The sequence below is a fragment of the Momordica charantia genome (assembly GCF_013281855.1).
Source record: "Momordica charantia cultivar OHB3-1 chromosome 5 unlocalized genomic scaffold, Mcharantia_2.0 BLBB01000005.1, whole genome shotgun sequence".
In the NCBI taxonomy this organism is placed as follows: Eukaryota; Viridiplantae; Streptophyta; class Magnoliopsida; order Cucurbitales; family Cucurbitaceae; genus Momordica; species Momordica charantia.
The window spans coordinates 17,016,327-17,088,415 of NW_028275163.1; the positions used below are offsets into that span (position 1 = coordinate 17,016,327).

Genomic DNA, 72,089 nt, shown 5'->3' on the forward strand with positions numbered 1-72,089 from the left:
GCTTAAGTAGCCTAGACATAGGACCTTAACCCGAGGTTGCGACTATTTCCATCCTAAAACTAAGATATCTCTCATAATAGACATATTAGGGAATGTCTTAGGACTTTGAACTTGCTTAGACATAAGTCAAGTGAGAAGCGTAGTCGTTGGTTTCTAAAGTAAAAAGCATATTGTCCTTAGCATGTCTTTGATTCTTTGTTGGCTAACTTGAAGTAGTTCGGGCTAGGTTTTATCATTCTAAGTCCAAATCCCAAATCCAAACCATTATTTGTGACCACTTCCCATTTTACAAGAATCACTCATTCCAACATTCACTATTCTTTAAAACTTTAGAGTTTGGAAATTGTTTAGAAGTCCTTGAGAATCGATACTTGGATACTCCATCCATTTTATATTACTCTGACAGGTGTGCGCTTGCATCTATATAATTGTTACCACGCTTAGCGCGTGCGTTCAGCATAAACGCCCAGTCAAAGGCGTCCAAATTTGTGAGCGCCCCTGGGTCCGTTCTGCAGAGGACCATCGACTACGCCGCCGAGGTAAGACTAGTGCCCCATTTTTGCTTGATTTCGCTCAACAGGTAGTTCGATCTAACTTTTCCTTGTACCATTTCGCAGGCGTTCGTTGCTTCCATTCAATCGGCTCTGGCTGTCAAGGCCGAGCTGGATGGGAGGGAAGTTCTGGCAGCGAGGGAGAAAGAGAAGTTCTCCGCTGCCTTGGAGGCTGCTTCTTCCACCATGAAGGATGAGTTGCTGAAGGCTCACTCTGAGGTGGAGACTTTGAAGGCCGAGGTGGAATCTCAGGCCGAGCTGCTGAAGAAGGAGGAGGACAGGCGCAAGGCCCAACTCCGAGCTGCCCACGCTATTACCAGGGGCCTGGAGAGGGAGAAGTTCCAGCTCCTGAAGGAGAAGGACGACATGCTCCAGGCGCTTGAAGCGAAGGATAAGGAGCTGGAGCATGCGACTGCCGAGCTGGAGACGGCGAAGGAGCGCCTCAGCAATGGAGTCTTACTGGAGGAATCGTTTAGGCAACATCCTGACTTCGATGGATTTGCCAAAGATTTTTCTGACGCGGGCTTCAAGTTCCTCATGAAGGGCATTGCTTCCGACATGCCCGACCTTCAGATCGATCTCAGCGGTCTGAAAAGGAGGTATGCCGAGAAGTGGGCGTCTGGGCCTGGCGGCACCCCTGGCCCCCAAGCGTTGGTGGATCAGTATGTCAGGGATCTGGACTCTGACTACTCCGATCCCGAAGAGGACCAGGTCGGCTCCACTCAGGAGGGCGCTCCCCCAGCAGGCTCTTAGGCGACCACCCTTCACGAGGCTTTTCGCTGTTCTCCCTCCCTTTTCTTTTTTGTTTGTAAGTGTCAGGGCAGAGCTGCAAGGTCTATAAGCCTTGGCTCTGCTCTTCATTCAATAAAGAGACTCCCATTTGCTTCTACTTTGTTGTTGGCAACCTCTTTTCTTTGCTTTTCCTTTGAACTGCAGCTAATGTCACCTCGCACCTCTTACTTTTGAGGTCGCGCCTTTAATTAAAATAATTTGAAAGTTTGAGTTTGAATCTCTTAATGTTCAATACATTGCACCAACTCTGGATTTTTAACATTTCACCCTTAACTTAAAAAGGTAAAAAGGCTAAAATCCTAAGTCCGTAGCTATTCTTCATATCGTTCCTCGTACCCCCAAGTTCGGAGGCTTGATCATTTTGAACTTTCCACATCGCCCCCTTTGCCTTGAAGGTTTGAATTTTAAGTTCGTCAGTGGTTTTGGCATCGCACCTCGTACCCTTAGGCTTCGAAGGATTGAATTTGAACCAACTGCTGGAATGCGATCGCGTGGGAGTCCGTGGCCCCCATTTAATTTCTTGTCGAACTCGGAAGCATGAAATTAAATCATCACATTTATTCCGATCATAATTCTTTGGAACAGTCTTTACAGATGCATTGAAAATCCTTTTGTCATTTCAAGGATAATAACGCTTCAGGTGCTCCGCGTTCCACGGGTGCGCGAGGACGTCTCCTTTCAGATCGGTCAATATGTACGTCCCAAACGGGCCCTCCCAGGCCGGATCAAGGGCACCCACATGCGTTTGGACCCTCCTTAAGACCAGATGTCCGACCTGAAAGGCCCGAGGTCGAACGCGGGCATTGTAATGTCTGGCCATTTTGCCCTGATATTCCACCAGGCGTAGCTGGGCCATTGCTCTTCTTTCTTCCAACAAGTCGAGGTTGAGGAGCAGCCCATCCTCATTCGTCGTAGGCTCGTAATGCTCTACTCTGTCAGATGGCATGCCGATCTCAACCGGGACTACAGCTTCGGAGCCAAAGGCCAGGGAGAACGGGGTCTCACCCGTCGACTCTCGTTGGGTGGTCCGGTACGACCATAGAACCTCTGGTAGCTCCTCGGCCCACCTGCCTTTCTTGGAGTCCAGTCTAAGTTTGATGCCTCGCTTGATGATCTTGTTGACCGCCTCCACCTGCTCATTTGCTTGCGGATGTGCGGGGGATGAGCTGAGATGACTTATGCCAAGTTTGCTGCAAAAGTCTTTGAACTTGGCGTTGTCAAACTGCTTCCCATTGTCTGTCACTATGGCCTGCGGTATACCAAAGCGACATATGATATTCGTCCATACGAAGGACGTGACCCTGGATTCCGTTATGTGGGAGAGCGCCTCGGCCTCGGCTCACTTGGTGAAGTAATCCACAGCAACCACAGCGAACTTGGTCTGGCCCTTGCCCAAAGGGAAAGGACCAATGATATCTACCCCCCACTGCGCGAATGGCCATGGGGCCGAGATGGGGGTGAGCAGCTCGGGAGGTTGGTGGATTATGACCCCGTAGCGTTGGCAATTGTCGCAAGTTCTAACGAACTTCTTGGCGTCCTGGCTGAGGGTCGGCCAATAGTATCCTTGTCGGATCACTTTGGCTGACAGCGACCGGGCGCTTGAGTGATTCCGCACACTGCTTCGTGGATCTCTCTGAGGACGTACAGGCCCTCTTCAGGGGTTAGGCATTTCAATAGAGGCAGGGAAAAGCCACGTCGGTACAATGCACCATCTCGGACCACGAACCGAGCTGCCCGCCTTGCCAACTTTCTGCGCTCCTTGGGATCTTGTGGTGGGTTGCCCCTAATGAAGTCCGCGATCGGGTCCATCCATGAGGATTCTGAAGCGCCGATCTTCATCAGTTCTGGCTCTAAGATGGAGGGATTATCTAGGATCTCGACGGGGACCGACCTGGCGAGGTCGGTCTCGTACGCCGATGCTAACTTGGCCAAGGCGTCAGCATTAGAATTTTCTACTCGCGGAATCCGGCTTACCTCGTAAGTTCGAAACTGAGCGAGGTATGATCTGACCTTGCCCAAATACTTCTCCATTCGGGTGTCTTTGGCTTGGTATTCGTCCTTGATCTGGCTCACAACCAGTAGGGAGTCACTGAAGACGTTAACACAAGAGGCCCCCAATGCTCGAGCGATTCGCAGGCCGGCAATAAATGCTTCATACTCAGCCTCGTTGTTAGAAGTCCGGAAGCTGAACCGCAAGGCATACTCAAATCGCTCACCCCCTGGTCCGAGCAAGAGGACCCCGGCTCCGCACCCCTTCTCATTGGAGGATCCGTCGACATAGACTGTCCAAGGTAGGTCGGACTCGCTCAGCTCGGAAGGTGGTGTGAGCTCGGCTATGAAATCTGCCGCTGCTTGTCCGTTCAACGCAGTTCTGGGTTCGAACTGGATGTCGTACTCACTTAGCTCTATTTCCCACTTCATTAGGCGTCCGGAAGCTTCCGGCTTGTGGAAGATACTTTTAAGGGGCAAGTTAGTGAGCACCACCATCGTATGGGCTTGGAAGTATGGTCTAAGTCGTCGGGCCGAGGTGACCAAAGCGAGAGCCAACTTCTCCATCTAAGGGTATCTAGTCTCGGCTTCGGTCATAGCCTTGCTTGTGTAGTAGACCAGGTTTTGCCGCGCTTCCTCTTGCCTGATTAGGGCCGAGCTGACGGCACTGTCAGACACTGCTAGGTACAATTGGAGCTTGTCCCCCGGCATAGGCTTGGCAAGCAAGGGTGCCGAACAGAGGTAGCTCTTCAATTGCTGAAACGCTTGCTCGCACTCCACTGTCCATTCAAACGGCCCTTTCTTTCGTAAGACCTTGAAGAAAGGGAGGCACTTATCTGTCGACTTTGAAACAAACCGGTTCAGGGCCGCAATCCTGCCATTGAGGCACTAAAGCTGCTTCAGCATTTTAGGTGCCTCCATCTCGATCACGGCTTTAATCTTTTCGGGGTTGGCCTCGATTCCCCGGTTGTTTACAATGAAGCCAAGGAATTTTCCCGAGGAGACTCCAAAGGCACACTTAGCAGGGTTGAGCTTCATTTGATATGCCCTCAAAACCTCGAAGGCTTCGGCCAGGTCGGAGAGATGCGACTTAGACTGCTTGCTCTTGACAAGCATGTCGTCCACATACACTTCCATATTCCGGCCGATCTGCTTGGCGAACATTTTGTTCACCATTCTCTGGTAGGTCGCTCCTGCGTTCTTTAACCCGAAGGGCATGACCTTGTAGCAGTACAGACCTTGGTCCGTTATGAAAGCGGTATGACCTTCATCTGGGACATGCATCTTGATTTGGTTGTACCCATAGTAGGCGTCCATGAAGGTGAGCAGTTCGTGCCCGGCTGTGGCGTCCACGAGCTGATCAATCCTCGACAGTGGGAAGCAATCTTTCGGGCATGCCTTATTTAAGTTCGTAAAATCTACGCACATTCTCCACTTGCCGTTAGATTTTTTAACTAACATAACATTGGAGAGCCACTCGGGATACGAAATTTCTCTTATGTATTCAGCTTTCAAAAGTTTGTTAACTTACTCAACAATTACATCACTCCTCTCCTTGTTTATAGGTCTTCTCTTTTGTTTCACAGGTCGGAATGATGGATCTATGCTGAGGCGATGCGTCATAATTCGCGGGTCAATGCCAGGCATGTCCTCATGGGACCACGCAAAGACGTCCGAGTTGGATCTGAGGAAGTGGATTAGCTCCTCTCTGTCGGTGGCCCCCAGCTTGGTTCCTATGCTTACCTGCTTCTCGGGACTAAGCAGAGGAACAAGCTCGAGCTCCTCAGTGGGTGCGGCAAACTCCTTCCTCGGCAGGTCGGCCTCGAACTCGAGCGTCCCATCCCTGAGAGTTTCGAGGGCGCAGACCGATGAGCTTTTGAATGCGGCGGCATAGCACTCCCTCGAAGCGGTCTGTTCTCCTCGGACTGTGCCCACGCCATTGGGGGTGGAATACTTCAAAATTTGATGAAGTGTTGAGGGAATGGCCCGAAATGAGTGGATGATGGGTCTCCCAAAGATGGCGTTATAGGCCGATCTACCGTCAACTACCACGAACTCGGCCATTTGAGTGACCCGAGTTTGGTCCTGCCCCAGCGTGACAGGCAAGTCGATGCAACCCTCTGGGATGACCGATTCTCCAGAGAACCCAACCAGCGGCGTCGGGCATTTCTTCAATTGCGACCTCGTCCAGCCCAAGGCGAGGTAGGTCGGTAAGGACAGGATGTTAGCGGATGCGCCGCCGTCTACCAGCACTCTCCTGACCACCACATGATCAATCAAGGGAGCAATCACAAGGGCATCATTGTGGGGCAGGTGGACCTCCTCCAAGTCTGCACCGTCGAAGGTGATTGGGCAAGTCGGCCCCTGCTCCCTGATGATGCACACCTCGCGCCTGGCTGCACGGGCTAACTCCTTTCTTTTATGTCCAGATTGACCCCCGCTTGGCCCTCCAAAATGGTATTGATGACCGCAGGTCGGTCGGTGCGCCGGGGTGGCGTCCTTGAACGCTTTCGCTCTTCCTTTTTCTCTGCTGAGCTGGTCCTGGGCTTTCCCACAAACTTCTTGAAGTAGCCGTCTTGAATTAGATCCTCAATTTGGCGCTTCAATTCCCAGCAGTCCGACGTGTTGTGGCCGTGCTCCCGATGGAAGCGGCAATACTTGTCCTTGCTGCGCCTCTCCGGGGCTCCCCGAAGTTTCTCCGGACGCTTGAGTAGTTTTTCCATTCCAGAATCCTCGATGTTCGTTAGGATCTCGAAAATTGGAATCGTGGTTGGGGTGAAGCGCTCGTAAGGTCGGCTCCTAGTAGGTCCGTTCTCCGCCCTTCGATACTCAGCTCGGCCGCTGGAGAAGGATCCCTTGTCCTTGGACTTGGGATCCGCCCTTTCATCTTTTCCACTTCTGCCCCGGCCGATCTTTCGTTCAGGTCGGCCGGTTTTGGTTCGGAGGAGCTCCTGTCCATCGATGACTTTCTTCGCCTTCTGGAGCACCTCGGCGAAGGTGGCCGGGGCCTCCTCTCCAAGTTTCACCGTGAGGGCTTCGTCGGCTAGACTGGTGAGGAAATAGCACATGGCCGAGTCATCGGAGCAGTGTGCAACCTTCAACTGCTCCTCCTGGAATTTGGTGACATACTCCCGCAGCGTCTCACCCTCCTTCTGCCTGATGGTGGCGAGATGGGTCACTGTCTTTTTGTCATAATGCCGAGAAGAGAACTGGGCGAGGAACTCCCTTCTCAGCTGAGAGTAGGTCGAGATCGACCTGGCTGGCAGTCTCCGGTACCACAATCGCGCGCTGCCAGTAAGCGCGATCTGAAAGGCGCGGCATTTGATTGCGTCTGATGCCGCTTGGAAGTCCATGAGGCCTTCAAAGACTTCAACATAGTCCTTGGGGTCCTTCGTCCCGTCATAAGGCTTCACGGTAGGAGCTTTGAACTTCGGAGGGATTGGTGCTTCCAAAACGTCCGAGGTGAAAGGCGATTCTCCCAAGTCTCCATCGTTCAGTGAATCGTCTTTCTGCTCACATTTGGCCTTTAAGGCCTCCACCTGAGCATCGAGCTCCCCCCTCAGCTGGTCGAACTCCTCCCTTGTGATTATCCCTGCGGGATTGTGAGAGGATTCAGCCTGCTGGTTGGAGCTCCTGTGGGAGCGGGATGGTGACTGTCCTTTTCGGAGAGACGAGCCTCTCTTTCTGTTGAGATGCTCACGGAGGTCTCCCCTCTGGCGAGTGTACCCCTCACTCTCGTTGTCTTCAGGACATTCTTCCTCGGCTGGGCCGAGGTGGGAACCCCTTTGCTCGCGTACATCCATGCGCGTCACTCGATTTTCAGATCGGGACCCTGCGCCTGCAGCCAGCACCATTTCGTTATACATTGCCTCCATGGAGCGCATTTGTGTGCGCATTGCCTCCATCTCTCTCTGGAGCGCATCAAAGTTCTTGCTTGTTGGAGCCGGGGCTGGACCCCAGGCGCCCTTCTTAGAAGTCCCACCTCGGCCACGGGTGGCCTTGGACGTCCTCGGGTGCGCAGGCGGTAGGGCAGGCGTGGTGATCCGTGCCGACCTGCGGAGGGGTTCCGTTGCTAGGCCGTCGTGACCTTGCCCCTCTACCGCCGCTGCTCCGACCTCCCTCTGGTGGGCATCGCTGGCAGCTAGAGCCCTTCGATCTGTCGTATTGGTCGAATTCGCTGGTTGAACCATGTTCGCTCGCGTGTTGGTTTAAAGGAATTGGGATGACTTAGATTGTCAGTCGTTCCCCACAGACGGCGCCAAATGTTTATGCAAAGATGTGCACAACAGTGTGTTCCTGATTGTAGCTCGAACTCGGCCTCCGGACCGACCTGAACACTTGGGCGGACCTGCACAAAAAGGTGAGCACTCCGACGATCAAGTCAGTATAGGTCGGATTCCAAGTTTAGTTCGAAGCCAGAAATCATCGTACCTGATCGGGGAGTGAGGTCCTCTACTTATGGGTGGTGGTCCCGCTAATCTAGCGACGGTTACATTCGGTAATCTCGGGACCGTCGGTTACACCCGGTAATCTCGGGACCGACGGTTACGCCCGACAATCACGCCGCAGACAGTTGCTCATCTCGGCCCCTACCGAGCTCCCAGTAGGTCAGACCTGGGCTAGGTTCACCTCGGCCCTCATACTTAGCATTTGTCGGCGTTGGTGGCGGCCATCTCGGCTATCCGAGCTGGGCATGACTCATGAGCCATCTTGGAGCACCAATAGGGGTCCTCCACGTGTCCAGGGTATTCCCTTCCCCAAACAACTCGTATAAAGGCTTCCCTTTATTTTCATGGATTTGTTCATGGATTTTGTATCATACCATACTCTCCATTCTTTTCAATAAATTATTTTTCTTTTAAAGTAATTATTTACTCCATTTTATTAAAACTAATAAATTAAAATATTCATAAATTAAATTTATAATTAATTAAAAAATATTAAAACTTTGCTAATAATATACTAAATTAATGATTCTATTGTAAAAAATTAACTTATTAAATGTACTGATATCATTTTACTAAATATGTATATATTGGTTTTAGTTAAATAATATTTATTATTAATTATTCAATTGATTATTGTGTCAAATTGTCAAAATAACTATTATTAAAGTATATATACTGATATCATTTTACTAAATATGTATATATTGATTTTAGTTAAATAATATTTATTATTAACTATTCAATTGATATTATGTCAAATTGTCAAAATAACTATATTCAATTGATTATTATGCCAATTTGTCCAAATAACTCAAATTTAGAAGGTTAATATAAAAATAATTAATAACTTAAATAATTTAATTTATATTATTTATTTTTAAATTAATTTTGATTAGTTATTAATCAATACCTAGAGTGACATAAAATTCAATATGTTTAGGATAATCACACAAAATAAATATATATAATTTATTTTCAGTTATCTTAATCCCAGTATATATACAACTAAATCATAGTTATTTTAGATTTCCAAACATACAATTTAATCTCAGAAATCCTAATCCATATATATATATATATATATATATATATATATATTTTGAAACCTCCAACCAAATCGCCCATTATTACTTTTTAGAATTTAAAAAATATATGTGTGAGAAAAAAATAAAGAAATTGTTTCCGATGAAGTTGGTTAGCAAAATCCAAATCTTTTCGAGGAGTTGTGAGATTTATCAGTTTTTATTTTATACTTGAAATAATAAAAAAAAAGTAGTACGGCAAATTACCAATAGAATTTATCAAATTAAATTTGTTTATGATTATTATTAATTTTTTAACAAATAGGCACTATTTTAAATATGGTCATGATTCCGGTAGGCTGAGATACATTTTAACCCAATATTTCTAAAACTAATGTGAATATTTTTTCGTACTAATAAAAAAAAAAAGTGAATATCTTTTCCAGATTTTTTGGCTAAATTTTTATAACTTCCCCTCTCATTTAAGATGAAAACTATTACGATTTTTCCCACTCCAACCATAGCAGCCGTCGCCACCCTCCCATTTGGGAAATTGGCATGAATAACCTAAAAAAGTTTGTTGTTTGCTCAACTGACCTCAATTAAAAAATTTGACCCAATTTAATATTTTGAATAGAATATTGAAAGATTAAATTACTATTTTAGCCTCAATCTGGAATGCAGGTGAAGTCGCAAACGAATTAACAGGAAAGGAAATTAATGGGCAGGTTCGACCGTGGTTTTGACCGTGGTTATTGTTAGTTTGACCTTGGTTAGTAGAAAAGTAACACGAATTTTTTGCTTCACCACGGCCATGAACTATAGGACCCCGGCCGTGGTGTTAATGAATGGCAACTAATGGGCTAGGTTGGACCGTGGTTAAAATGAATGCTTGACCACGGCTGTGAAAACTAGTACCACGACCGTGGTGTTCATGAAAGACAACTAATGGGCTAGGTTGGACCGTGGTTAAATTGTTTGCTTGACCACGGCCATGAAAAAGAGTACCACGACCGTTAATTTAATGACCATTATACCCCTCAGTTCAAATTCAAACTGTTCGTATCTCTCATTCCATCTTCTTTTCTGTTCTTCCGTTTTCGTTTTCATTTTCGCCCATTCGATTTACTCTCCCTCAATTTCCTCTGTTTCACTCTCTACTAGTCAATATCATGCTCCGAATCGCTTCCCATATCCGAAACTTCGAGGTTAGAACATTTTATTTCGTATTTGCGTCTCTTTTATGGCAAGAAAATAAGTCTTTTTTTACTTATATTTGCGATTTTTTTCGTTATTCGTCCATTAATTCCTTCCATGGCAACCTATTTAGTATTTTCGGTACTTGTAGGGCTCGAAATCGGCGTTTTTTGTTTATGATTTGCGTTTGTGGTTGAAATTTTGATTTAGGGCTTCGGGGTTTCTGTTTTCGGTTGTGTTTGCGTGGGTTTGTGTGGGCTGAACGTTTTCTGCTGCGTTTGTTATCGTTGTGTGGGTTTTCTAGAGTGGAAGAATGAAGGTTTAATGGGCGCGTTAACGGCCGTGGTTCAACGCAAATTTCATGGGCGTGGTTTTTGGTCGTGGTTAAAATGATTGCTTGACCACGGCCATGAAAAAGAGTACCACGGCATTGGTTCTGTCCAAATTCACGGTTGTACCACGGCCATGGTCGTGACCTTGAAATTTGACAGAATCAATATTCTTCTTGAATTTGCAGTACCTAGGCCATGTTAAGCCCATGAATTTGGACAGATTATGTTGTTTTTGGGTTTTCATCTGTTCCTTTGATCTGTTCCTTTCTATGTTTGAGTTTTCATCCATTCCTTTCATCTGTTCCTTTCTTTGTTTGGGTTCTGGCTTGCTGAATAATGTATTTGTATTTCAGGTTTATAAAATGGAGATGGTACCTAAGATTCCTCCCTCTAGCTATCGTTCAGCCAATTTGACCTGCCTATCCCACATAGGGAGCACGGTAAAGGCTATTAAGAGTAAACTAACCCCTAGGCAACTTAGTATGTTTAGGATGACCATTTTCGGCCATTTGCTAGACGTAGAGCTCGTACTTAATGGGCCACTTATACATAACCTGTTGCTTAGGGAGTTGGAGAATAGTAGAGCAGACGTAATTACTATGGACGTGCTTGGTAATAGAGTATCTTTTGGATTTAGTGAATTTTGTCTGATAATAGGCCTGAAATATAGTAGACGGCCGATTCGTAAGGACACTTCTCCTAAGAGGCTTAGGAAGTTGTACTTTGATGACAAAGTGTATATCTTACTAAGTGAGTTTGAGGCGAGGTATATGGTGTGCAGTTCGAGGATGACATTGATGCAGTCAAGATATCAATGTTATTATTCGTTGAACTTGTCTTGTTTGGAAGGGATAGGACGTTGAAGTTGGATAATAGCCTCTTAGGAGTCGTGGATGACCTAGAGGTTTGCTGTAATTATGACTGGGCTGAGATGTCTTTCGAGAAGACTATAAAAAGTTTGAAGCGTGCCCTGACGAAGAAGGGGAGAGATGGGGGGCTGAGGAAGACATATAGTCTGTACGGTTTCCCCTGGGCATTCCAAGTATTTGCAGTGATTGTTTTAGTTTTAATTTATATTATATCCTATTCATTTTATGTGATGTTGTTATACGTCGTGTTGATACAGGTTTGGGGATAAGAAACAATATCCTGTTTGACCGGTCGGGTTGCGCATCCTATAAAATCGGATGCTATCCCACGCATACTTAAGTGGAAGTGTGGACATTCACCTGCGTGGGTTGTCATGGAGAAGGAGATATTCCAGTCCACATCGGTGAGATCATTTACTATTACATATATATGATATTTATTTTCATATAACGTGCTCTTACGAGTATGTTTTGTGTACAGGCTAAAGTGGCTATCAGACTTATCGCAACGGAAGCGGAGGAGAGGTTCATGGAAAGGGAATTTGAGCCACCATCTAGTGACGACTTAGGTGACGAGGAACAGGCAAGCGAGCAAGTGCAGTCTGAAATGGAAGGTCGTGACGCGCAGCACGACGCCACCCATGCCGATCCTGATGTCCCGACCATGGATACAGATGTGAGAGGTAAGAGGAAGACGAAGAGTGCCAAGAAGCATCGCTGCAAATGCAAGTCTGGCTTGAGGAGCTTGACTGAGCAGGTGGCGGCCATGGATACCCGACTTGCGAATGTTGAACAAGTAGTCATTTCTATGGACGATCGCGTCACTGGCATGGAAGGTGATTTGAAGAGCATTCGAAAGTTCTTGCGTCGGCTAGTCAAGGTGCGTACTCCATTAATGCTTTCTAGTCCATCTATATGGTATGTGATCTGACATTATGCTTGCATACAGGGAATAGCAGTGGATACTTCCGTTCTTCGAAAGAACAATGTTGGACATGGAGATGACACCAGCGATGGAGATTCTGCAGGTTCGGTTGGTGGTAGCAAGAGTCCGACAAAGGATAAGGACGAACAGCGTGACGATCGAAATGGGGCCGACCAAGACAACGAAGCAATGGAAGCGGAGCCTACCGACTGAGGAGGTGAGGTTGGAGACATGGGGAATGCACTGGAGGCTACGGAAGTGTCTCATGACGTTGTTGGGACTTCGAAAGAAAGGGAAATGGTGGAAACGAAACATTTCAACGTTTCGGAAACAGTCCCACCGACACCCGAGGAAGTACCTTGTGTGGCGCAGCCAACTATCAAACATCCGTAGGAGGTACCAGTCCCACAGACACCCGAGGTAAGTACGAATTTCAGCGTTCCTTTGTATTTCACTTAGTAACTACAATTTGACTTAGTGACTATATTGTTTTACAGGACCAAGTCTTCGATGAGTTTTCGGACACCGAATCGGATGAGCTCCTCGACGTCCAGTCACAACCCCAAGAGACCTCATCCGACGTGGCACACGGTCATACAGATGACGTGCACGTTCTATTACAGCCATTTGATCCCCCTCCACCTCGTCGGGGGGAACGGAAGAGGAAAACACCATAGAAGCTTCGTGGGTCCTTCGAAGTTAAGGTTGGAGGTAAACGAAAGAAGGTCATGGTTTACAATCTCGTCGCCGAGATCCCGAAGGAACAAGACTCCAAATTTCAAAAGTGGTTGGATGATGCCAGTAATCCGCGAGCAACACGGAAGACATGCTACGCACAACGAGGCAAGCAATGGTTTCGGGATATTCTAACACCAAACAAATGGTGTTCGTGTGAGGTACAACTACTTTCCATGCTTGAATTTGAGTATATTAATGTTCGTACCTTCATTACGTTGTTGTTCGTCTTTACAGGTAGTCAATTCGTTGGTCATGTTCGTGCGTAAGAAGCTCGAACTGCGACCAGACTTATGTCGTCGCAAGTTCACCACCGGGGACCAAGTACTTGCGGTAAGCTTTAAAAACCAGAAACCTGAATATATATATTCGCCTTTTATTCAATTGTCGTTCTCGTTACAGAGCTTCCTCAGACGTACGGATGGTGTCTATGCCTGCATGCAATCTCATAGCGCCATTGCTTCGAGGGTTGCAACAGACTATGATTGGGAGGGAAAAGCGAAGACTCTGCTCAACTACATCGATGGCACTCACTCGGACTACGAGCAACGCTGGATGGATGTCAATGCCGTTTATCTACCGTACAATATCAGTGGAATGCATTGGGTAATGATATGCATCGACTTCGACGAGGGTGAGGTCATCGTGTGAGACTCATTTATGTCCTTGACACCACTTCCTAAGTTGGAAGAGACCCTGAAGCCGATGATAACTATTATCCCAGCACTGATCTGCAGGGCCGGAGTTCAGCTAAACAAGCCGAATATACCACTCACACCATGGCGAATCCGTAGAGTCGTATCAGCACCCCAACAGGAAGGCGGTGGTGACTGTGGTATATTTTGTGTTAAATTTTTTGAGTATGATGCGACTGCCTCTAGCTTAGATACCTTAACACAGTCTAGGATGTCATTCTTTAGGCGGCAATTTGCCGTTCAGCTTTGGGCGAACAAATGTATCGTATGAATAGTACATTTGTAATAGTTAAATACTATTTTTGTATATTTGAATGTTTTTATTCTTTGAATCGTATACAGTTGAATGCATTTTTTAAATATATGAATGTTGTTCATATACTGCATTTGGAACTGTTAAGATAAAAGCAGGCACGGGTGATGACAAACAACTTGAGTAAGAAGTTATTCAAAACAATGCAGGATCCACGGTCGAAATACTCATAATTCACGGACATGGTGTCAATAATTCAAGGCCGTGATGAAGAAATTCACGGCCGTGTTGGATAGAATTGAAGGCCGTGGTTGAGATACTTCATGGTCAAAATATATCAATTCATGGCCGTGGCTTCAAAATTAAAGGCCGTGGTTCATAAATTAAAGGCCGTGGTGTTGAGAATTCATGTACGTGGTTCAGAAATTGAAGGCCGTGGTTTAGAAATTAAAGGCCGTAGTGTTGAGAATTCATGGCCGTGGTTCAGAAATTAAAGTCCGTGGTGTTGAGAATTCATGTACGTGGTTCAGAAATTGAAGGCCGTTGTTTCTAAATTAAAGGCCGTAGTGTTGAGAATTCATGGCCGTGGTTCAGAAATTAAAGGCCGTGGTGTTGAGAATTCATGTACGTGGTTCAAAAATTGAAGGTCGTGGTTTTGAAATTAAAGGCCGTTTATCTGAACCACAACCACGGCCGTGATCGATAAACTCACGGCCGTTAAAGTTTCCAGAAAAGAGCACAACATTCGTTTAGTTCCAACAATTTCAACCGATTTAGTCTGCTGAGTAATGAAAAATATATCAATTGGTTCTGTCGTATAATAGATAAGAGTACAACATTTGCCAAAATAGGTTACTAGTTCAATTAATGTTTTACATGTCTCAATCTATAGTTCTAAGTGGTTGGCGGCATGTTTTTCTATTATGACCCATGTTGCCACACCAACCGCATTTGTGGACTTGGCGGGTCTCCCCAGCAGATGGAATTCGTATAGTTTGACGTCGACCAACGCGCGAAACATATCTTGGGGGCTCCACTATACGGTCGACGAAGTCATCAGGTAATATCCAATCGTCCTTATCGCCGAGAGGGTAAACAGGTTCGACATATGTGTTAATGAGAGTTTGAATAGTATATGCAGGTGAGCATAGTGTGTACCTGTTCACGTTCCAATAGGTGGTCGCTGCAATAGCGTGGGAGCAAGGAAACTGAAAGTAGTCAAACTCTTTACATTCACAGGTCCTTGCATTTAAATTCACACGCACCCTTTTTAGTCCATCGCTAACCTCCAACTTGTGATGGTCAATGGGTGTGATGGAGTGAGTACGAGAGAGGTTCTCTGTAGTACGCATCTTATTCTCACCGTAGTTAGTGAGAATGGTTTCGCGACTGGATGCGTATGTTCGCCTCTCGTAAAACCAGCGTTGTAAGAGTGCACGAGCATGTTCCAGAAGTGCAGTGACTGGTAGAGAACGTGCATGGACAAGGACTGCATTCATAGACTCCGCAATATTAGATGTCATTTGGTCATACCTCAAACCCGGTTGAAATGCACGAGTCTATTTTTCAAAACCAATTCCTTCTAAGTATCGCTGGACCTCTGGAAATCCTGCTAGTTGGGAGAAATAGTATCTGAACTCTGATTTCCGGCAAGCCTTTACCGCTAATATGAACATTTCTTGCATGACATCGTCCTTGAACTTGTCCTTCAGGTTCGTAGACAAGTGTTGCATGCATATTCTATGAGCTACTTGTGGAAAGACCTGCCTAATAGATTTCGTAATGCACACATGTCGATCAGATACGAATAATAACCCATCGACCTTTCCAATACACGTCTTGACCATGTTCAGAAACCAAGTCCATGATTGATCACTCTCTTGATCGACAAGTTCAAAGGCAAGAGGATATATTTGATTGTTGCCATCAACAGAAGAAGTAATAAGAATAACACCTCTATATTTACCCTTGAGATGTGCACCATCTATCACCAGCACTGGGCGGATACAACTGGAGAACCTTCTAATATAGCAACCTAGGGCCATGAACGCGTACTTAAAATATTTATCTTCCTCCAGTTCCACTCCAAAAACAGTGCCTGCATTAACAACCTTCAATGCTTCACCATATTTGCATAACAAAGTATATGAATGCTTAGGTGACCCTATTAGCAGATTCAAGGCAACATTTTTCGCCATCCATGCCTTTTCATATCTAATGTTCACCCCATAGTTCTTTCGCATGTCGTTAATAATGTCTTTAGGTTTGTACTGGCGACTGACATCCTCCAGATTGGACTTCACTAACTGACCAACCACCCAACTCCGAGCTTGCCTGTGATCATGATTCAGTACTTCACGTTTGCACTTGTGAACATCATTAAACTTCGAAATGATGAATGAGTCACCACCTTGGATACTCTTTGCACGCAAACTTCATTTGCAACCTTGCTCGATACATCCAACAGTGAACAATGTCTTCGTCGATTTTTTAACTTTAAATTCGAAATTCAACTTCATAGCTAGCACAAACAGTTTGAAGCGTAGTTCTACCTTCGAATGGAAAATACCCTTAACAGCAATTTCACCTATGAAGTCGGACCCATTGCCAGTTATGATATTCTGCATCGGACGTGAAACAACTTCTTCAACTGTTTGATAAGGTGCATTCCCACTCATTGTATGCGACTCATGAACATGTTGACCTTCATTCTCATAATGTTCGTCAAGCACATCCTCGGTATGATATTCATCCTCCTCCCCATTGTCATATCCATTCCCACCATCGCCCTCAACCCCATCCTCGGTACGATATTCGTCATAATCATACTCATCATCACTCTGAAATTTGTACTCAACCTCGTTTTCGTACAGTTGACCATAATATGGAGATTCGTCGTCGTCTAGGTTACATGGGATAACGTTATCGGCTAATGGTGTAATCTGTGGGATAAATGAGGGAAGACCGACATCATCAAGAGGAGAGTCAATAGAAATAGTACGGCCAAAACATGGATCATTCTGCCTTGGGTAATATGGGAATGAAGACGATGTTTGGGTTTCGAAAAAATTATTTCCTCTCCTGCTCCCACTACCATATGATGCTTTAGGTATGACGGTTACGTATAAGGGTACTTGTGACGGATCAGGAGGGCCGTTCAAATAGAATTTCAAACTGCTGTCATCAAATATTAGATAGTTCGGGACTTCATACCGAAAATCAAATCTATATACGCACTGTACAATAAGATCAAATTGGTCAGGATCAATTCTAGTAAGCATGTGCAAGGCACTTACTAGGTTGGCATATGTTATTGTTTCATCAACATCTAGCCCACCCATGACCCCACCTTCGTACATCGTACCAGCCTCGTTCCACTTGCCACCATATATCACAAATAGTCGACGCATCCTACATGGAGAATAATAATAACACATAAGTAATAAGTAATCAAAGTTACCACGATCGTGTTAGTTTCAGACACGACCATAATATAAAGCACAAACACGAGTGGGGGCACATAATCGAACATTAGAGGACCACGGCCAAGGGAACATACAACCATGGCCCTTAATCGAACATTAGAGGACCACGACCCCGGGAACATGTCACAACGGCCATTAATCAAATAATAATAAAGGCCGTGAATTTGCAACCACGGCCGTGAATCAAATAATAAAAGACCACGGCGAAGGAACATGCTACCAAGGCCATTAATCACACAACCACGGCCGAGGAAATTTGCAACCATGGCCATGAATCAAACAATTAAGAACCACGGCCGAGGTAACATGTAACCACGACCATTAATCACACAACCACGCCCATGGTCATAAACACCCCGGTCACGAATCGACAAAATGGACCATGGTCGTGAGCTGATCAAGGTTATGTATATGCAATCGACCTAAAACCTCGGCCGTTAATCATAAAACCATTGACCACGACCATTAAACGAATAAACACGACCATGAATCATTGACTTACGTAACTTCTTTTACCCACAAAAATACTGAAAATTTCAGAAATTTCATTTACTCCAACTAAATACATCATATTTTAGACGAATCGAAAACAATATTATGAACCAATAAAAAACTAACCTCGTTCAAGGTGTCAGAGATGAAAAATTGACTTCTTTTAATGGATTCAAGATGTGAAAAATGTTGGAAAAGATATGAAAGTTCTTCAAAACCACGTGAAAGATGTGCTTTTGGACAATACGGACTGAAACATACTTTTATTCTCTGCACTCGGTGAGAATGTGTGAGTATATAATAAATGATAGTACAAAAATTTGGTGGGGAATTATTAAGTTGGTGGTACTTTAATAAATTCATGGCCATGAATCAAGTGGAACTCGCCCATGGTTTTAATTACACCAACATACGTGATTCACCGGCAGATTTGTTGCAGGAAATTGACATAGATAACCTAAAAAAGTTTGCTGTTTACACAATTGACCTCAATTAAAAAATTTGACTCAACTGACCCAATTTAATATTTTGAATAGAATATTGAATGATTAAATTACTATTTTAGCCTCAATCTGGAATGCAAGTGAAGTCGCAAACGAATTAACACGAAAGGAAATTAATGGGCAGGTTCGACCGTGATTTTGACCGTGGTTATTGTTAGTTTGACCTTGGTTAGTAGAAGAGTAACACGAATTTTTTGCTTCACCACAGCCGTGAACTATAGGACCCCGGCCGTAGTGTTCATTTGGACCGTGGTTAAAATGAATGCTTGACCACGGCTGTGAAAACTAGTACCACGGCCATGGTGTTCATGAAAGACAACTAATGGGCTAGGTTGGATCGTATTTAAATTGTTTGCTTGACCACGGCCATGAAAAAGAGTACCACGGCCGTTAATGTAATGACCATTATACCCCTCAGTTCAAATTCAAACTGTTCGTATCTCTCATTCCATCTTCTTTTCTGTTCTTCCGTTTCGTTTTCGTTTTCACCCATTCGATTTACGCTCCCTCAATTTCCTCTGTTTCACTCTCTACTAGTCAATATCGTGCTCCGAATCGCTTCCCATATCCGAAACTTCGAGGTTAGAGCATTTTATTTCGTATTTGCGTCTCTTTTATGGCAAGAAAATAAGTTTTTGTTTACTTATATTTGCGATTTTTTTCGTTATTTGTCCTTTCATTCCTTCCATGGCAGCCTATTTAGTATTTTCGGTACTTGTAGGGCTCGAAATCGGCGTTTTTTGTTTATGATTTTCTTTTGTGGTTAAAATTTTGATTTAGGGCTTCAGGGTTTTGTTTTCGGTTGTGTTTGCGTGGGTTTGTGTGGGTTGATGTTTTCTGCTGCGTTTGTTATCGTTGTGTGGGTTTTCTACATGGAAGGTTTAAGGGTTTAGAAATTTGTGTTGAACCACGGCCATTAACGCAATAGTGGTTTTTGAACGATGCATTGGTTTTGGGCAAATTAATGGGCGCGTTAACGGCCGTGGTTCAACGCAAATTTCATGGTCGTGGTTTTTGGCCGTGGTTAAAATGATTGCTTGACCACGGCCATGAAAAAGAGTACCACGACATTGGTTCTGTCTAAATTCATGGTCGTACCACGGCCATGGTCGTGACCTTGAAATTTGACAGAATCAACATCTAGCCCACCCATGACGCCACCTTCGTACATCGTACTAGCCTCGTTCCACTTGCCACCATAGATCGCAAATCGTCGACGCATCCTGCATGGAGAATAATAATAACACACAAGTAATAAGTAATCAAAGTCACCTCGACCGTGTTAGTTTCAAGACACGACCATAATGATTACGCTTGTTTACATGCGTAAAAAGAAGGTTTTAGATGCTGTTTTTACTATGTTTCAGCTTTGTTTCGGATTTTTCTCGATCGTTTGAGTTCCAATTCATGCAAAATTCATATACTATGGTTTGTCGATGGCTTATATTGTATTTATGACATTTTAGAACCATTTGGGAGTGCAAATTAATCAAAAGAAGCAAAAAGACGAAAAAGTATCATGGGAGGCGCCAGGCGCCTGGGAAGCCTGCAGAAAAACTGGTTTTCTTCCAACTTTGCCCTTAATGAAACGCGTCTTCCAATGTGTTTTGGTGGTTCCAACCGATGCATACGTGTAGAAGAAGTGTTCCACTATCAGTTTGAGCACGATTTGGTCAGTCAAAAGAGTTGGAAATGGGTGATTCACCATCGTTTTAGGACCTACCTAACCAATTCTGCACAGCTATAAATTCCAGCAACTTCTCCACCAAATTCATCAAGCCTTGCTTCCTTCTCTTGATCATTTTTAGTGTTTCTTTGTTGCTTTCTAAGTACTTTTGAGTTGCTTTCATTAGTTACTTTTGATTTTTAAATCCCGAGCACTTTACATTCTTTTATTGAGCTTGTTTTGTTTCCATTTGTACTTAGTCATTTTTCTACTTATTCAAATATATAAAAATCTAGCACTTTGCTTATTCTCTCTTTGCCTTTACTTTATTTTCAGTTAAGAGAGTTGTGTTTTTGGAGGAAAGAGCACGTGACACTCTCCCTTGCTTGAAAGAGAAGGGCGAAGCTCTCAATCCCGATAAAAACTCTCCATTAGATAACTTTTGTTTTTCACACATGCATTCCACATTCAACCGTTTTACTTGCTGTATTTTCTTCAATATGTCTTTCTAAATTCCCGTCTCTAGCCCGGTTATGGATAGTTAGCCTTTTATGTCTAAAAAGGGTTGCTAAGAAGTAGTGTTTTTACTTTTCATTCATTGCTCAACATGTTTTCCCAAAAAGTTAGGATTTAGAGAAGGCCACTGTAAGTCTTAACAAGTCAATACTGAAAAGGTTGCTTATTTGCATTGTTGAGTGGTTAAACCGAGGAGAGGAGCGCCTTAGACATAAGGGTTCCGCTTAAGTAGCCTAGACATAGGACCTTAACCCGAGGTTGCGACTATTTCCATCCTAAAACTAAGATATCTCTCGTAATAGACATATTAGGGAATGTCTTAGGACTTTGAACTTGCTTAGACATAAGTCAAGTGAAAAGCGTAGTCGTTGGTTCCTAAAGTGAAATGCATATCGTCCTTAGCATATCCTTGATTCTTTGTTGGCTAACTTGAAGTAATTCGGGCTAGGTCTTATCATTCTAAGTCCAAATCCCAAATCCAAACCATTATTTGTGACCACTTCCCATTTTACAAGAATCACTCATTCCAACATTCACTATTCTTTAAAACTTTAGAGTTTGGAAATTGTTTAGAAGTCCTTGAGGATCGATACTTGGATACTCCATCCATTTTATATTACTCTGACAGGTGTGCGCTTGCATCTATATAATTGTTACCACGCTTAGCGCGTGCGTTCAGCATAAACACCCAGTCACATAATATAAAACACAAACACGAGTGGAGGCACATAATCGAACATTAGAGGACCACGACCCCGGGAACATGTCACAACGGCCATGAAACAGACGATAAGCACCACGGTTGAAAGAATTTACAACCACGACCATGAATCAAACAATAAAGGACCACGACGAAGGAACATGCTACCACGACCATTAATTAGACGATAAACACCACGGCCGAGAGAATTTGCAACCACGGCCATGAATCAAACAATAAAGGACCACGGCGAAGGAACATGCTACCATGGCCATTAATCACACGATAAACACCACGGCCGAGGGAATTTGCAACCACGGCCATGAATCAAACAATTAAGAACCACGGCCGATGTAGCATGTTACCACGACCATTAATCACACAACCACGGCCGTGGTCCTACCTAAACACCCCGGTCACGAATCGACAAAATGGACCATGGTCGTGAGCCGATCAAGGTTATCTGTATGCAATCGACCTAAAACCACGACCATTAATCATAAAACCATTGACCACGACCATTAAACGAATAAACACGGCCATGAATCATTGACTTACATAACTTCTTTTACCCACAAAAATACTGATAAAAATTCAGAAATTCCATTTACTCCAACTAAATACATCATATTCTAGACAAATCGAAACAATATTATGAACCAATAAAAAACTAACCTCGTTCAAGGTGTCAGAGATGAAAAATTGACTTCCTTTAATTGATTCAAGATGTGAAAAATGTTGGAAAAGGTATGGAAGTTCTTCAAAACCACGTGAAAGATGTGCTTCTGGACAATACAGACTAAAACATACTTTTATTCTCTGCAATTGGTGAGAATGTGTGGGTATATAATAAATGATAGTACAAAAATTTGGTGGAGAATTATTAAGTTGGTAGTACTTTAATAAATTCATGGCCATGAATCAAGTGGAACTCGCCCATGGTTTTAATTACACCAACCTACGTGATTCCGTGCCAGATTTGTTGTAGTTCAATTCATTTGGGGGTATATTCGTAATACAGACTCTCTGAAATGTCAGAAAAGTTAAAATTAGATCAATTGAGTCTATTTTTATAATTTAGGTCATTTGAACGAAATAGAAACTTTTTCGGGTCAATTCAGCTCCATTTCCCACCGAACCGTGAACGCCACTGAACGTTATCGGCTGAATTGGGTTTGATCGGTTCATTCTTCAATCTCTTCGCCGCCGCCTGTCGCCGCTCCTCTTACCCTAAGTCTTCCCTCGACGGAATCAGCCTAAATCGAACTAAATCCAACCTTGTACCCCTCCTGATCTTTGAATTAAGGTGAGAAAAACAATTCGTTTATAAGTATTTTGTAATTCATAATTCCTTTGTTTTCTTTTTCATTTCCATTGTTCGTTGTAGTAGGGGGTTTTCACATCTCAAATCTCTGAGAAACTTGCAGCTTCTTCCTTATTCCAGCATAACTAAGGTTGCATAACTTGAGTAGGTAAGTTTCTGGTTCGATAAACTATTACCAGTGAAATTTCAGAATTAGGAGCAATTTCAGTAGTTTTCCGTCCTTTTTTTTTTTTTTGCCTCAATGCATTTTATTTCAGTGCCATGTCCATCTCCTGAACAAGGAGTTTTCATATTTGATTAGGAGTTCTCTGATGGAGGCTACGGATTGGGAAAGCTCTTCGGGAGGAGCTAGTGGTGATGATGAAATTTACGAGCAAGATGTAGAAGATGAAGAAGAATGTCTGTGTGCATCTGGGAACATGCGCAAGTTGCAATTTAGGTAGAGAATTTCAAGAATTTAGACTCCTTTGAAACCTCCAATAGGAAGGTGCTATTCGCTTATTATTAGGTATGTGATGGTGTGTCAAATATTTTATCTGTCTCTAGGAAGCATGCTTCAACTGCTCGATGGAATGATCAAATGGGAATGGCAGAAGTTTTAGAGAACAGGGGTAGCCTTTGGACGACAACTGGCATTGTACGTTGTGGCAAGATTTATTGCTCCTTTGAGGAAACTTTGTATGTTGAACTATGATTTTACTGTGGTTTTCTTATTATCCCTATTGCTTTTTGATATTGATCACAACATTTTATGGGGAGTTTTCTTTCTTATTTTGTCTTACTGTGATTACAATGAAGTAGGGTAATATTGTAAAAGAGAAGTGTGAGTTTCTTCAAGCCTAGGCCAGGCAATTGAGAAACATGTTGTCTTAGGGTGTGCCTTTTGCTCTGAAAACATTGAGGGTGACAAAAACTTCGGCTCAAAAATAGAGTTGTCCTATTCAAGCAGAAAAATACTCTTTTACCTTTTCATTTTGTTTTTTAAATAGAGATGTTTGATCTCGATCTCTTTGAGACACAAGTTTTAAGTATGCTATTAAATATTCATTTCTGCATTTTCAGATTTCTTATGGAAGTTGGGGCCTTGCATCTTCTGGATCATGATAATTCAAGTCTTTCTTTGAAAGATGTATATAAGAAGGTAGCTGAAGGAAAAAACGGATGTCTTTGGGAGCAGTTTGAGGTTTATAGACACCTCAAGTCTCTTGGTTTCATTGTTGGAAAGCATAAAGTTCCTTGGTCTGTGAAGGGTGTTAGGAATGGCAGTGACATTTCTCCTCAAAGTTCTATTGAGAACGAAGGAGCATGGGATTTGGAATCAAAAGATGAGAGGTCGATCTCTGAACTATTAAGTTCCATTCAGCTCGATCAAGTGATGCCCATTTTTGATGTTTTTCTTCCACATAGCAAGTTTAGAAAGTCTTCTCCTGGTGACCCAAATTTTATGGTCTGCTTGACCAGGTAAGTTCACCTATTATCAAAAATCCATTCTTCCTTTCGACCTCACTTCTTGCTGGCTTATTTGTTTGGCATGCATTTTTTGTTTTTGTAAACTTCTTAGTATGATATAATTAAAAGTGACTTGCACCTGACTTGACTTCTTAACTTCTTAAGAATTCGCTTAATCTAAGTAAGTTCAGTATTGTCATCACCAATACTAGCGTTAATTCCTTAACTAGAGGACAATATATTTGACCCTTAGATAGTGAGTGAACCATAACTTTTGTGTTCAAATTTTTTTAAATTGCACCCATTGTGTTTGTGTCCTTTGAAAAAGGTGTTTTTAAGTGGGTCATTTATTATATAAGCACTTTTGGAAGAAAATATGTGAAATGATTCTTTAAAGTGCTCGAAGTGTTTTTTTAATCTTTTTAGAAATTTCTCAAACTACTTTTGATTATTGCATACTTCAATTTCCAAATAACAAAACCAAAATCCAAGATGTCTTAAGACTACCCTTCCCATAAGATAACCTCCTCTTGTTTCTACAGCAAATGTTTCAAATTGAAAGAATAGAGAATGGGACTTCGGAAAGTCGTAAAACAGTAAGCCCTGGACAAACTACTTCTGATTATTGAAAATTTTAAAAAGTTCTTTTACACTTCTTACCACTCTCTAATATTTGAACTGAACACCAACCATTAAAAAGACATTTTTAGTCCTCAATGAGCACTTTAAAAGGCAAGCCGAACACACACCTAGATCAGTATAATCTATACCAATTTTGTGGCGGTGAAATTGTTTAAGCAATATATCAACTCAATTTATAGCCTTCTGTGACTATTTAGTTGCATTCTTGAATAAAGGTCAATAGGCTTCATATGTCAGTTTCTTTCTTGTGGAACAGTCTATGCATTGCTTAACTTGAATTTATCTGATCTTTGAATTACTGTGAGTCTGTGACGGTGTGATTTAAACTTTTATGTAGGGGATATCCACCTCCAAAGAAAGATATTGAGTTTCTTGAGAGAACATCCAGAGGCATTCATATAAAATATTGTCATGTAGAACATGGGCGTGTCTGTTTCTTTTCATTTGATAAGTTGGAGCTTCCTGTCTTACCTTAGGCATTGTTGTGGATTGGTCATGTAAACTACTATGGTAAAGCATCCCTCTAGAGCTGAAGCTCTGCTATTCCAAGATTTACTTCTTTGGATTTGTTTGGTATGTGATTTTAAATCCTCTTTTATGTTTTCAGATGTGTAGAATTAAATGAATCTGGAGGTAGAATGTTTGGTGGGCATATTTTTTAAAACAAAATTCTGAAGTTGTTAACTTGGAAATTATTTATTTTGAAAACTGATTTTAGGTATTTCCAATGTTTTCAGATGGGTCAATTTTAATGAAAAAGTGAATCCTGTCTCCCAACTTTCTGTTTCTGTTTTTTACATTGCTCCTTTTCATCGGGGCTTTTATCTTCGAACATGAAAAGTTTTGTTTCTTGTTCAAAAAAGAATCCCGTCTCCCAACTCCGGACAGAAAGCCACATGCCTGATGCCTGGATGTTTTGTTATGGATTGGAAAACGAGGTATTATTCTATTTTCGCACATCCTTTTGCTTTCTCTCTTCTGCTTCAGGCACAGATATTAGTAGTCCTCATTTTCAACTATATGATGAAAGTTATTCCAGATATCTGCCAGCCCTTTTGCTTTTGTTTTTGTGGCATTGTCTGTACTTTTTCCATTAAAGTTTGTAGTTTCTAAAGGAATTCAAATGATAATGTTGCCTCTGGGTCTGATCAGTTTATGGTGGTCCTTCAAAATTTTCCTTTTGTCTTGTTCATTTTTGGGAAGCAGAAATATTTTCTCGTCTGAGTTTCAATGGCAGGTGATGAGGAAGGAGATAAGATGGAAATTTTGGAATCCTAAACAGTGGGAGTGCGTGTTAACGAGGCCTATCCCTATTTATTTTTTTTTAAGTTTGTTATTATTATTATTATTATTTTATGAAAGAGTGTGCTTTAAATTATTATTTTGGTAACAGAGAAAAGTAGGTCCATAGCTCAACTAAGGCACCTGTCTCCAACAAAATATTAAATTAAATAGATGGTAAACCAAAATATTAAATTAAATAGATGGTGGAGGGGGCAAGGAAGAAAAGGAAAAAGAAATTTTGGTTTTAGCAGAAAAGTTTTCCCTCTATGACCTTGAACAGGATCTCTTCCATAGGCTGTACAACTGTTTCCTTGAGTTAATCATCAGCGCATCTCTCTGAGTCATTCCCCACACTCTGGAGCATAGACCTGCACCCTTCGCTATGTAGGTAAGGTGGAAGGTGGGTAAATATTTGTTAGTAGTTTGTGATGCTAAAGTTTGGAAATTTTGCCTTTTCTTTATGAGTCTGCATGGCTAAAATTTGCGGGTGTTTGCACGTTTTTTTAACGAGGTTTTGGTGCTGGAATTTTCTGGCTGTTTGAGCGCTGTTTTTATGAGATTTTGGTGCTGAAAGTTTGCGACTATTTCGGCCTTTTTATGAGATTTTGGGCCTGATTTTTTTGGGGTAACCATAGATATAACCATTTAAAGTAGAAGATTTGTACTACTGTTTTATGGACGAAATTACACTCTTCTAAAATAATTTTAAAATGAATTTGTTATTTTTCCTTTTTTATAGGAGAACCTAACCCATCTTTATAGGATAATTCAAATATTTTTTGAATCCTACCGATCTAATTAGAAATAGAAATACTAACATTCGAGCTCGAACAAATGGATGAACAAATACGTGAACAAAGAAACAGAAACAACAAATAATACACAAATATGATGAACATAGAAGCAAAAGTATAACAAATACGATGAATACAAAACCTCTCTCTGCTCTTTCTCTCATGAACTTCAACCGCGCTAGTCGTAATAGACCGACTTTCATGCTTGTTCTTGCTCCAGCATGAAAGTTCCATTTCAGGGAAGGACGACGTACCATGATACTTTCTGTTTTGTCAAGCCCAGCTTTGGTCTCTGGTTTGATGGTTGTACGTGCTAAAAATCCGGTACATTCCATTTTGTTTCTCATCCCAGTCTTTCGCAACACTTCAGGCTTACTTCTTCTGTTAGGTCTCGACTTCTTTGCTATGATCTTCCCAGTAGTTCATATAGGAGCTATAGCCATTTCATTCCTATTCGTTGTTATGATGTTCCATATTCAAATAGCGGAGATTCACGAACTTTCCCAAACCACAGGGAGTGGTAGAAGTTCGATCTGGAACAACACCTGTCGGTACCCCTGCCTTTGTTAATCTCCTAAACCAAGCCACATCGATCAAGCTAGATTGCAACAACTTCAAGCTCTGGCAGAATATTATACTGGCGATTCTAAGGAGCTACAAACTTGAAGGACATCTCACAGGGAAGAGTGTTGCCCCTGAAATGTCCATTATGATCCCTCCATCTGAAGAAGAACCCCAAGGTTTGCTAATGCCCAACCCTAAATATGATGTTTGGAGTACTGATCAACTTCTTCTCAGTTGGTTTTATAACTCGATGACCTTTGAGGTTGCATCTCAAGTCACAAGCTGTGAAACCACTCATGAGCTCTGGACAGCGCTTCAAGACTTCTATGGCATTCAAGCTACCTCTCAAAAGGACTATATCAAGAGCATGATGCAACAAACTCGAAAAGGGGGTATGAAAATGGCCGATTATCTAAGCTTAATGAAAGGATGTGCTGATAGTTTGCATTTGGCAGGTTCTCCGATGGACATCAAAGATCTCATTTCATGTGTTATTGCTGGACTTGATGAGGAGTATACACCTATTGTGGTGGTTATACAAAATATGAAGATGAATTGGAATGAAGTTCAATCACAACTCTTAACGTTTGAAATGCGCCAAGCCCAGTTCCAAGCCCTAATGTAGTTAGGCATCAGAATCAGTCTCACTTCAAGAATCATAACGGCAACTCCAACAAAAACACTCGTGTTAGCAACAAGAACACTCGGTTATCCAATTCCAGCTCCTCTAAGCCTATCTGTCAAGTATGTGGTAAGGTAGGGCACACTGTTGTGTATTATTATCGTTATAAGAGGAACTTTAACAACGATCAAAGCCACAATATAGGGGGTGGCAGCCCTTATTCCATAACAGTCCCCAGGAGACCCCACTGCCATGGTTGCCACACCAGAGAATCTCAATGACACAGCCTGGTATTTAGACAGTGGGGCGAGCAACCATGTCACAGTTGACCTTGGCAATCTGTCTATCAAGAGTGACTACACATGTATGACATGTATTACTGTTGAGAATGGTTTTAAACTCCCTATCCCAATCTGTTGGTAGTTCCTTTATACCGTCCAATGCTAAACACTTGATTCTAAAGGATCTTTTGCATGTACCCCAGATTAGAAAGAATTTGATTAGTATTTCTCGTTTAACCTTGGATAATAATGTAGTGGTTGAATTTTATGATTCTTTTTGTGCTATTAAGGACAAAGTCACGGGGAAGGTTCTTTTGGAAGGAACGCTTAGGATGGACTGTACTAGATTCCTCCTTTTCCAGCCTCTTATCATCCTTTTAGTCAAGAGTTCTCAAGGAATAAGTTCACTTATGTTGCTTTTGTATCCCAGATGACACGGAAATGTCAGGATGAGGCTTTGTTCGTTACCTCTCCTGGCAGTCATCATATTTTGTATTGTACCAAGGATGTCTGGCGTAGCAGCTTGGTCATCCCTCTTCTCGCACTCTGAATCACATCTTGACTACTTTAACTTGAAAAGTAAATCTAATGAGAAACTCTCTTTTTGTGAGGCTTGTCAATTATGGGAAATCACATAAGTTGCCTTTCTCAATTTCACAATCTCGTGCAACTAAACATTTGGAACTGGTACATCTTTGGGGACCCGCCCCTATTGCATCTTTAAATGGCTATCTATATTATATCAGTTTCCTTGATGACTTCTCTCGCTTCACATGGATATTTCCTCTTAGAAGCAAAAGTGATGCTATAGTCATTTTTAAGCAATTCAAGTCCCAAGTTGAGAACTTGTTTGAGACCACAATCAAAACCATTCGATGTGATGAAGGGGGAGAGTTCAAACCTTTGTCTTGGTATGCTTTAGATATTGGAATAAAAATTCAACTTGCTTGTCCCTATACCTCCCCTCAGAATGGGAAGAGTTGAAAGGAAGTATAGGCAAATTGTTGAAACCGGCTTAGTATTGTTAGCTCAAGCCAAGATGACATTAAATTTCTGGTGGGATGCTTTTCACACTGCTGTTTACCTAATAAACCGGCTTTCTACTACTGCACTTGATGGCAAAGTGCCCTTTGTAGCTCTTTACAACCAGCAACCTGATTACAACTTCTTACGAGTGTTTGGATCTGCTTGTTACCCCTGCCTACGATCATATCAGAAGCACAAGTTTGATTTTCACACAACCAAGTGTGTCTTTTTAGGATACAGGGGTTATAGGTGCCTCAGTCCCTCAGGGAGAATCTATGTGTCTAGGCATGTGTGCTTCAATGAAGATGAATTTCCATTTGCTAATACCTTTATGGAACAACCTACCTCTACTGACCAACCAAGCTATAACACCATCCTATCCTGGCTCCCTGTGCAAGTTACTGCCCCTGTAACCTCATTATCCGACGCTATCCAACCTCAGGCACCCTCACCGACCCCCGAACCACCCTCACCAAGACTTGAACCACCTTCCCCATCTCCATCCCCACCATCTTCGAATCATCCCAATACCAACTCACCTATTACTCATCCTCAATCCGAAACCTCATCCTCTCAGTCACCAATTCCCGAATTCCCCCCCTTCCCTCATCCACTAGCCGTCATCCAATGCTCCCTCGCAGTGAGCCTGGCGTCAGCAAACCAAAGCACTTCTATGACTGCTATGCTCATTTTCCATCCAATATTGATTGGTCCTTAATTAAGTCTACAAAGTTCTCAGATGCTATCTCTATCACTTCTTGGAAGAATGCAATGGATGCTTAATTTAATGCTCTCCAACGCAATAAAACCTGGGATTTAGTCCCCTCTACCGAAACATCTCATCTCATAGGTAACAAGTGGGTCTACAAGCTCAAACGCTGTGCCGATGGGAGCATTGAGCGTTACAAAGCTCGTCTTGTTGCCAAAGGCTTCTCTCAAACCCATGGCATTGATTTCCATGAGACCTATAGCCCCGTCATTAAGCCTGTTTCAATTCGGCTGGTTCTGACCCTTGCTGCTACATGGAATTGGCCTATGCGGCAACTAGATGTTAGCAACACTTTTCTAAATGGCGGCCTTACTGAGACATTATTTATGCCACAACCGCAAGGCTATGTTGATCTTTTGTGTCCTAATCATGTCTGTCGGTTAAGGAAGGCTCTCTATGGTCTTAAGCAGGCTCCGCGAGCTTGGTATGATAAGCTCCATCAAGCTCTTCAAGACTGGAAATTCTGTCAAGTTCAAACTGATCTGTCCTTGTTCTACTGCCGTACTTCAACCAGTCTTCTTATTATTCTTGTTTATGTTGATGATATTCTCATCACTGGTTCAGACAATAAGCTCATTAACACTCTCATCCATCAGCTTAACCGTCAGTTTACTCTTCAGGATCTTGGCCCTATACACTACTTTTTGGGAGTCCAAGTTGCAAGCACATCTGCTGGTTTTATGCTTTCTTAAGGTACTTACATTCGTGACATCCTTCACCGTCTACAGATGTAGAACATCAAGGCTACTCCCACACCTATGACCACAACTTCGCTTCCAACTTTGGCTGGAAGTGCACTGTTTCATGATCCTGCCCTATATCGAAGTGTTCTTGGTTCACTGTATTATGTTCTTCTCACTCGTCCAGATATTGCCTTTGCTGTCAACCAGTTGAGTCAGTTTTCACAAGTTCCTTCCATCTCCAATTGGCAGTCCCTTAAGCGAAACCTTCGCTACCTCAGTGGATCTCTGGACATTGGTCTTGCTATCCAACCAGCTTCATCTCTCACTCTCACTGCTTACTTCGATGCTGATTGGGCAGCCTGCCCCATTGATCGCAAATCTGTGGGCGGTTATTGCATATTTCTTGGCTCTACCTTGATCTCCTGGTCCTCTAAGAAACAGCAAGTTGTAGCTCGATCCAGTACAGAATCTGAGTACCGGTCTCTTGCTCATGCCTCTTGTGAATTGAAGTGGATTCGATCCCTTTTGTCCGAGCTTCATGTTCCTCTTTCGTCCACACCAATTCTTTGGTGTGACAATGTCTCTGCTGCTGCTATAGCCCGCAATCCCGTTACTCATGCTCGCACCAAACACATTGAGATTGATATCCATTTCGTTCGTGATCAAGTGCTTCAGCAACAATTAGATGTTCGATATGTACCTTCTGTTGATCAACTAGCCGACTGCCTAACCAAGCCTCTGCACCTTTCCAGATTCAGTTATCTTCGAGACAAACTTGGCCTAGTTACCGGATCTCTTCTGTTGAGCCTTTTCTTATCTCCTTTGTAGGAAGCTTTGCAGGTGCTGCTCTCCTGCCCCGTTTGAGGGGGGATGTCAAGACATAACTTCATTTGCTCTGCTTTGTACTTTTAGTTACTGTAGAAGTTGGTAAAGAGTAGTTAACCTACTCCTTGTTAAATCTTTCATTCATTTATTTCTTTCCTCCTCATTGTAGTGTATTTATTCTCTTCTGCTTCTTCTTGGCTTTCAATGTAATAGAGAGCATCTTTTCCTAAACCTCTCTCTACTCTCTCTCGTGAACTTCAACTCCCTCCATTTTTCTTTTCTTGGACGTGCGTGGTTATTAGGTTATAAAATTTTGCCTTGTTTTAACCATCATGGGATGGTTTAGTGGTCAATAAGGACCAATGTAAATAGCAAAGGGCGTCAGGGAATGAGTTCAAACTATGGCCACCTACCTAGGATTTAATATCCTACGAGTTACCTTGTCAACCAAATGTATTAGGGTCGGGCGGTTGGTCCCTGATTAGTCGAGGTGCGCGCAAGTTGGCCCGGACACACGGATATATTAAAAAAATCGCCTTGTTTTATTGTTTGAAATTTTGTTTTTGTCGCTCTTTATCGCATGACTTGTCAAACAATTTATCTCCTCCATATAGTTTAAGGGCTAAGTTATATTGTTGGGAAGCATGTCGATTAAAAATGGTATTGTTCCCTGATTCCAGAAACCTATAAGGATATCACGAACACTCTAAGCTTTTCCTTCGTCATCACATTTTTTGTCCTACAAGATGAATAAAATAGATCAAAGTATGCAAACTCAGTTAAAAGCTTTGTCGGATTCCAAAGAGCCCAATTATTTTGTTTTTTACTCCTTTACACATCTACAAGTCATGGAGGATCGATTTTGCCCTCTTCCCACATTTTGGGCAAATTGGGTTTTCCAAAATTCTCTTTTGCATGCATAAGATCATTTTGGAAGGAGCATGAATTCCATAGAGAACCAAAGCAGAGTCTCAATCCGAAGATGAAGATGTGGTTAAAATGGAGATCATTAAATGGTTAGATGCAGGGGTGATCTACCCCATATCGAGAAGTAGCTGGGTAAGTTCGGTTCAACCTAAAAAAGGAGGCATGACAACAGTAATTAATGATGAAAATGAATTGATACCCACACAAATGGTGACTGGATGGAGAGTTTGCATGGACTACCGATTAAATAAGGTAATGGAAAAAATTATTAACCAAATGCTTGATCGCCTTATAGGAAATGAATGTTATTGTTTCCTAGATGGTTATTTGTGTTATAAGCAAATAACCATAACTCTGGAATATTAGGAGAAAACGACGTTTACGTGCCCCTATAGGACGTTCGCCTTTCCAAGGAAGCTATTTGGGCTATTATGCTATGCCCCAGCAATGCCAGCAACTATGCGGTAGGTGCTATGTTGGTGCAACGACAAGGTAAGGTGTTACATCCAGTTTACTATGCTAGTAAGACATTAAATAACACACAACTAAATTATACTACCACAGAAAAGGAACTCTTGGCTATTGTTTTTTTGTTTGATAAGTTTAGATCCTACTTGATAAGAACTAAAGTACTAGTTTTCATCGATCACTCTGCTCTCAAATATTTATTTTCTAAAAAAATGCGAAGCCTGGGTTAATAAGGTGGATTTTACTTTTACAAGAATTGGACCTAGAAATTAAAGATAGGAAAGACAGAAAATCAGGTTGCAAATCACCTATCTAGATTAAAGTCTACCTTTCAGCATGATTGAAATTAGAGATCAATTGTTCCATATGAATTTAACGAACATCAAGTTAAAAAGTTCTTTCATGAAGTGAAGAAATTTAGATGGGGATGACCTTTATCGATTCGTAGTCATTTATAGGTTGCTGAGCTAGGTAGTCGGATAGAGAACCTCTTTAATGGCCTTTTGAATCATGTAAACAATGTCGTAGTTGGACAAAAGAATCTGCCACCTTGCAATTTTACCTGAGAGAGATGACTTTTCAAAAATGACTTTATGGTGTCCATCTTTGAAATGAGCCATGTTGTATAATATAACATGTATTGTCTTAGATGTCGGACAACCCAAGCTATGGCACAACAAGTTCTTTCTACTAAAGAGTATCTAGTCTCACAACCGGTGAACTTCTTACTTAAATAATATATGACCTGTTCTTTTCTACCTGAATCATCATGTTACCTTAATACACATCCCATTGAGTTTCCGGTAACTATGAGGTATAAAATAAGGGTCTTCCTGGAGTTGGTGGTACAAGAATTGGAGGATTCCGTAAATATTGCTTAACTTTGTCGAATGCTGCTTGACAATCCTCACTCCATATCCCAACATTGATCTTGCTGAGCCATCTGAAGATGGGCTCACAAGTTGCTGTTAGGTGAGATATGAACCTCGTAATGTAATTGAGTCGGTGGAGGTGGCATCTCTAGGATTACTTTGACTTTTCGACTTTAATGCTCTTCTGGCTCACTACAAAGCTTAGAAGTTTTCTAGTGGTTGTCTCAAATATGTATTTATTTGGATTGAGTTTCAGTTTAAATTTCCTCAATCGATCAAATAGTTTTTTTAGAATATTTGTGTGCTTCTCGCCTTGTTTTGACTTGACAATCATATCATCTACGTAAACTTCAATTTTTTGTGCATCGAGTCATGAAAGAGGGTAACCATGGAACATTGGTAGGTTGCCCCAACGTTCTTTAGTCCGAACGACTTAACTTTATAGCAGAAGGTTCCCTATAACGTAATGAATGTGGTCTTGTTCTCACAATCTTTAGTTGCCATCTTGAACTGATTGTAGCCTGAGAATCCATCCATAAAGGAAAAGGTAGAGAATCCAACAGTATTATCCACTAACACATCAATATGAGGAAGCAGGACGTTGCCTTTTGGACTTGCACGATTAAAATCCCTATAATCCACACACATTCTTACTCTTCCACTCTATTTGGTACGAGAACGATGTTCGCCATAATTAGATATTGTAAGGAAACCTGCATTGATTTGTTTTCTTACTTAATCCTTTATTTTGATCAACATATAAAGCCTCATTTTTCGTAACGTCTGCCTTACAAGTTTGTGATCTAGGTTGATTGGCAAACTGTGGACCCAATGTCTGTATCTAAATCTAAATCATGCATATCTGGATAGGACCAAGAAAAAACATCAGCATATTCAAGAAGTAATTCTATCAACTTTTTACGGCTTTCTAAAGACATATTAGTGCCAATTTAAACCTCTTTAGCCTCTATTTGTGATCTCAAGTTAACTGTCTTAGTCAATTCCTGAGCTCAAAGCCGTCTAGGCACAGAAAAATCAAAGTACCAGTTTGTTCTCATTTTTATATCACAGCTACAACTACAAAGTTCTTGTGGTACTCCTAGTGGATTATGTTGGTGCTTTAAAAGAGAGTAGCAGAGAGGTGAAACAATCCTCCTTGGGCAGTCATGCTCGCCGTTCTCAAATCTCGCAAGGTGTTTTGCTTTTTCACGATTCTGCACTCTGATGATGTCGTCTCTATTTGGCCTATACCCCAACCCGAATCTATGTGTTTTTAGCCATCTTCAGCAATTTGTCTGAGTTCCCATTGTCCACTTTGAAGGCGACCTTCAACAATCGTGGTTTTGGTCTTTTAAGATGTCGAAGTAAGGTTGCAACATTTGCAATTTGAAAGGTTTGAAATGAAGACTCAAAAGCTTCTTATGTTGCTTCGACACATGACATTGAAGCAAGCATTGAGACAAGAATGTCTTCTAGCCCCGATATGATCACCAACATTTGATTGCAAATTTAATTTTATGATGTAAAGTGGATGGAATTGCTCTTGCCAAATGTATGCAAGACTGCTCCAGCAAGAAACTATAAGCTGATGTAATATCCATAACTTGAAATGTTATGTCAAAAGTGCAAGAACCTATTTGGATCATGATCTCAATGTCCCCAACAATAGCGTTGTGTGTCCCATCAAATGCTTTCACTATCACAATACTAGGTCTCATATGGGATATAGCAACATGCAACTTCTCTAGTGTGGATCTTGGCATTATGTTTAAGGAAGATTCATTGTCGACAAGGACTTTGGCTACCAGAAAGTTTTTACACTTAACTAAATGTGGAGGGCCTTGGTGTGTTTTATGTATCCTCTGATGGTATCTCATCGTCCGTTAAAGTAATAGAATTGGATGTAGTTATATTCCCAACAACGTTGCTCAAATTATCCATTGTGATGACGTCTGATACAAAAGCTTGCTTCAATACCTCCAATAATGTATTCTGATGTGCTTTAGAGGATAATAGTAAAGACAATATAGAGATGTTTGTAGGTGTCCGACCTAGTTGTTCGATAACTTTGTATTCGCTCTACTTGACTAGCTTTAAAAACTCCTAAGTCGCTTCCTCAGACACGGTACAGTTGGTTAGGATCTGCATCCTATACCACAATTGCTTCCTCTAGTTCTATTATAAACATTTTCATTGAGTTTGGCCTTCTTTTTCTTCTTTTCACTTTTGTTTCTCATTATTAAGAAAAGGTAACAAAGATAAAATATGAGCTTGTATTATAGCAATAGTAATTAAGCGTTGCTGTTTGAAGGTCAATCTATTTACCGTCTAGATAATATTTTTCCTTGTTCACCAATAAATCGACTAATTAAACTCATGTTTCTATAATCAATTCGATCCCTCGATTGAATCGGGGGCAAACGCCTACGAAAAGATCGTTTGGATTTAAGGAGTCGCTTGGATTTATCCATGGCTTTATTTTTCTTCTTTACTCTTGCTTTCTCTTTCTTCTTAACTCTTGCTTTCTCCTTCCTCTTTTCGTTAAAGAGCTCATTTGTGTTCTTCAACAAACTATCTGGCGTATAACATCTTTCTGTTCTCGTGTCAAAGCCCCTTATCCCAGTGATATTGTCAACTAGAAATGGAGGAGGTTTTAGGGTAGGGAAGGATCATTGGTATATAAGAGAGAACAATTATCTCCATTGGTACGAGTAGGGGTGGGCAAAAGAATCCGAAAAACCGAGCTGACCAAAATAGGGTCAGTCGGTCGGTTTCATAGAAGGCTCGATCGGTGGTCGGTTTTAAAGTTTCAAAACCGACCAATTGGTCGATCGGAGTGCCCAAAAAATGCATTTCTGACCGACCGACCGAAATTAAAAAAAAAGAAAAAAATAAATATATAAAGTACTACAGAGTACACATGCGCAGCTCCCATCCCACTCCCCAACAGCTTCTGGTTTCTTTTTTAATTTATATTATATTATATTATAATTTAATTTAATTTTTTACAACTATTTAATTATTACCTATTGCTTATCTAACCTTTCCCCTTCCGAATGTTTTTTCCTTTTTCTTTTCCTTCTCTCTCGTGCAGTGCGCCGACCCATCTTTTCTTCTTCTTTCTTCTCAACTCTTGGTTCTCCTTACAATTCTTCTTCCTTTCTTCTACAATTCTTCTTCCTTTCTTCTGAACTCATTTTCCTTCTTCTCAAACTTTGAAGGTATTAGTTTTCTCTTCAATTTTAGTCCGACTCCGTGCGGCGCTCACCCCTACTACCATACTTTTAAGTTCTAAGTTCCAAGTTCCATCTTCATTTTCTTTATTCTTCACACTACACACTTTAACAACACCACAATCCCCACCGCCGATCGTCGCCACGACTCCATCTTAGTGCCGGTTGTTGCGGCAACCCCACCTCATCGTCGGTCGTTGCCACAGTCCTACCTTAGCGAATGTAGAGCGTCTTCTCCTTTTAGGTAGAGTTTGAAGTAAATTTATCTAAAAAAAATAAAAAATAGTAAAACCGACTAAATCGATCGACCGAATCAACCTTTCAGTCAGTTGGTTGAATGTTGCTACAGAAAGAAATCGGTTTCCATTTCTGGAAAACCGACTGGTCGATTTTCGGTGGTGCTTTCGGCAAAAAATCGACTCTGCCCTACCGATGCTCACCCCTAGGTACGAGGCCTTTTGGGTGGAACAAAAAACAAAGTCGTGAGGGTTATGCCTAAAGTGGACAATATCATACCATTGTGGAGATATGTGGGGTACTTGTGGTATATTTCCTGTCCGACAGTTACATTGCACTCATATTTCCAAGGTATTGCTTTGGAACTTTTATACTCAAAAGGAGCTAGGACCTAGATAGTAATTGTTTTCTGGCTACTACTGGGTGTGTCAGCCTTTTCACGATAAAAGATCCTAAGAGGTTTTGGCTGAAGAGACATACTTGAGCCTTCCGCTAATGAGCGATTTTCTACAACATTTATTTCACTCTCTTGGTGAGGGTGGTGAAATTGTGCAACAGTGACGATTTTTGAGTCCAACAACTCTTAACCCTCCTTCACAAACAACTACACTACTCTAGAGAATGTCCTTTTGCCCTAGCATGGAATGGGTCGATCAGGCTTTTATCATACCCTTCAAATTTGATGCCCGGGTATAGATATTCTACATATCCATTACCCAAGAGAATTTCAAATAGTTCTTGCATGGGGGTCGTAATTTTTGCGGCATTATTCTTTGGCTCCATCCCTTGACATTTAACTGTAATTCACTTGCTGGTTCTAGTGATTTGGCAAAGGATTATTATTTACATCTCCATTCATTTTTAAAGTTTAGTCATTCTGCCATGATCAAAGCTTGAACTCTGTATTTAAGTGCTGTGCAGTTTTTTGTTGTATGCCTAATGGCTCCTGCATGATAATCATAACGGGCATTTGCATCATACCATCTTGGGTATGGAGGTTGGATTGAATCCACGAGTACTGGCGCCAGTTGGTTATTTTTATATAATTGAGGTAGAAGCTCAGTATAAGTCATTGGGATCGGGTCAAACTGAGGCTGTTTACATGACGTCCTATTGTTTTGTTGCCCCTGAGCATAAATGGTATTTTATTGTTGACCCCTAGGTTGGAAGCTCTGACTTGTCAGAGGTCCAAAACTCTAAGTGGGATAAGGAGTGTAATGTGAAGTTGCATTGTTCACATAAGGTTGATTATATCCGTATGGCGTTGGGTAATAATATGGAGAATATCGTGGTGTCCTATCATATAGTTATTGTTTCTAGGAGACCTGGTCTGCCTTCACCATTTGTACTTCTTCTTCTTTCTTTTTAGAAGAACTTGCTTTCTTCATGTTGATGACTCACCAGCAGTATAGGTTATCCGACCGTGCTTAACTCTGTATTTGATCCTTTCTCCGATGGTTATAATATCCAAGAAATTTGTGGAAGAACTTCCTATTGTTCGATCATAGAAAGTATGTTTTAGAGTGTTAATAAACATGGCGAATAGCTCCATATCGGTTAAAGGAGGTTGGACTTTGTCGGTGACAAGCTCAACGGGGGCCAGTTGGGGCCCCGGGCCACGACCCTAGAAGTTGTGGTTCCGTCAAGAGTTTGGACGAGCGGCTTTAAAGTTAGATGCATATTAGTGAGATATGTAAGCACGCCAAGTTTCGTGTCAATCGGAGTTCAAACGTGCACTCTACGTTGGCGAGTGACTCCTCGCCACTTTCGACGTTCATGCCTGCCAAGTCAAGTTTGCCTTAGAATGTACCTTAGGGGGAGGCATGGTGTTGGCTCTCCACCACCCCTGGGCCATGTCAGGGCCTAAGTGAGCCACCCCATGGCACATGCGTGTGTCATGGCGAGGGCGAGCGTCTACAAGACGAGTGTCTTGGGCGACTTTCGTCGAGGATAGAAAACTCGAGGACAGTGTCGGGCGGCACGGGTGTGCCGACATTGCGCCTCGGTCCATGTGTCGGAGGTTGCACCACGGGGGTCCCTATGCGGTACGGTATGCTCAGAGCTGCCTTATCCCTCCACCTTTGAGCGTACTCCTTAAAGCTTTTCGTACTTTTCTTTTCCATCATCTGTAAATCCAAACGATCATAAGCCATATCTATATTATGCTTATATTGTTTTAGGAATGAATCAACTAGTTTTTTCCACGAACAGACATGAGCACTCTCCAACATGTACCAACAAGATGCTGGACTGGATAAACTATCTTGAAAATAGTGTATAAGCAATTTGTTATTTTGAACATATGTTGCTATCTTTCTGCAGTACATTATAAAATGGTTTTTAGGATAAGAAGGCCCATCGTATTCTCAAATTCTTGCACTTTGAACTTTGGAGGAATGATTAAACCAAACACCAAGCACAATTAAGAGGCTTCGATGCTGCCCAAAACGTCTATTCTTTCAACATCTCTTAATCTGTCTTCAAGAACTTATAGCTTCTCACTAGTGGGTGCACTTTGTCCTCCTGTGTTCTTTTTGGCGGGGAGATCACCAAGATCAAGGACTGTAGCAGGTGCCATGGTTTGCTCGGGCTCTCAAAAGATAATGTTAGTTGAGACTTGTTAAACTCCCTTGACAAAATAAGGTAGTACTAACCAATTGGAATATCATACAGAGGATTATATGTCGTATATTGTGGCATAAAACCCTCTGCTACTGGTTGAAGAGGTGGACCAAATCCAAGTGGGAGGACAAGCTTTCTTGCGGGTCATGGACGGTATTGCTAGATTAAGCGAGATCTGCAATCATCTTGCCTTTCTCTAATGCAAGAAGGATAACATCTAATTTTTCTCAAAGCCCCTCAATATCTTTCCTTGTTTTTTCTTTTTAAGCTTTCTAGTCTCTCATCATTGCTTTTGTCCTCGTCTGGTAAGGTAACTGCGATGTGGTGTCGGTAAACGAGTTATTTTGAACAATCCATTCTTTAAAAATAAAGGAAAATGGGAGGAGAAGAAAGGAAAACTGTAAATAAATAAATCAGCAATTTTATTCCAGAGAAGGCGAATAAATAAATAAACAAAGATTAGAAGAAATGACCTAAAAAAACTATTGTGCCGAACTTGAGGTAACATGTTTAATCATTAAATTAGAGATAAATTAAAGTAGAGTATCAATAAAACTGTCCATAGTGCTTTAGATCTTAACGAAGTTTGCCAAGGAACTTGAGCGTGCTCTTGTAATTCGGTTGTGTAGGGGCAATTGTGGACGTGAGAGTGTGTGCCTCATCGGCTAAATCATATGTCCTTTGAGCTGCCTGTCTAACTTGGGTGAGCACATTTTCTGAATTACGACGTGACATCGTATTATTATGTTTCACATGATCCAATTCATTCCCATTTGGTTGTATTTGTTCTTTGATATAAGTGTAGTCCTGCATTATCCCATCAGTAGCATTCTGAGTTTTACCAAGATGACTCTTAAGCAGCTGGACATCCTCAATATTTGATTTTCCTAGGCACATTGAGCTAAATGTCCTTCTCTTTCCTCTAACATATTGGTTTTTTCACGAAGGGATAAGATTTCTACTTGTAGAGAATTAATTTCAGATTTTTGTTATGACACTTAAATGTCTTGTGCCGTCAAGGCTGCCTGTGAACTCTCTCTTTCGCTTCTCATCTGATGCATTCTCTTGTTAAGACCCCAAGCCTCAAAATCCAGCAATTTGTTCTCTTTTTCTTGGTCACTGTCCTCTTTTCTTGCCAGCTTCAACTCTTTTTCTGACTTAGCGTTACGTGGTAGCCTTTGATTAATCCCTATTGCAATCTTTCTTTCGCTGATGTTGAGTTCCTTTCTCATATCCCACATCCCATCCTACGTGCCTTCTGTTGAGTGCACTGATTTGGGCTCATCTCAGTAAGAACTCTCATTGTGGGGACCTCTAACTTCTTATTGCCTTTGTTAGTTGGTATGAGGACCACAGTTTTCCCCTATTCGAATGTCATTGCTTGTACGCATGATGTTAGCTACTTTAGATTATAACAACCGTTTTCCATGACTTTATGATATTTTGAACTTTGTTATGGCCTATAGGCAAATTTAAAGTCTTTTAAATTATGTGTGACTGGGACAAATTGACGTATTCATATTTGGCGCAACACCATTAATGGGGCATAATCTACGCACTACCTAGACCCAGTAATTGTAAATTTTGACATTTACCACACCTATACATCATAGATTTGATTGACATCCAAAGGGCCTTCCGCACCACATCTTCTAACCTTAGTCCTACTAAGAAGACACTCCACCCATCATTTCTTGGGTGGATTAGGCTCCAATCTCCTTAATTGAATTCAAGGATGAGATTCTGCAATCTATTCCATCTAGTAGATATTTTACATGAATGAGGATCTAAATGTGTAGTAGCCGAGCACACCCTAGAAATTTCCTTGCTCCTCTTAATCTACAAAAATTTAATACTCGGAAAGTTTTTGCAAGGATAGGTATTATGAGATTAACTTCTATCTATACTTTGGAAAATAGCTTGACCACTCACTCCTCAATGTACCCACTAACTTTGGGGAATAAAATCAAGTTAAATAGACATAGAGCTAACAATGATAGCTTCTTTTCTTTATTAAAGAGCGTCTGTTGAAGATTCAGATGTATTATATCGGTAGGCACGTGTTTTCTTCTTTCTTTTTCACATGTTTTCGATTTCACCTGCGCGGATACCTTTTCTACGAGCAGTTATACTGACCTTCTCAATGTAAGCCCATCATCATAGGAATAAATTTCAATTTTATCTTGTAGCAGTATTTGTAAGAGAGCATGGTACTCGTTAGTGGGGGTCATGTCGATTGAGCTAAAAGTGATGAAGCATCTGTAGGCCGGATCCCAATGTTGGATTAGTGCTCACAATACTGAGAAGTTAGCTTGCACGTACATGAGCTATGTTATGTGCCCATATTTTCTGATGAACTGGGTCATTCTATCTAGTCTTAAGCCTTCCCATAATTATTTCAGGACATCCAATTGATTTTCAGGGAATGTTATGCTTCGAATCAACGTGATGACATTCTCTGATAAGGCGTCGCCATGAATATGTTGCGTATTTTCTGACCATTAACAGAAGGTTTCTTGGTCCTCTTTTTCCATTCTTGGGTCAGAGTTTTATTTGAAATCATCCCTTAATTTTTTTTCAATGTTTAATGATTTAAGACATAGGTCAATTTTTGCACAATTTGCGAAACTATTTTAAAGAAGGAAAATATATTTCTCAAAAAGTCAAACAAATTTTCCTTTTAAAAATAGTTTTCGCAAATTGTGCAAAAATTGACCTAAGTCTTAAATTATTAAACATTGACAAAAAACTAAGGGACGAGTTCGAGTAAAAGTTGGACCCAAGAATGGAAAGAAGAAAACCAAGAAATTGTCAACCTTGCTTTGGATGTCCTGAAACAATTATGGGAAGGCTTAAGACTAAATAGAAAGACCCAGTTTATTAGAAAATATAGCCACATAGCATAGCCCATGTACGTGCAAGTCAACTTCTCGATGTTGTTAGCACTAATCCAACATTGGGATCCGGCCTACAGATATTTTACTTTTAGCTCAATTGACATGACCACCACTATTGAGGAGTACATGCTCTCTTACAAATACTGCTACAAGATAACATTGATGTTTATTCCTATGATGATGGGCTTAAATGGAGAAGGACATGATTGTTGCTTGTAAAAAAAGGTATCTGCTGGTGAAATCGAAAACATGTGAAAAAGAAAGGAGAAAACACGTGCCTACCGATACATCTTTAATCTTTAGCAAAGGTTCTTTAATAAAGAAAAGGAGCTATCGATGTTAGCTCTATGTCTATTTAACTTGATTGTATTCCCAAAGTTTGAAGGTATATTGAAGAGTGGGTTCCCAAGGTACAGACAAAAGTTAATCCCATAATAACCATCCTTGCAGAAACTTTTCGAGCATTAAATTTTTGTAAATCAAGAGGAGTAGGTAAATTTCTAGGGTGTGCTCGGCTATTATACATTTGGATCCACGGTCATGTAAAATATCCACTAGAGTTCAAGTGTCCTCAAGTTAAATTTTCAAAATCATGGAATAGATTGCAAAATCTCATCATTTGAATTCAAAGTTGAGCCCGATGCACCTAGGAAAGGATGAGTAGAGCGTCTTCTTTGCATGATGAAGGTTAGAATATGTCGTGTGGTAGACCCTTTGGATGTTAATCAAACCTATGGTGTATAGGTGTGAATTTACCATCATTGGGTCCATTGGGGTGCGTAGCTTATACCCCATTAATGGTGATGCGCCAGATATGGGCAGTGTTTAAAATGTCAGTCGACACGTCGACATGTCGATGTGTCGATAGACTCGACATCGACTCATGGGGGGAAAATCGTTTTCCCCCCATATCACCGATATATTAAAATATCGTCAAGATGTCGCTAAAATATTAACATCTCGATGATATTTACGAATATCGTAAAAGAAAAAAAACTTTAAACTAAAAAAGCTGAGCCCATAGAAAAAGGCCCAGCCCAGGGATTAAACGAAAATAGGAAGTGGGGAGGGGTTTTATAGGCGCGTTCCCCCCTCCCCCTCCGTCCCTTTCCGATGTGGGATTGGGACGGGAGGGGATTTCTTTTGCCCTGTTTTTTTTTTTTTCTAATTCTAATATTAATAGTAAGGATTCGCTTTTTCATTTGCTTTTTTTCTTTTATATTTCTAATTCTAATATTAATATTAATATTATTTAAATTTATTTACTTATTTCAAATTTCACTATTAACCTATTTTTATTCCAATTGAATTTCTTTTTTCAAATTTAATTACAAAATTTTCAAATTCATAATTCCATTCAATATAATCATCATATGTACATGTGTATATATATCAATATTTCATATCTTGTTCAGTTATGTAATAAAATACTAGATTTGGTTATTAATTATTAATTATCAATAAAACACAAATAAGCAACATTGAACTTCAATTTACTAATTCAAATTATTTTCATCAATCTTCATTATCTTCCTCCGACATTTCTATCGACATCGACATTTTCATAAGTTAATTTTTACATACGATGGTTAAAAGTGATCAATTGTAGCTTAATTAAGCTACCTTTAAATTATTATTTACTAATTAAAATAATTTTTATTATTTTTCACAATTTACATGATTTTTCCCAAATATCCGTCGACATCAACATGTCCATCGAAAGGTCCGTAAAATCGGGACCTCGACATTTCTATCGATATCAACATTTTGAACCTTGGATATAGGTACGTCAGTTTGTCCCAGTCACATACGATTTAAAAGACTCTAAATTTGCCAATGATGCTAGATTTTGTAAAAATAAAGTTCAACAGATCGCATGTAAACGATTGTTAGAATAAAAAATGACGGATAACAAGATGGTACGTCCGAAGTGTAAAAGCAATGACATTTGAATAGGGGATAAACTTTTGTCTTCCTACAACCTGATAAGCGTAAAGAGAAACCAGAGGTTTTCCCACTGGCAGAGTTCTTACTGAGATGAGCCAAAACTAGCCCACTCAGTAGAAGGCATGCATGATGGAATGTGGGTTATGAGAAAGGAACTCAACATCAGCGAAAAGAAGATTAAGATTAGAGATCAATCAAAAGCTACCACGTTACTATGAGTCTGAAAAAGAATTGCAGCGGGTAAGGAAGGAGGCCAGTGACAAAAAAAATGAACAGATTGCTTAATTTTGAGGCTTGGGATCTTAACAAAAGAATGCCTCAGGTAAGAAGTGAAGAGAGCTTACAGGCAGCCTTGAAGACATGAGAAGAACAGTCAGCTCAATGTGCCTAGAAAAATCAAAGATTGAGGGAAACTGTCCAAGTGCTTAAAGAGCCATCTTGATAAAATTCAAAATGTTGTTGATGTGATAATGCAGGACTACACTTATATCAAAGAATAGTACAACCAAATGAGATATATTGGATCATGTGAAGTGTGAAAATACAATGTTACGTCGTAATTCAGAAATTGTGCTCATCCAAGTTAGACAGCCAGCTTGAAGGGCACATGATCTAGTCGAGAAGGCACACACTCTCACGTCCACCATTGCCCCCTACACAACCGAATGGCATGAGCACGCTTAAGTTCCATTGCAAACTTCGTCGAGATCTAGAGCATTGGAGACAGTTTTATTGATACTCTGCTTTAGTTTATCTCCAATTTAATGATTTAAACATGTTAGCTCAAATTTGGCACAATAGTTTATTTTAGGTCCTTTCTTGTAATCTTTGTTTATTTATTTATTCACCATCTGTTTAATAAAATCACGGATTTATTTATTTACAATTTTCTTTTTCTTCTCGTCTCATTTACCTTTATGTTTTAAAAAGGGATTGTTCAAGATACTCCAAGTAGCAACTCTTCTCAAAATCTCAAAAGGTACTGAGTTGGAATCCCATTATAACTAAGGATTCTTGTGGTTCCAGAGAATCAAACTACAGGAAAACGATGAGCTTTCCCCCTTATTCCGCCTGCCTCTTTGGTTTTAAGAATGAGTGGTTGCCCTTCTCTGACCCTTACTGTCCAACCGGAGAGTGCACAGCTAATGCATTCCACTTATGGAACAAGGTTCTATGGTCGGTCTGCGACCCCTAGATACCGAGCTCGTTTACCGACACCAAATCGCATTTACCTTACCAGACGTAGTTCAAAAGAAATGATTGAAGACCAGAAAGTTGAGCAAGAAAAAATAAAGAAAGGTATTGAAGAGCTTCGGTAAAAATTAGATGTCACCCTTCTTGCATTAGAGAAAGGCAAGACGATTTAGATCCCGCTCATCTAGCAATGTCGTCCATGACTCGCAAGAAAGCCCGCATTTTTCACCTGGATTTGGTCCACCTATTTGGTCAGCAGAGGGCTTTATGCAACAATATACGACATATAATTTTCTGTATGATATTCTAGTTGGTCACTACCCACCTTTGTTTGTCAAGTCGGCAAGTCCTAACCAACATTATCTTTTGAGAGCTCGAGTGGACTATGACACCTGCTACAATCCTTAATCTTAGTGATCTCTAAGCCAAAAAGGACATAGAAGGAAAAGGTGCACCCACTAGCGGAAAGCTAGAAGTTCTCGAAGAAACATATGTTTTTGGCAGCATCGATGCCTCTTAGTTATGCTTGGTGTTCGGTTTAGTCATCCCTTCAAAGTTCAAAGTGCTAGAATTTGAGAAATACGAAAGGTCTACTAAGAACCACCTTATAATGTACAGCAAAAAGTTGGCAACGTATGTCTACAATGACAAACTACTTATACATTGTTTTCAGGATAGTTACATGAACAATGCAACTTCACATTACTCTCCTCATCCCACTCAAAGCTTTAGACCTCCAACAAGTCAAAGCTTCCAACCTAGAAGTAACAGCAAAATACCGTTTATGTTTAGGGGCAACATAATAATAGGACTGCACGTAAACAACCTTAGTTCTATCCGATCCCGGTGACTTATACTGAGCTTCTGCCCCAGTTATTTTAGAATAACCAACTGGCACTAGTATCCGTGGATCTAATCCAACCTCTATACCCAAAATGATATGATACAAATGTCCCTTGTGATAATAACGTAGGAGCCGTAGGACATTCAACAGAAAACTGCACCACACTAAAATATAGAGTTCAAGCTCTAATCAAGGCAGGATGGTTAAACTTTAAAAAGGAATTGGGTATGATGTCAATAACAATCCTTTTCCAAATCATCAGAATCGGCAAGTAAATGCATTTGAATGCCACGGGATTGAACCAAAGAATAAGGCCGTAGAAATTATGATCCCTATGGAAGAACTATTTTAAATTCTCTTGGGTAATTGATATGTATCAATGTAATATCTATGCCTGAGCATCAAATTTGAAGGATATGATGAAAGTCTGACATGCGCATTCCATGTTAAGGCAAAAAGACACTGTCTAGAGTAGTGTAGTTGTTTTCTAAAGAGGATTCCAGAGTTGAACTAAAAACTCCTCACTGTTGCACAATCACCACCCTCATTATTGGAGTGAAATAAATGTCATAGAAGGTCGCTCATGAGAGGAAGACTCAAGTGTGTCTCTTAAGCCAAAACCTCTCACGATCTTTTGTCGTGAAAAGCTTGACACACCCAGTAGTAGTCGGAAAACAATTACTATCCAAGGCCTAGCTCCTTTTGAGTATAAAAGTCCAAAGCAGTACCTTAGAGATATGAGTGCAAAGAAACTGTCGGACATGAAGTATAACCTCATCCACTTCCAGTTGATAGTATCACTAGGATAAGGAGCTTGACATGAACATGAAGTTGTTATACGTCGGATAGTTTGTTGAAGCACACAAACGAGCTTTCCAGCGAAAAGAGGAAGGAGAAATCAAGTGAAAAGAAGAAAAGAAAGCCAGTGAAAAGAAGAAAGAGAAGGCAGAGGAAGATAAACAAAGGGAAGGCCAAACTTAATGAAGATGTTTATGATGAACAAAAGGAAGCAATTGTGGTAAAGAATGCATATTTTAACCAATAACAAGAGACTCAGGAGTTTCTAAATCTAGTCAAGCATAGTAAATACAAAGTTATCGAACAACTACGTCGAACATTTGCGAAGATCTGTATATTGTCTTTACTACTATCCTCTGAAGCACATCGGAATACGCTATTGGAGGTATTAAAGCAGACTTTCATATCACAGGATATCACAATGTATAATTTTAACAATGTTGTTGGGAATATAACTGCATCTAGTTTTATTACTTTTACAGACGATGAGATACCACCAGAGGGTACAACACACACCAAGGCCTTCCACATTTCAGCTGTACGAAACTGATGTGATGAGTTACTGCACAATCTCAGGTGCTACGGCATCCGGACGACCTTAAGCTCCAGCATAGATGCTCTATTTTGTCATGCTCCAGAAGTGTCCTTAGCAGACTTTGTAGCACTCAGTTTGTCCGTTCTAAATTCCATAATTCCTATTCAAAACATCAAGGATTAAGTGTAATTCATTCAAATTGAAGAAATTGAGAATTCTAACCGCTCAGGACCTTAGCTAGACAATTTCTACTCAGGACCCTCACATTTTCGCACATATACAACCCAATTAAGGCCACAAAACACTCTCTTTTATAGAGTTATCAATATGTCATTCTATCCTTTCATAATTTGAAATCTCATTTATAAAGTTTGATCTTCATTTGTCTTTTCTGCATATTTTCCTATTTATGAATGATGGTATAGTTGCTTACATTTTTGTTATCCAAGGTAATGTGTTATTCAAAACCAAAATAAAGGGGCACGGGAAGCGAGGGATAATGATATTTATTCTCCAAAAGTCATTGGGGCAAGTATGTCATCACGGGGGCAAAATCACCACAACACTTTTTCCCATTTAAGAAAGGTTTGATTGCTACAAATCTCAATCCAAGGTAATTAGTTCTACCACATATCCGCTGCGATTACCTTGCAGGAGCTAGGGGTGTTTTTGGGACCAACCCGAATTTTCGGGTTGGCCATATGTGGGAATCGACAGGTTGAAAATGGATGGCCAACACAAAAATTTCGGGTTGGGTTGGCGGGTTGTCTTTTTTTTTTAATTTAATTTTGTTTATAACCTAAAAGTATAGAAAAATAAAAATCTTAATTTAAGCACAATTTCAAATCCTAATTCAAACCAACATGGAAGTCATAATTCAATACAAATATTAAAAGTTTACACCTTACAATAGTAGTCATCCAAAGTTTATCTAAAGTCCAAACAAACAGAAAAATTAAATTCTTAAATGTCTATTACAAGTAATAATTGACATCACAAGCAACAAACTAGAAGATCTTAAAGATCAAGAATATAGAGAAGCATTTGTTATTAGAATAATATTTAATTATTTGACTTACAATCGAAACCATAAGGATCTAATGAGATTTATTTATGCATGGTGTTGGTAGAGTGCAAACTCTCTGAAAAAAAAAAAAGATCAAAAGAGAGAAAGTATAAAATGTTAAGAATATATTGAAAATAATCGAGGACAATTCAACAATAAATAAGTTACCTGTCTCAATTTTAACACAATTCTCCAATTCTTCTAGTTGTAGAGGAATATCTAATAACAATGATTTGCCATGAATCCAATTTTTTGTGCATATCAAAGCCTCTACTGTTTTAGGAGTTAAAGAACTTCTAAAAGAATCAAGAATCCTCCCCTTACTGAATGATGAATCAGAAGCAATCGTAGACATTGGAACTGCCAAAACATCTTGCGCAACTTTTGATAAAACTTGATATTTATAGTCATGAAGTTTCCACTAAGCCAAAACATTAAAACTATCATTAAGTTCCTCACTAGGGTCACTTAAATATCGATCCACATCGTTCTTCAATTCCAAAGAACTCTTCTCTTCTCTTATTGTATCTTGATATTACAAGACTACTCGCTTGAACATTTCCACCAATTTCCATATCCATGGTAACACTTGATTGGGAAGATTCAGTACTACAACTTTTGGTATCAAGACTAAGAGTATTGTTATGTGATTTATAGAAATTATGCAGACGGAACCAAATACGTCTTGATACTATCAAGCATCTCTTTAGCTATAGCATCCTCATAGACATTCGAAAAAGGAAATCCTACATAATCCAATTTGTAACGAGGATCAAGCACCATAGCAATAAATATCAACTTATTCATTTTCTCAAGTTAACCCCAATACTTGTCCAATTCATACCTAAAATTATTGAACATAAAATAAAACCTTCATTTAGGCTCCAAGTTAATAAAAGCTTCTGAATACCATAAAGTTCATGAAAGTAAGAATTAGAAGTCACATATAGAGAACCACTTATCTTTGTAGTGACTTCATAAAACACCTTAGAAAACTTTACAAACACACTCACATTTTTCCAATCATTAGAAGTTGGTGGCCCCAATTTTTGGTTTCCATGTTCATCTGCTTTGATAACTCCTCTTCCTCTAATATTTGAAAATCTTTATCAAATTTCAAAGCATGTTCAAGCATCAAATAAGTAGAATTCTGGGTTGCCACATCTAAACAAAAAGAAATCTTGACAATCTCTTGGGAGATGATCTAACATTCCTTACTGCATTACGAACACTACAAATGGAGTCATGCATATCTTTCAGGCCATAATTTACAATCAAGTTTATAATGTGAGCACAACACCTCATGTGTAATAATTCTCCATCTAAGATAAGAGTTTTTCAACTTGTGAGTCTCTTCTTAATGTAAGAAATGACCACATCATTAGAACTTGCATTATCAACTATGATGGTGAAAATTTTATCAATCCCCCATCCCAATAAACAACCTTCAATAACCTTGCCAATAGTCTCTCCTTTATGGTTTTAAATTTAAGTTTAAAATTCTTTTTTGCAAATTTCATTCTGAATCAATAAAGTGTGTCATGAGTACCATGTAGTTAACATTTTGTGTCAGTTGTAAGACAAACTCTTTGAGAAGTTTTGACTAAACGAGATTTTAACTGTTTTTTCTCTATAAGATAGAGTTGATACACATCTCTAGCAACAGTTATTCTCGATGGAGGGTCAAACTTAGGACATGAAACACTACAAAATAATCTAAATCCTTCGTTCTCTACAAATCTGAATGGTAACTCATCTATAATTATCATCTTAACATATGTCGTTCTAGATGCTTGTTGACTAAAAAATGTAGACACAAAATTACTTCCAGTTTTTCCATCTATAGCAAGTTGGAAAGTTAAAGTAGTTTGTCTTTTTTCTTCCTCCCTTATGGATACTTTATACACTGATTTTTTAAGTGCTTCCATAAAGTGCTAGTTCCACAAGATGTAGTATCACAAGCATAATCTTTATCACAATAATTGTACTTGCATCTAGATTCTGTAGCACTATCTACCACCTCCGTTTTTGTAAAATGATCCCACACCGAAGATTTACTTGGTCTACTTGGTCTCTTCTTAGATTTGGTAGGTAATGGTGGTTTAGATCCAGTCTCAGAAATAATATCAATGATAGGGTAAGGGCTTTCATTATTACCTCCATTTGCAATACTACTTTCCATCTACAAAAAGGAATTAAATAAAAATTACTACTCACTCTCACATTGCGTTGTAGTTAGGGCCTTCAACTCAATCAATAAATACAACTTTATACATTAAATCACAAATTTACAGCCACAATATATAGATACTAATAACCAAAAAAAAAATTAACTTAATCATACTACATAGACATATTCTATTTATCATACTTCATAGTCTATGCATAAAAAAGTAAGCTAGAACTAAGTTAACATTTATTAATCTATACTTCGTAGCTATGATTCAATTTAAAATAATTAATAATAGGCTTAATACCAATAACTATTGATTAACTCACCGGATATGACCTCCTTCACCAGCGACGGACGGATCTACTACACGGACAAATATTTTTCCAATATATATAATGAAATAGTTAAAAAACATTGATCGAAATATAAAGCAAAAGAAACAAAAAATAAATAAATAAAACTGAAATCTATGATCAGTAACAGTTCTTCCAACCCCAAAATCAATACAAACTCTTACAACCCGTACAACCCCAAAACCAGTACAAATCCAAAATTAGTTGACAATGGCAGATTTTATTAATCTGAAACTTCATAAAATAATTTAACCTAGGAAAGTAAACAAAAACTAAACTATGAATCAAAATCTAAAATCAAAATCATAAGCAGAAACAAAACTAAAAATAAAAAAGAGAGATAAGATCTGAAACTTACATGCTTCAAAAACGGGGCGGTAACGTGCAGCGGGGGGTGGCGACGTGTAGCAGGCGGCGGCAGCGGGTGGCAGCGGCGGACGGCGATGATGCAGTGGACGGCAGCGACGGACGACGATGGTGTAGCAGGTGGCGAATGGACAACAATGGAGGAGAGGAGGGAACGTGGTTGGGTAACAATGGAGGAGAGGAAGAGATTAGAGAAAGATGGGAAGAGATTTGAGTTAGGAGAAAGTAGAAACCCTAAAATCTAAATCGTAAATGAATGGTTAAGATTAAATCTGAACGGACAGTTGAGATTAGACATAAAATGTAAAGCAAAAATATTAACCCTTACAGGTTGGGTTGGGTTCATTGGATTGTTTGATTACCTCTAGCAGAAGCTGTAGGTCATTCAACTGAAAATTGTACTACATTGAAACATAAAGTTCAAGCTTCGATGAAGACAAGATGATTAAGTTTTGAAAGAAAATGATCCAAACATCAATTCACTAGAATCATTCAATAACAATTTTATAGGTTAAGTCTTATCAATCTTGTTAGTCAAGACCTTAACAAGAATTATAGACAACCAGGACAAGCCATTTGGAAGGAGTGTGTTAAAAAAAAAGGAAAAAGTAAAAAAGGAAAAAATAGAAAGAAAAAGGAAAAAAAAATTCTCTTCAATGTTATCAATAAGGATAGAGAAAATTTCTTAGTCGACCATTTTAACTTTGCTTGTTGATTGTTCTTACTATGGGTATTCATGGTTTGATTCAGTTTGGTTTTAGGGCAGAACCGAAACGGGAAACCGAATTTTGAAAAATAGAAACCAAATGTACCTTGTGAACCGAACCAAAAATTTGGTTTGGTTTGGTTCGATTTTGCAGTTTTTGGGCTATGTAGATATGCTTTTCTTGGGCATGTCTTGTGAGTGTGACTAGACGGTTTCTAGACAAAAACGAAGGTGGCGGTAGCGATGGCGGTGGAAACAGCAAAATCAAGGTGTGGTGGTCGTAGAAGAGTAGGATGTGGTATGGTAGTTGCCATGCAGGCGAAAAGGAAATGAAAGGGAAAATAAGAAAACTAAAAACTTGAAAAGGGTTGAGGAAGATGAAAAGTTGAGAAAGATGAAAAATAAGTGAACAAAAAAAAACTAAAAGCTTGAAAAAGCGAGGGAGAAGAAGAGTTGAGGAAGAAAAAATGATTGTCGCAACGTCATTGCGACGCAGAGCGGCCGACGTCATCTCCTGACGAGTCTCTTTCGAGATTAGGGTTTGGAGTCGCCACCAATCATCTACGAGGTATGATTGGTCACCTAAAAATAAAGGCAAGGTCTGCGGAAACAGATTGTTGGTTCTGGAGTCGACTGAGCGTAGGGAAGGTGTTAGCACCCTACGACACCCGTTCGAAAACGGTACCACGTTTTGTCAAAAATTATCCTATTATTTTATTTGGTCCAAAAAAAGGAAATATTTTTATTTTATTTTAAATGTCCTATATTATATTGATTCACATTTTGTAATAAAATATGAATTAATAAGTATGACTGTCACGAAGGTCATTAGAAAAATTTTGACACCTCGAGAATATTGGAAGGTTCCAATTCCCGTCATTGGAATTTTTGAAATAATTATTTAGCAAAAAATAATAATTAAATAAAATAATTTTAATTTTAGGGAACATTAAGACTTGAAATTACGACATGAGTGATGACACTTCAACATCTCATCAACGTGCGACCACCATAGAATATAAGCTATGTTCCGTTTTAAAATACAAATTTTGTATTTGTGAATTTTGTTAAAAAAAAAACTCTAAAGGAAATATTTTATTTAAAATAATTACTTAGTAAAAACAATGATAAAATGTAAGCTATGTTCCGTTTTAAAATACAAATTTTGTATTTGTGAATTTTGTTAAAAAAAAAACTCTAAAGGAAATATTTTATTTAAAATAATTACTTAGTAAAAACAATGATAAAATGAAGCATGCAAAGACTCGAACTTGGGTCATGTACATTAAAGACCAAACATTTACCACTATTCCAACATTCTAAGATGTAAACATTGATTCTTTTACAAAAACAAATGTTTTAATTTATTTTTTAAAACTAAAGAAAAAACCTACGAATTTTGTTCAATTAAAACAAAAAATAAATAATTTTTTTTATTTATTTCGAAATTAACAAGATTATTTAAAAGAAAAAAAAACTTTTATTTAAAAATAAAGTCAAATTTACTTTTAACCAAACTTATTTGCTAAAACTGATTTTTTGTTAAACTTTTTTTGAAAACCATAACCACCAAACCATTAAAAGGAATTTTTTTTTATAAAAATGAGATTTTATTCTAAAATACTCTTTTTTTATCTCCTCCTTGTTGTTTTTTTAAATCGTGCAGCAGAATATTCGTTTTTATCTCTTAAACTTTGAATCCAAATTTAAAAGAATCCAAATTTTTTAAAGTAAATATTTTATTAAAATAATTAAGTTTATATTTATTTCATTTAAAAAACTCGTGTTTATTAGAAAAAGAAAACCTTTTATTTTAAAACAAATTTTAAAATATCAAAATCCTTATTTTATTTTCAATAACTTATTTAAAATTAATTTGAAGATTTTTTTTATCTTAAAAAAAAGGTTTCTTACTAAAAGCATTTTCTTTTAAAAAAAAAGTAAAAAAAAACATTTTTTTCTAAAAAAAAAATCTTTTGATAGAAGCAAAATAATCTGTAAAAGCATGATTTCCTTTCCCTTATTTAAAAAAAAATTCTTTCCAACGTATTTGATACTTACTTAAAACGCACTACTGGGAACGAAATCGTCGGAGTGCCAGCGGGCTTGGAAGAAGTTGTGAAGAAGGTTGTTGCTGCTGTCGTTCGCGTCATTCCCTTGCGTCGTTGGAGGTCGTGGGTATGAAGGAGAAAAGTGGTGATAGTGGGATAAGAGAGATGGAGAGAAAAAGATACGGTAATGGGTTTCTAACTCTCTGCACTGTGTTGGTTCTTGTGTGCTTCCTCCCCCTTAAATACTAAAAAAAACAACAGTGATATATGCTAAAATAAGAAAGCCAGAGAAAAGGGAGGAAGGAATGGGAGGAGGAGATGCCACGTTAGTAGGTTTGACGAGGGAAAAAAGGAAACAAAATCAGTATTTTTATTTAAAAACAAATCAAATTTTATTTATCCATTTTTCTATTTAATAATAAAACAAAATCTAAACAAAACTATTTTTATATTATTTAAATAAATCTAACCTTTTTAATTAGTTAATTTAAACTTTATATTAAAACTAATAATAAAGTAAACTTATGATATTTTTTTTAATTAAAGTGAAACTTAATAAAGTAAAAGACAATAATATAAATTAAATTAAAAAAAAGGCCGGACCAAATACGGTGTCTACAGCTTGCTCCCCTTTGTGTATCCTTGCAGAACTAAAAGGGTAGACAAAGGCAAATGACAAAGTATTTGGGAAAGCGAAAATTTTATTCAGACAAGGCAAGATAGAGATGGATCCAGCTTGACACTAGACGAGATCTCAACATGGAAAGGACCTGTACTTGACACAGGCTTCGACCTCGAACTTGGATCGGGTTCGATTTAACCGAACGATAAGTGCGATGGACCTGGCTTGACACAGGTTTCGACCTCAATCTTGGATCGGGTTCGATTTAACCGAATGAGAAAACGCAACGGACCTGGCTTTAACAACAGGCTTCGACCTCGACTTGGATCGGGTTCGATTTAACCGAATGAGAAAATGCAACGGACCTGGCTTTAACAACAGGCTTCGACCTCGACTTGGATCGGGTTCGATTTAATCGAATGATAAAATGCAACAGACCTGACTTTAACAACAGCTTCGACCTCGACTTGGATCGGGTTCGATTTAACCGAATGATAAAATACAACAGACCTGGCTTTAACAATAGGCTTCGACCTCGACTTCGATCGGGTTCGATTTAACCGAATGATAAAATGCAACGGACCTGGCTTTAACAACAGGTTTCGACTTGGATCGGGTTCGATTTAACCGAATAATAAAATGCAACGGACCTAGCTTTAACAACAGGCTTCGATCTCGACTTGGATCGGGTTCGATTTAACCGAATGAGAAAATGCAACGGACCTAGCTTTAACAACAGGCTTCGACCTCGACTTGGATCGGGTTCGATTGAACCGAATGATATAATGCAATGGACCTGGCTATAACATAGGCTTCGACCTCGACTTGGATCAGGTTCGATTTAATCGAAGATAAAATGCAATGGACCTGGCTTTACCAACAGGCTTCGACCTCGACTTGGATCGGGTTCGATTTAACCGAATGATAAAATGCGACGGACCTGGCTTTAACAACAGGCTTCAACCTCGACTTGGATCGGGTTCGATTTAACTGGATTATAACGCAATGGACCTGGCTTTAACAACAGGCTTCGACCTCGACTTGGATCGGGTTCGATTTAACCGAATGATAAAATGCAATGGACCTAGCTTTAACACAGGCTTCGACCTCGACTTGGATCAGGTTCGATTTAACCGAATGATAAAATGCAACGGACCTGGCTTTAACAACAGTCTTCGACCTCAACTTGGATCGGGTTCGATTTAACCGGATGATAATGCAATGGACCTAGCTTTAACAGCAGGCTTCGACCTCGACTTGGATCAGGTTCGATTTAACCAAAGGATAATGCAACGAATCTGGCTTTAACACAGGCTTCGACCTCGACTTGAATTGGGTTCGATTTAACAGAATGAAATGTTTGATATAACAAATTTCCAAGCTTGTGAACTCGGCTTGGACGGAAGTATGACCTTGAGGATGAGTTGAAATGTGTTGAGCAGGAGACCTGCAAAAGAAAATACTCCGACGCCCAAGTCAGGAAGAATTCAAGTTGTATTCAAGATAAATACAATGTTCGCGTACCTGGGGTATAGGCAAATGATTTCTATATATAGGTCGAAATCTACGGCTGAGCAAGACACGTCTAGGTCGCCTCCAACAAAGAATGAAAACGGGACCAAAGGAAATCTTGGTCGAATCGGTCATAACGGCACCGGCTCGGAAGACAGTCGAAAAACCTAGGTGATAAAACTTGACTTCACAAACTTAATGACACGTGTGTTTTTCTCTTCCAACAAGGATGTGCCACATGCGAGGGGGAAAACTACCTCTAACAGATAATTTCCCAAAAAAAGGCTGAAGGGATTTGATTTACTTGAAAGCTCTTTACCTAAATGCAAGGTTTAGAGATTCTTTTAAAATTGCTAAGTGCATGAGATATGCACTTGACGCATGACGATAAGACTAACACCACGTGTTCATGCTAATGCGAACTTCCAATGGCAGTATGAAGTACTTATCGTAGCGAAATTCTGACATCTGAGCGAGAGGTTAGACCAATCCAATTCATCCTAACAAACCAACACTACACTACGTAGGTACCTGTGCAGGTGAAGCGCTGATCGATCCTAGAAACGCCCGTAGCGGCGTGAGGAGTCAACGACTGGAATGCCTAAAGATCATAAAAGTATGGAATAGGAATGGATGCGGTAGAAAACTGTACTCATATTAAATTGCGTCCTCTTGTAAATGAAAGAGTTCCTGCCAAAAATAGCTAATGAAAATTGGGTACCCTGTCGCTAGCAATTGAGTGTGGCTTATCAACTAGCTCTGACTCTAAAGGCCGATGAAAAGCTAAAAAGATCCCCAAGAGGCTCCACGAGAAGTTGTTGCGCGACCTCTGGTGCAATTATCTTATGATGGATGGGTGAACCTACAAATGTGTATTACCCCAATGTCATGAATGACAAATGATGCTTCATTTATTACTTCCATTTGTTCTTATCACTTGAAAAATGTGTAATAGCACATATGATTTGTTTTTTATTTAGCTTAGCCAATGAATTTGATTTTCAATGCAAGATGCAATAATGTATATGCCTACTGAAATCTAGAATGCAACATGTATGCATGATGCTAATTTTGGTTTTGACAATGGAAGTGTGATTATGAATGCACAATGCATAATACTTAAATTTTCATAATCTAACAATGATATTTATTTATTATTTTTTTTTGAAGCATATGTATGCCAGTGATGTGAATGAATGTTTTGTGAAAATATAGAAGTTTTTCCATATTTTGCAAAGATATTACTCTCTTGTCTACTCGCATCCTTCTTATTAGCAATTATTTAGCAAAGAATCAAACGAGAAAAAGTAATGTCGACATTGGAGGAAACCTGTCAACTCTTTTTTCTTTTTCCTTTGTCCCCTTTTTTTTAATGAATGCCTTCACCTGATAAAAGATATACACGTAAGGGTAATTTCTCAACCATATCAGGTTTGGCGGGGATGATTTTGTATATGTATCTCATGTGCCAATTTAAAGAACTATCAAAAGTAATTCATAGCATTGTACCTCTTGTTTGATTAAACTGCTTCATAAACTCAGCCATGTAGTTGACAAGAATGTTGGATGCAAGAAAATAGATTTGTCTTTATGAACAAACGAGGATAGAAACCATGATTCTCCATCAAGCTTAACGATGAGAAAAGTGAGCGAGCTTCCTTTTTAAAGAATAGGAAACCAAGAGTTCATGGATGTTTTGTCAAATCTCTTGAACAAAAAGAGACTGGAATACATTTTTAAAAGCTTTGGTGAGAGATTATGATAGAAGAGTAAAAGTGATCCAATTTCTTTAAATAAATAGCCTTAAGAATTGGTTGCGTAACTCTCCACGAGTTCATCTCATGTACCGCACTCCTTCTTTGAGCTTAGCTAGGGACACTTGATGAAAATCTTTTTTTTCGCCTTTAGCTTTAAAATAGTTTTCTTACGGCCATGTTGCTGCAATCCACTTTTGAAAATGTAAATGACTTCTCTTTCCTTCCTTCAACTTCAAAGGGTAGTTCTTTATGGAAATGTTGTTAGACAACCCACTCTGTGGAGTGAATGACCTTAAAAAATCGAAAGATTTCCTGCAAGAGAAATGAGATCTTCTCAGGATGGCCTTTGTCTCATGACCTTGCCCCAGCTTGAAAATGATAGTTTTGCCCCAGTGTAGCAAATGACGGCTTTTGCCCCAATATAGTAATGATCAAATTTGCCACAGTGTGGAGATTTTCAAAAAAGACCTTGAAGCCTTTGAAATTGTTGTTGTAGATCTCTGTTGATTACCCCAGTCATTGAACTAAAGAAATTTCACGACCTTAGACATTTTTTTTTTGTTTATTTTTCTTTTTTCTTTTTCCTTTTGCAATTTTTTTCATTTTTCTTTTTCATTTTTGTCATAATTTTTTTGCGAGACATACATTTTTTTTTACAAACAAAATATGGTGCAATCACAAATAAAGAAGTCAACCACAAGTCGCCTTTTGCAACCCTGACCATTGTTCTAAATTATTTCTTTGTAGACACTGCTTCAGTATCATGATGAAACTGATCCCAAGCCAAAAACTCATCAAATGAGACTGAGATCTTGAGACTATTTGTCAGGTCACTAATTTCCTAATTTTCAAAACTACTATCCTCAGTCTTGAAATCACTTTTACTCAAAAGAAGACAAAAGACTAAGAATTGTGATAGGAGAACACGATGAAATAGAAAGTGAAAGAATGAAGTATTAGTAGGGAATTTTTTGAGCAACTACAAGTACCAATTCATGAAGCAGTCAATCATAAGAGCCCAATGTTATTTTAATACTTTCAAAGTTCTCAGGGCAACACTAGGTGGATAATTTTGGACATTTGCCATGCAATTAGATGTGGCAGGTTTGGTAAAAGGCCTTTATGGTAAGTAAGCAAATATGGATATTCATCACAAAAATTGTATGTGAGGGGCTGTGCAAAGGATTTTTGCAGTGAATGGTCAACTCTCAATGTTGACCATATTTACCATATATCGGTAGGCTAGGCTCAAGGTAGATTAGGCTTAAAGCAGACTAAGCTCAAGGTTTTATAGGGGGTGAGTAATTTTGGACTCTCACCTCAAAAAGACATTTTTGCCCTAGCATGGATATTTAGTGGTTTACTGGTTCGCACATGGTAAAAAATAAGGAGGCTAACATAAAGCTGCTTCGAGTTAGGGTTTAGCCCGAGAACAAAGCTTGGTAAAAGGGTTGAGTTTTGAAAAAAGATTATATCTTGTTGAGAACTTTGAAGGCATTCATTTTTTCATTTTTTTCATTTTTTCACTTTTATTTTCCTTTTTCCTTTTTTGTTTTTTTTTTTTTTTTCCTCCAAGTGACTTACTATGGTTGGTTTATGATTCTGGTTAAGGTCTCCACTAACAAAAATTATAAGAGTAGACCATATGAAAATTATGGTTGAAAAACTCCAAAACATGTAATTTCATTTTTATCGAGAGCATTTTCAAAGAAAACATTTTTTGTTTTTTATTTTTTTGTTCTTTTATTTTTCAACCAATGATATGATATGAGTGATGCATAAATGAATGTATGACGACTTAGATTTAAAAAAAAAATAGCTCAATTTCCACACACTCACATTCTTTTTTACAAGTACTCAGCTAAATCATGGGTGACTAAAGCTTCATTGTCATTTTAACACTAGCAAGCAATCTCAAAGATGACTTCAAAGAAGAAATAAACTTTATTGATAATGCAAAGCAATAGGTCAACATTGATTTTAATAATCTTGTACACTCATAATTCTAGTGCTTCATGTATTGACCATCTTCCTTTAAAAACTTTAGCCATCCTGCCCTCATTAGCACTTGCACTTTATGCTTCAGTGAAGTACAGTTCTCAGTTGAATGACCTACAACTCCAACATGGTAATCACAACAAACATGCGGGTCGTACCACTTTGGATAAGGTGGTTGTAATGGTTCTATGAGTACGAGAGCTAATAGATTACCTTGAAATAATTGGGATAACAACTCGGTATAGGATATTGGGATCGAATGAAAGCTCTCTCACTTTAGTTGTCTCCGACTACTATGATTGTCAGGTAATGTTTGTGGATCATTCTGCAGAGTCAATGAGTTTATGGGTACCGTAGAAGGATTGTATGCCACAAATCCTTGTTGGTACTTCCCTTTGCGCTTCGAAACTACTGCCTGGACTTTATTTTTCCTTTTAATAGAGCTTCTATTCGTTTCAAGATGCGGCTCTTTATTAATTAAAGGCACCGGCAGCTGTTCTGTTGCTTCTCCCCATCTTTGAGCATATTCTTTCTCTGCAGTTCCTTCAACATTTCCATTGGTAACATTTTCTTTTTCTTTACCTTTTAAATTATCTGAGTAATTAACCTTTGATGTTTGTCCATCTTTGAATGTGAATTCAATCTGCCAGTTTGTAGGAACTTGTTGGCCTTTCTTGGAAAGCTGAGCGTCATATGATGAACTGTGCTGAGGGAAGTCGTCTTTTGATTAACAAAGAAGTGGGTCCACCCTAGGTGATGAATTATTATGAGATTCGACTAAATTGTTAGGTTGAGAAATGTCCTCAGCTATAACAATATTCTTTAAGACATTTAAAATTTTCATGACTTGCTCCTGAATATTATCGATATCTTGTCTCATCTTCTTTAGCTCTACATTCTGCACCTCCATGACTTGTTCTTGAATCTCGTCTCTTATTTTCTTTAGCTCAATATTCAATTCTTCCATGACCCGTTCGTGGATTATGTCACTAATATTCTTTAGCTCCGCATTAGATTCTTCCATGTTATGTTTCTTTATGTACCTTGTATATAAAGAATAGTAAATATGTGGTTCTTGAGCTATTTTTCTAATGGAGAATGCACAGATTTTGATTTTTTTAAGATAGAAATTGATATGCATGAGACAATTTTATGCCAATGTTGGATATAAATTAGGGGAAAATTTTGAAATGATTATGAACATGTGAAATGATGCATGCATAAGATGATATAGAGTTTTTTTTTAGTATTTAACTTTCCTTACGGGAAGGAAAAAAAACTTATTTAAATATGCTACAAATTGTCCCAAGAATATGATAAATATTAATGCAATCATTAATACATTCTAAATGCATGCAAATGTAATGGTAGACTCTAATTCACTCTAAGAGAGAGAAACATGAATATGTACATAACATTAAACTCTAGAGTTATAAAACTGAACTCCTAAATTTTCAATAGAAGTGAATAAATTCGAAAGTTTTTTGTGGGCCTATATAGGGACGTTTAAAATCCCTTTGAAAGACAACACTTCTACCCAAAACTTAAACAAATAGCTAGGAAGAAGTAAGGTAAATGATTTTTTATTATTTTCTTTTATTTTTTTAAAAAAGTGGTTCATTTAAAACCTTATGATTAAAACTCCAAATCAACCCTAAAAAACAAAATGTCATCAATGATATAACGACCTACATAAACTGCAATATGAATATGGTGTGAAGTTAAGTACTAATGCATCCTATAGGATAATGACCCTCAAATCTTCCATATGCTTTGGCAATATGGTCGACTTGAGTGGAGAATTTCATGCGCCTCACGGGAACCAAAATTCCACGAAAGTCACACTACTCAGTCTCCGATCTAATCCTAAGGGTAAAGCCCGGGTAGGAGGCTTATGAATGTGTGTGAGATGCATGATAATGCAAAATAAAATAATAATAAAATTAAATGAAGAAATAAAAACAAACAAAAGAAATGGACCCAAAAATATATTACAATAGGATAATAAATGACAAAATAACTGACTTAGACTCTCAAACATCCCCAGTGGAGTCGCCAAGCTGTCGCAATGTCATTGCGAAGCGGAGCGGCCGACGTCATCCCCTGACGGGTCTCTTTCGAGATTAAGGTTTGGAGTCGCCACCAATCATCTACGAGGTGTGATTGGTCACCTAAAAATAAAGGCAAGGTCTACGAAAACAGATTGTTGGTTCGGGAGTCGACTGAGCGTAGGGAAGGTGTTAGCACCCTGCGACACCCGTTCGAAAACGGTACCACGTTTTGTCAAAAATTATCCTATTATTTTATTTGGTCCAAAAAAAGGAAATATTTTTATTTTATTTTAAATGTCCCATATTATATTAATTCACATTTTATAATAAGATATGAATTAATAGGTATGAGTGGCACAAAGGTCATTAGAAAAATTTTGACACCTTGAGAATATTGGAAGGTTTTTAGGGAACATTAAGACTTGAACTTGCGACATGAGTGATGATACTCCAATATCTCACCAATGTGCCACCACCTTAGGATATAAGCTATGTTCCATTTTAAAATACAAATTTTGTATTTGTGAATTTTGTTAAAAAAAAACTCTAAAGGCTCGAACTTGTGTCATGTACATTAAAAAACCAAACCTTTACCACTATTCTAACATCCTAAGAAGTAAACATTAATTCTTTTACAAAAACAAAGGTTTTAATTTATTTTTTTAAACTAAAAAAAAACCTACGAATTTTGTTCAATTAAAACAAAAAATAAATAAAATTTTTTTATTTATTTCGAAATTAACTGTTGGGTTTTATGTCCTAAAACTCATAGTTTGAAAATGACAGATATACTTTTATCATTCAATAAAGTTGTTATTGAAGGTTTTAATCAATAAGTAGTTATTGATCCAATAAAATGTTCTTACTATATCTAAATCCAATAAAATAAAGGATCCTAGACTGTTACCTGAGACTCAAACTCTATGTAAGAGACATAAATATGGATCAAGTTTGAGTTAACAGTCTAAATGGTCTATAGTATAGGAATAAGGTTGGGCGCCTTATTCTGGGGACACTATGGATGCGGCCCACTTTGCAGCTAGTACAAACGATGTGATCCTAATTCGTTCATGTGAAGACATGCGAGTGGGGGTGTCCCGTGCAAAGAGTTTGCATAAGACCGGACCATGAGATAGTCACTTTTACTTTATAACACCGTTTACTGTTTGAAACTGACTATCTCAACTTTGATGGCCTAGGTAACTCGATCTTAATCCTGAGCTAACTATGAACTTTTGTTTACTCGGGATTATCCTTAAATCTGCATGGGTGAGAGCAGCTCAACAGCGCTGGCTCAATAAGCCTCCCATTTCAGGGGTAAGACCCGGTAGATAGCTAGGGACATAAAGTGCAAGAAGGAATTCACTTCTACCCAATTTTGGGATAGTAGAGAGGTTGTTCTCTTAAGGGCTGAATCCAGGTCTTGAACAATTGGCGCCACCCTCATCAAAAGGTTTGAGAGGATTTTTTGATTTGATAGTTGGACTACAAATCATTGTTCATCAGAGGATTAGTGGGACTTAAGGAACAAGAGGTAATTACAGGGGTAAAGCGGTATTTTGACCCAGCTGTAATTACAAACAACCTGTGAAGGGTCGACTTACCGATCATGGTTATATCAAATGGACATAATATATCTACAGTGAGGAGAGTGCAGCTACGGGCTTTAGTGGAGTGACCGCGTAGTTAACGATTGTTGGTTAACTAGGTTAAAGAGTTTAACCGGTTAATCTCGGATCATTGGAGCTCATGATCTGTAGGTCCATAAGGTCCCCTGGCTAGCTCATATAGGAATAAACTTGAAATAATTTGAAGGAATAATTCAAATCGTACGAATTAGGTTAATCATATGAGATATGATTAAGTAATTGATATACGATATCAATTTGAGAAATTTGGACAAAATATTTAAATAGGATTTAAATATTAAAATTATGAATGCGGATTCATAATCGGAGGCATGGATTTCATCAAACATCGGATTTTGGAAAAAGTCAAATAGTTGACTTTGACCAGAGAAAGTCAAAGGTTGACTAAAGTAGATTAAAATAATGTTTTTAACCAAGTTGGTGGAAAATTCCACTAACTTGTTGAGTGGAACATTTAAATAATCTCAAAAATCCACTTTTTGACACTTAGCCATGCATGCATAATTGGAATGTGTGTTGTAAGTTTTTTGTGAACTTAAACATGCATTTTGACACTTAGCCATGCCATGCATGAGTGAAATGTGTGTTGTAAGCTTTTGGTGAACTTAGACATGCATTTTGACACTTAGTCATGCCATGCATGAGTGGAATGTGTGTTGTAAGCTTTTGGTGAACTTAGACATGCATTTTGACACTTAGTCATGCCATGCATGAGTGGAATATGTGTTGTAAGCTTTTGGTGAACTTTGACATGCAAGAGTTGCATGTAATTTGCCTATTTAAGAAGGCTTTTGTTCAAACATCAAGATCTCTTGGAACCTTTGGCCATTTGATGTGTTTTCAAAAAGCTTACATAACTCCTTTTAGCTCCACTTTTCTCTAATTTTTCCTTCTCTAAAAAGAGTTCCACCACTCTATTCCAAGCCTTGAGAATAGCTAAGAAGATCTCTTGGTGGTCCTTCATTGGAGTTATTTGAAGATTTTTGAAAAGCTACAAAAGTTTGTATTTTTCTCTACTTATCTCTAAGCATCATAATGTATGATCATGCATGTTTAATCCTAGGTTGTATTATGCATCTAGATTGTTATTTTGATTCTTGCTCACTTCCGCTGCGCATGTATGTATTTTCTCCATCATTAACAAGATTATTTAAAAGAAAAAAAAACTTTTATTTAAAAATAAAGTCAAATTTACTTTTAACAAAACTTATTTGCTAAAACTGATTTTTTGTTAAGATTTTTTTGAAAACCATAACCACCAAACCATTAAAAGGAATTTTTTTTTTAAATGAGATTTTATTCTAAAATACTATTTTTTTATCTCCTCTTTTTTTTTTTAAAATCCTGCAGCAGAATATTCGTTTTTATCTCTTAAACTTTGAATCCAAATTTAAAAGAATCCAAATTTTTTTAAACAAGATTTATTTTATAGAACTCCTATTTTTTTCAACGAATTTTAACCAAAATTTTAAAGTAAATATTTTATTAAAATAAAATTAAGTTTATATTTATTTGATTTTAAAAACTCTTCTTTATTAGAAAAAGAAAACCTTTTATTTTAAAACAAATTTTAAAATATCAAATCCTTATTTTATTTTCAAAAACTTATTTAAAATTAATTTAGAAGATTTTTTTTATCTTAAAAAAAGTTTCTCACTAAAAGCATTTTCTTTTAAAAAAAATAAAAAAAAAACTTTTGATAGAAACAAAATAATATGTTTCAAATTAAAAGCATGATTTCCTTTCCCTTATTTAAAAAAAAAAATTCTTTCCAACGTATTTGATACTTAAAACGCACTACTGGGAACGAAATCGTCGGAGTGTCAACGGGCTTGGAAGAAGCTGTGAAGAAGGTTGTTGCTGCTGTCGTTCGCGTCATTCCCTTGCGTCGTTGGAGGTCGTGGGTATGAAGGAGAAAAGTGGTGATGGTGGGATTAGAGAGATGGAGAGAAAAAGATACGGTGATGGGTTTCTAACTCTCTGTACTGTGTGTTGGTTCTTGTGTGCTTCCTCCCCCTTAAATACTAAAAAAAACAACGTTGATATATGCTAAAATAAGAAAGCCAGAGAAAAGGAAGGAATGGGAGGAGGAGATGCCACGTTAGTAGGTTTGACGAGGGAAAAAAGGAAACAAAATCAGTATTTTTATTTAAAAACAAATCAAATTTTATTTATCCATTTTTCTATTTAATAATAAAACAAAATCTAAACAAAACTATTTTTATATTATTTAATTAAATCTAACCTTTTTAATTAGTTAATTTAAACTTTATATTAAAACTAATAATAAAGTAAACTTATGATATTTTTTTAATTAAAGTAAAACTTAATAAAGTAAAATACAATAATATAAATTAAATTAAAAAAAAAAGGCCGGACCAAATACGGTGTCTACAGCTTGCTCCCCTTTGTGTATCCTTGCAGAACTAAAAGGGTAGACAAAGGCAAATGACAAAGTATTTGGGAAGGCGAAAATTTTATTCAGACAAGGCAAGATAGAGATGGATCTAACTTGACACTAGACGGGATCTCAACATGCAAATGACCTGTACTTGACACAGGCTTCAACCTCAACCTTGGATCGAATTCGATTTAACCGAATGAGAAAACGCAACGGACATGGCTTTAACAACAGGCTTCGACGTCGACTTGGATCGGGTTCAATTTAACCGAATGAGAAAATGCAACGGACCTGGCTTTAACAACAGGCTTCGACCTCGACTTGGATCGGGTTATATTTAACCGAATGATAAAAAAACTATTAACGAAAATTTAAATGAAAAAAAAATACTCTTTATTTTGTATTGGATTTAAAACTCGTATAAAACTGTTTTATACAAAAAATAAAAATAAAAAATCTTATTTAAATAAACTTATTTAAAATATCTTATTCAACATTTTCAAATCTTAAATAACAAATCTTCCAAAAAACAAACTTTACATACCTATGATTTTAGATTTATTAACTTTAAGACAAAATTTATTTTAAAAAAAAAATCAATTTTCTTTGATTCAAAAATAGAGGAAGAAACCGATTTAAAAAAAATAAAAAAAAAAGGCAATGCAAGACGAAAAGGAAAGAGACAGAGAGAACATGAATTGAGACTGCCCTTAGACCATCACGGAGAATCTCTATTTCTCTGTTAAATGGGGTGAAAACTCAATAATTCGTCCCACTATAAAACTTGTCTATTCTATTGCAAAATCAGGGATTCATGCTCTCCCCCATCCCGCATTTATCATCCACTTGGGACAAGACAAAAGGAAGGAAAAAAATAAAACTTTCATAGTTGACCGATGTAATCGAAATAGGGTGGGATGATTGAACTTACCATGTATGAATTGGAATTTGAGGAGATTTCCACAATGAGAGTGAAGTAAAGTCAAATTTGACGCCCAGGCAAATTCTCGAAGTTGTGTGATGCGCAAGGAAATTTGAATTTTCAAAGTGAATTTCTATGAGATTTGTGCTGCCCCTACTCTCAAGTTGTGTTCTTTGTGTGTCATGTCCCCCCATGCATGCTCTCTACTCCTTTTAAATACACAAAATTTAACGGTAATATGGAAAATTTAAACGAGATGAGGAGAAAATCAGGGAAAAGAAGCCACGTTGATGGGTGGTTTTGACTAGGAAAAAAAAGGAGAAAAAAAGATTTTTTCATTTAAAAAACAAAATCTTTTAATAAAATCAAATTTTATTTAAACAAAGCTAAACAAAATCAATTATTAATTTCTTATTTATAAAAGCAAAATCTTTAAACAAATTTAATTTAAGGTAATTTAAACTTTATCTTAAAATTAATAATAAAGTTAATCTACGTTATTCTTTAATTAAAATAAAACTCAATAAATTAAAATACAATAATATAAATTAAAATTAAAATTAAAAATAAGCTGGATCAAATACGGTGTCTACAGCTTGCCCCCATTTGTGTATCCTTGCAGAACTAAAAGGGTAGACAAAGGCAAAAGACAAAGTATTGGGAAGGCGAAATTTTATTCAGAGAAGGTATGATATAGATGGACTCAACTTGGCACTAGGTGAGATCTAGACATGAAGGACCTGTACTTGACATAGGCTTCGACCTTGATCTTGGATCAGATTCGATTTAATCGAAGATAAGATGCAACGGACCTGGCTTTAACACAGGCTTCGACCTCGACATGGATCGGGTTCGATTTCACCGAATGATAAAATACAACGGACCTGGCTTTAACAAAAGGCTTCGACGTCGACTTTGATTGAGTTCGATTTAACCGGATGATAATGCAATGGACCTGGCTTTAACAACAGACGTCGACCTCGACTTGGATCGGGTTCGATTTAACCGAATGATAAAATGCAACGGACCTGGCTTTAACAACAGTCTTCGACCTCGACTTGGATCGGGTTCGATTTAACCGGATGATAACGCAATGGACCTGGCTTTAACAACAGGCTTCGACCTCGACTTGGATCGGGTTCAATTTAACCGAATGATAAAATGCAACGGACCTGGCTTTAACAACAGGCTTCGACCTCGACTTGGATCGGGTTCGATTTAACCGAATGATAAAATGCAACGGACCTGACTTTAACAACAGGCTTCGACCTCGACTTTGATCGGATTTGGTTTAACCGGAGATAAAATTCAACGGACCTGGCTTTAACAACAGGCTTTGACCTCGACTTTGATTGGGTTCGATTTAACCGAAATGTAATTCAATAGACCTGGCTTTAACAATAGGCTTCGACCTCGACTTAGATCGGGTTCGATTTAACCGAATGATAATGCAATGGACCTGGCTTTAACAACAGGCTTCGACCTCGACCTGGATCGGGTTCGATTTAACCAAATGATAAAATGCGACGGACCTGGCTTTAACAACAGGCTTCGACCTCGACTTGGATCAGGTTCGATTTAACCGAAGATAAATGTTTGATCATAAAAATTACTAATCTTACGAGCTCGGCTCGGACGGAATGATGACTTTGAGGATGAGCTGAAACGTGATGAGCCGGAGACCTGGGATAGAGGCAAATGATTTCTATATATAGGCAAGGTCACCGACAGGATTACCGAGGGGTCTCAACGGCTAAGGTAAGCGTGAACTACGATATGTTGTCATGGAGTTTGTCGGAATATGTGGCTAAACAAGACACATCTAGGTCGGTTCAAACAAAGAATGGGAATGAAACCAAATGAGATCTTGGTCAGCTCGGCCATAACAGGCGTCTGCTCAGTAGATAATCGAAATACCGAGGTGATAAAACTTTTCTCTTCTAATAAGAAATTGCCACGTGTGAGGTAGAAAACTAGCTCCAACAGATTAAAATGCAATTTCTCAAAAAAGCTGAAATGATTTGATTTACTAGGAGGTTTATTACCTAAGTACAGGACTTAGAAAATCCTCCTAAAAGCTAAGTGCATGAGATATGCACTTTGATGCATGACGATAAGACTAACAAAAACCACGTGTTCATGCAAATGCGAACATTCAATGGCAGTATGCAGTGTTTATCGTAGTAGGAGTCTGACATCCGAGCGAGAGGTCAGACCAATCTAAATCAACCTGGTAATCAACACTACACTACGTAGGTTCCTGTGCAGGTGAGGCGCTGGTCGGTCCTAGAAAGGTCCCTAGCGCGTGAGGAGTCAATAACTGGAATGCCCAAATATCATAAAGGATGGGATAGGCATGGAGGCAGCGGAAAGTTGTACTCATATTAAATTGCGTCCCCTTGTAAACGAAAGAGCTCCTGCCAGAAATAGCTAATGAAGAGCAGGCACCCTGTCGCTAACAATTGAGTGTGGCCTATGAACTAGCTCTAACTCTACAGGTCGAGGAAAAGCTAAAGACATCCGCAGGAGGCTTCACGGGAAGCTGCTGCGCGACCTCTGGCGCAATTATCTTAGGACGGATGGTGCATCTACAAATGTGTATTGCTCCAATGTCATGAATGACAAATGATGCTCCATTTTACTTTCCATTTATTCTTATCATTTGACAATTTGTGACAGTGTATGATCTGTTTTTTATTTCGTTTAACCAATGAATTTGACTCTCGACGCATGCTGCAATAATGTATATGCAATCCTAGATGGTTGCATTATGTATGTATGATACTCATTTTTATTTTGGCTCAAACAATAGAATGTGATTATGAATGCACAATGCATGATACTTAAATTTTCATAATCTAATCATGATATGACAACCTTTTTTTTTTTTTGAATGCATGATTAGTGAAAATATAGTTGAGAGAACAAGAAGTTTTTCCATACTTTGCAAAGATATTACTTTTTTTTTTGTCTACTCTCATCCTTCTTATTAGCAATTATTTAGCAAAAAATCAAATGAAAAATGTAATGTCAACATTGGAAGATTGGAGATATACAAGGTAACTTCTAAACTATATCAGGTTTGGAAGGGACTTCTTTTGTAGAGGTATCTCATGTGCCAGTTTAGAGAACAATCAAAGGTAACTCATAGCATTGCACATCTTGTTTGATTAAACTGCTTCATAAACTCAACCTTATAATTGACAAGAAAAAGATCGGTTACAAGAAAATGGATTTAACATTAGGAGTAATGGATGATAGGAATCATGATTTTGCAATAAAGCTTGACAATGAATAAAAGTCAGTAGGCTTCCTTTTTAAAGAAAAGGAAACCAAGAATTCATAGATATTTTGTCAAATCTCTGGAACAATAAGAGATTGAAATATATTTTTAAGAGCTTTGGTGAGAGATTAGAGTAGGATCAAATGAATAGAAGAGTAGAAATGACCCAATTTCTTTGGACAAATAACTTTGAGAATTGGTTGCGTAACTCCCCAAGAGTTTATCTCATGTAACTCACTCCTTTGAGCTTAGCTTGAGAAATTTGATGAAATCATCTCTCTAACCACATGTTATTCTTCATGGAAATGTTGTTGTGGTCCACTTTGAAGGTAAAGACCTTTTTAGCCTTTGCTCTGAAGTGTCGTTCTTCACAGGAATATTGTTGCAGTCTACTTATAATGACCGCTCCTTTTAGCCTTCAATTTCAAAATGAAGTTCTTTGTGAAATGTTGTATAACAGCATACTTTGTACAGTGAAGGGCCTCCCAAAATCGAAAGATTTCCTGGGAGAGAAATGAGATCTTCTCAGTCTGAAGATGGCCTTTGTCTCATGACCCTGCCCCAGCTTGCAAATGATAGTTTTTGCCCCAGTGTAGCAGATGACGACTTTTGCCCCAATATAGTAATGATCAAATTTGCCCTAGTTTGGAGATTTTCAAAGAATACCTTGAAGCCTTTGAAATTGTTGTTGTAGAACTATGTTGATTGCCCCAGTCATTGAACTAAAGAAATGTCACAACCTTAGACATTTTTTGTTTATTTTTCCTTTTCCTTTTCCTTTAGCAATTTTTTCATTTTTCTTTCACAATTTTTTTTTTTTTGCCATACATACTCTTTTTCTTTTATACAAAAAATATGGTGCAATCACATATAAAGAAGTCAACCACAAGTCGCCTTTTGCAGAACCCTGACCATTGTTCCAAATTATTTATTTGCCGATGTTGCTTCCGTATCATGATGAAACTAATCCCAAGCAAAACTCATCAAAGGAGACTGAGATCTTGAGACTATTTGTCAGGTCGCTAATTTCTCAATTCTCAAAACTACTATCTTTAGTCTTGAAATCACTTTTACTCAAAAGAAGATAAGAGACTAAGAATTGTGATAGGATAACAAGATGAAATAGAAAGTGAAAGAATGAAATCTTAGTAGGGAAATTTTTGAGCAACTAC

The 72,089-nt window shown here is 38.9% G+C and overlaps 3 protein-coding genes across 5 annotated transcripts; 2 read left to right on the plus strand and 1 right to left on the minus strand.

Annotated features, from left to right (window-relative positions):
- Positions 1–14,689: 14,689 nt before the first annotated feature.
- LOC111023664 (uncharacterized) lies at positions 14,690–15,342 on the minus strand. Its single transcript, XM_022301138.2, has one exon. The coding sequence runs from the start codon at positions 15,329–15,331 to the stop codon at positions 14,690–14,692; it is 642 nt and encodes a 213-aa protein (XP_022156830.1). The 5' UTR covers positions 15,332–15,342.
- A 6,946-nt stretch (positions 15,343–22,288) lies between these two features.
- Positions 22,289–25,191, plus strand: LOC111023660 (uncharacterized). Of its 3 annotated transcripts, none has more exons than XM_088123610.1 (6): positions 22,289–22,476; positions 22,558–22,642; positions 22,796–22,933; positions 23,041–23,172; positions 23,557–23,955; positions 24,923–25,191. In XM_088123610.1, the coding sequence occupies exons 3-6, from the start codon at positions 22,806–22,808 to the stop codon at positions 25,059–25,061; spliced, it is 798 nt and encodes a 265-aa protein (XP_087979736.1). In that variant the 5' UTR covers positions 22,289–22,476; positions 22,558–22,642; positions 22,796–22,805; the 3' UTR covers positions 25,062–25,191. The 3 variants fall into 3 exon arrangements, with proteins under 3 accessions (XP_087979736.1, XP_087979735.1, XP_087979737.1); XM_088123609.1 differs by having other exon boundaries at positions 22,561–22,642; XM_088123611.1 differs by having other exon boundaries at positions 22,598–22,642.
- Positions 25,192–26,918: 1,727 nt separating this feature from the next.
- LOC148211465 (uncharacterized) lies at positions 26,919–27,852 on the plus strand. Its single transcript, XM_088124426.1, has 2 exons — positions 26,919–26,987; positions 27,148–27,852. Exons 1-2 carry the CDS (start codon positions 26,919–26,921, stop codon positions 27,850–27,852), a joined length of 774 nt encoding a protein of 257 aa, XP_087980552.1.
- Positions 27,853–72,089: the final 44,237 nt, after the last annotated feature.

Bases quoted from the DNA above. Each gene is read 5' to 3' on its own strand.
- LOC111023660 (XM_088123610.1), top strand. From the start codon at position 22,806: ATGGAGGCTACGGATTGGGAAAGCTCTTCGGGAGGAGCTAGTGGTGAT. The intron at 23,173-23,556 runs GTATGTTGAACT...CTGCATTTTCAG, and splicing joins TGCTCCTTTGAGGAAACTTT to ATTTCTTATGGAAGTTGGGG. The intron at 23,956-24,922 runs GTAAGTTCACCT...ACTTTTATGTAG, and splicing joins TTTATGGTCTGCTTGACCAG to GGGATATCCACCTCCAAAGA.
- LOC148211465 (XM_088124426.1), top strand. From the start codon at position 26,919: ATGATACTTTCTGTTTTGTCAAGCCCAGCTTTGGTCTCTGGTTTGATG. The intron at 26,988-27,147 runs GTACATTCCATT...ATATTCAAATAG, and splicing joins TTGTACGTGCTAAAAATCCG to CGGAGATTCACGAACTTTCC.
- LOC111023664 (XM_022301138.2), bottom strand. From the start codon at position 15,331: ATGACATCTAATATTGCGGAGTCTATGAATGCAGTCCTTGTCCATGCA.